Consider the following 70,933-nt stretch of genomic DNA (forward strand, 5'->3'; position numbering starts at 1 on the left):
GACGATGTTGCCGCTGCAACGGCAAATCCACCTGTGTCAAATGTGAATGCAACAAGGCTGGCCGCCTTTGCACAAACTGCTATCCTTCGGCGAAGGATCATTGCCGAAATCGAACCCCAACACCCAGCTCCCAATCGACAGTTGGGGAGGCTCGTACAGGTAGCAGTTTTGAAGCTGCTACGGGAACCAACGGACGTCCAGATGATACGGTAAATGTCACGGATCAACAGCCGCAAGAAACTCGCGGATCGGCCACAGTGCATGTGGCTGTCGAGCAGAACGCGGACGAGATCACCGCGGCTCATGCAGCTGCACTCACAACAGTAGTGAGGTTTTGCATTCCGAATTTCGGTTCGGCGTTCTTCGGTCATGTGTCGAACATCAAAATGTCGAATTTTCGCTCCAACGTTTGTTTTGCAAGTCCGAAAATGATGTGTTTTCATTTCGTGAGCCCCAGCATCAGCAACGTCCTGTCCCGTGCTCCCTTTCTTGCTGATTCCAACGAACTTTGATCGCCCAAAGAGTCGAGGGCCAAACCTGCCTCCTCAGTCGCCTCAGAAAAACCAACTCCATGGCCAAGTCAAATTTTATGCGTATCGCCATAGTCTTTTCAGCCACACAGATGACGGTGAGGACACTCCAGGCAATAGAGAGTAGACAGGCATGGCAGTGGAGAGGAGCAATCAGAAGTAGCTGGCGATGCTGATGCGCCCAAGACGCCTGCGAAGCGATGCCGAGATAAGAAACCTCTTTGAATAAATCACGCGCTAGCGCTCTTCTACAAGAAAATTCATCCGAAAAATATTTTCGGCAAAGTGAGCTTTTTCCGAACAAACATGCCGAATCTTCGTGTGCATTTTCGACCTCGCTCCCGCGTGTCGAATCTTTTTGCCGAATTTCGGAATGCAAAACCTCACTAGCACTGTTGAATGACTGCCGGAACCCGCCGTGTGTCCCTGCTGCATGCGCACCCGGAAACCTGTGAAAGAAGGCAGTGACAGTGACACTGACTCTTCGCTCCAAGAGGATGCTCGATTACTAGCGGAAATTGCCCAAAGCTTACCCACAGAGGATGTACACGAACCGGCATCTCAAGACTCTGAGATTCCTCCCTTTACACAGTACGACCTACCTGATTACACTACCTCGAGGAAAGTTGGTTTCAGACTTGTAGATCTGGAGGAGGCTGCTTCAGAGGCAGCCATCACAGAAGCTTACGATGAGGCAGTTCCGCCCTAACGCCTTCAGCCTGATATGAATCTAAAGACTGGTTATAGGTTCTGAATTATTATTGCTACTTCCTAGAATATGAATGACAAGAGTAGAGACGAAACTAAATGTGGAGACTCAAGCTCAAGAACAACAAAAAGACTGAGAACAGCTCAAATCACAGCTGGTGGGCATGCATGCATCCAATCAGTATTATAGCGTACGCATGACATCACAACATGTATGCGCGAGCATGCAGCACAAAGACAGGAGCGCGAGCGTAGTATGCATATACATCACACGCCCCTTCGAGATTATACTGGATAACGAGAACAGTATGATCTAACAAGAGAAATCAAATAAAGAAATATGTGACTGCAAGAACACGGAAAGCAGTAGAAATGCGACAGAAATCAAACATATGACTGTCCTTTTGTGGAAGAAATGTCCAAACGGTCAGTAGCACGGCGGTTGCGAGTGCTGCGACGTGGAGCTACAGGAGCAGGTTGATCAGCGGGTGGATTGGCAGGCACAGTACCATCAGGGGTAGCAGGCACAAGGGGAATGAACGGGCGGAGAAAACGCCGGTTACGCCAGTACACTCTTCCACTAGTTAACTTCACGTAGTAATCACGGTGACGACCAACACCAACGATAACACCACGCTTACACCACAGCTTCGACCGGGGGTCCTGCACGTCCACATGGGTGCCGATACGGAGCTCGGACAACGGGCGAGCAGAGACATCGAATTGAGCCGGAGCAGACGGAGGAGCTGCATCTGTGTCGTCAGCGAGGGTCTGCCATTCGGACGAGAAGCTACGGTGATGCGCAAGCACAAATGACGACAGAGGTCGGCCATACAGCTTTTGTGCGGGGCTGATGCCATCAGACCTCGGAGTGTTACGCCATTCTAACAGCCCGCGTTGGAATGCGTCCACATCAAGGCGGCCATTGGTGGTCGTCTTGTGAACAAGTGTCTTCATCGCCTTTACACCAGCCTCTGCGTGACCATTGCTCTGAGGGAAGTGCGGTGTAGACATAACATGGGAAATCTGCCAGCGGCGACAGAACTCGGCAAATTGGTGGGACGCAAACTGGGGGCCACCATCAGTGCACAGAACAGACGGCACACCAACATCTGGGAACCAACGGCGCAAATGGACGATCACATCGTGTGAGGACGTCGTGGTACCGGTCGGTGCGAGGCATGGCCATCCGGATAAGCGATCTACATAGACGAGAAATTCACGGCCTTGGCAAGTGAATAGATCTGCGCTGGTGTGCTCAAATGGCAGAGTCGGGTGACGATCGTTGAGCAGCGGTTCCCTCGGGAGCGATGCTTGGCGTTCCCGACACGTAGGGCATGCGCGGATCAGTGTCTCCAGATCTTGGCTCAACTTGGGCCAATACACCACCTGACGTGCTCTAGCCTTGGTACGTACAATACCCTGGTGGGAGGCGTGGAGATCTTGGAGAACATGTTGACGGAGGGACACGGGCACAACGATCCGTTGACCTTTCAAGACAATACCGTTGGCCACTGATAGGTGCTCTCGTCCGTTCCAGAATGAACGCAGAGCATCAGGCAAATCACGCTGATCATTGGGGAATCCATCTTGCACGTGCTGGAGCAGTAGCTGATAGTCAGAGTCAGCGGCAGCAGCATCATGGACGGCTTGGAACCGGAGGTCAGTGATCAGCCCATCTTCATCACGACGGAGACAGGCACGGATGCCGAGGTTAGCCAATGCGGGGGCTTCACCATACTGGTCCGTCGGGGAAGGGAGGTCAACTGGGTTCCGAGACAATGCATCGGCAAAGGCGTTGTCAGCACCTTTCCGCCACTCAGCACAGAGTTGGAACGACTGGAGCTTGAGCATCATTCTGAGCAAACGTGGGTTCTCAATTTGATCAAGCGAGTATGCATTGATAATGGGCACCAATGAGCGGTGATCAGTGATGACACGAAACTGGGTGCCGGACAAGAACAGCTTGCACTTCTTGACAGCCCAGACGATGGCCAGGAGTTCGAGCTCGATCACTGCGTAGCGGGACTCTGTGTCACTGAGATACCGACTGCCACACTGGATGATGCGCCATCCGGTGTCTTGTTTCTGCCACAAGACGAAGCCTAGACCTTTCAGTTTGGATGCGTCCGTTTCCAGGCGGAGTTCGGATCCTACTTGGAAATAAGACAGGGTCGCCAAGGATACCAGCTCATCCTTGATGGCGTTGAAAGCAGCAGTGTGGTCGTGATGCCATAGGAACTCAGTAGAAGGCTTCAGCAGACCGCGTAACGGGGCACTCAGCTCAGCCAAACAGGGGGTGAACTCTGCACACTGATTCATCAGGCCCAAGAACGAGCGGAGGTCGGTCCGGTTACTGGGCGTGGAGAAGTCACGAATGGCTGACGTCTTCGCTTCATCGACAGTCCAGCCGTCGGCGTTCAAGCGATACCCGCAGAACTCAATCTGGGTAGCAGCAAATACGAACTTCTTCGCACTGAGTGTGATGCCATTGTCCCGTGCACATGTCAGTACTCGGCGGACGCGTGCGACGTGGTCACTTAGGTCATCGTCATACACAAGGCAGTCGTCCACGACTTTCACGACTTTCTTGAAGTTCGTGATGCCGTCGAATGCTGCGTCAGTACGGCGGTTGTACTCGTCACCGGCAGATATCAAGCCTTGTGGGTTGCGCAAATAGCGGAAACGGCCCCACGGCGTGATAAACGTGGTGAGTGGGCGCGCAGATTCACATAACGGGACTTGCCAATATCCATGACGTGCATCGAGCTTCGTGAAGTAACGACCGCTGATGCTGGAAACGACGTCTCGTGGTGGTTGCATCGGATGAGCAGGGCGTTGAATCTGGTCATTCAACTTCTTGAAGTCGACAGTCAATCGCTTCTCAGACGTGCCCTTTTTGTCGACAATCACAATCGGGTGACACCATTCGCTCGATGTGGAAACTGGTTCGATAATGTCATCCTTCACCATCCCGTCCAGCTGGTCCTTGATCTGGTCACGGAAGGCAAAGGGGACTGGCCGCGCATGATGCGTGCAAGCTGGCTTAGCATCGGCTTGGAGCTCAATATCCATTGGTGAGCCAGACATGGGTTTCAAACGGCCATCATCGAACACGTCTGCGAATTCTTGCAGCAGTTCAGTACGGATCTCGTCAGCAGTACGGTCTTGCGCTGGTTGAATTTCCACACGGGAAATGGAAGGCCAGTTGGCTGGAAGCAGACCAAGCGCAAGCAAAGAAGTCCGAGACAACAGAGCATCAGACAGATCAGGGTAGACATGGATCGTCGTGTCGTACGACTTAGCTCCAATGGCGAGAGAGGAGTGAATCTGGCCGGCAGACTCAAGACGTTGACCATTTACACCAGTCACTACATCATAATCGGTGGCGAGATTTTCGGGGAATCCACCAAGCAATTCCAAATGCTGTAAACCGATGGCATCCACGTCACTACCGGTGTCGGGGATCCAGTCAATCGGTGCACCAGTGGTCTCCGTATTCAGGGTGGCATGGACGGTCACGGTCCCTTGGTTGCCTGACGATGCTTGCTGCAACTTCAGTTGGCCGATTTTGCCATTACGGTGCGCAGACTGCGATTTCTTGGGGCACATCTTTTCAAAATGGCCTGACGCCTTACAGCCATTACACGTTTTGCCTGCAGCAGGACAGGAAGACTTTGTGTGAGCGCTGCGACCACAGTTCACACACTTCTTGGGTGGCTGGGCTGTTGCGGATCTGTCACTGAACTGAGACTTCTGCTTCTGGTAAGAAGACTTTTTCGCGACGGCAGCCTTAAAGGAGCCGGTAGTCGGCATTCCATCATTGGTCTGCTTGGCGGCTTCCTCCGCACGACAAATCTTGGCCGCGCTGGAAAGGGTCAAGTTCTGCTCAGAAAGCAGCTTGTGCCGAGTGTCATCGTCCAGGACACCGACAACGATCCGGTCACGAAGGAGCTCTTCGTTAGCTGTGACTAGGATCTTGGGGCAGTCAGTACACATACGCCCAGAGCACGTGCGACAAACACGTAGTTCCACAAAGTCACAGGCGCTAAACAATTCTTTCAAACAAGTGAAAAAACTGTCGAAGGACTCGCCTTTATGTTGCCGCCTATTGTAGAAATCGATGCGGTCCAGCAGGGGATTCCGTTGGCGACGAATGTACTTTTTGATGGCTGCAATCACTGCTGTCACGTCAGCATTGAGAGCTACAGGAATGACACCTTCCCTCAGGTACCTACGGAGGTCCTCGTCAAGAGCTTGTCGCACAGCGCTAACTTGTGTCTGTGTGTCCTGGCTTGCCAGTTTTTGGCATCGGGCGTAGTCGTCCCACGCTTCTTCCCAAGCGGTGAGGTCGGAAAGCGTGGCAGATGACAGCAAAACCGGACGCTCCACAGAGATTTGTTTGGCAGTAGACGAAGGTTGAGTGTTCTGATTCTGGAGTAACGTTGTGAGGCGAGCCTCGCGATCATCAGCAGCTTTCATTTGTTGCTGCATCAAGGTCATGAGAGCCAGTACATCTGGGCTCAAGGCAGGTTGGGCAGCACCGACCGGGGTACTTCCAGCATCACTCATGACGAACGAAAAGAAACGAAGTACTCAACTTGCTACAATGTTCAAATAAATTCAACGAGTCTAGGTGGATCACAACCGGGTGAGCCAAAGCACGGTAAGAAAATGTTCACTGCGCCATGATATGAATCTAAAGACTGGTTATAGGTTCTGAATTATTATTGCTACTTCCTAGAATATGAATGACAAGAGTAGAGACGAAACTAAATGTGGAGACTCAAGCTCAAGAACAACAAAAAGACTGAGAACAGCTCAAATCACAGCTGGTGGGCATGCATGCATCCAATCAGTATTATAGCGTACGCATGACATCACAACAAGTATGCGCGAGCATGCAGCACAAAGACAGGAGCGCGAGCGTAGTATGCATATACATCACACAGCCCACCACGAGGGTCTCTCGGAAAGGCATTTGTGTCACAACTGAGCCGCTATTTATCATGTTTTGGCAACGCTGGGACGTATGATGGACTGGCTATGAAAGTAGCCATGGTGTTTCAGCAGCTTCTCTTGCAGAAGCCCCATACTCCAACACCGATCTCGCTATCCTCTATTCTGCAACGCCGCCTCAACTATTGGAACAATGGAGACTTAGCCAGCTTACTGCACGAGTGCCACACCATCCAGCAGCAGTTGGAAGACTATCACACCCGATCACATCCATGCAGCCAGAATGAGAGCCAGGCCAAGAAATTTGCATCTTTGGTCAACAATGGAAAACTGTCAGCCGCAGTACGTGAGTTGGACGGTTCGGCAGCCACGGGGCTCCTCCACCTGGATGAGAAGATTGATGGATCAACTGTTAGGGATGTACTCAGAGCCAAACACCCGGAAAGCAGCCCGCCCAGCCTGCAAGCATTGATACAAGGAGACATCCCGGAACCACCCCATCCAGTACGATTCGAGGCCCTGACACGTGAAGTAATGAGGAAGGCTGTTTTAAACACTCATGGTGCTGCGGGCCCATCAGGCATAGACGCGGACACATGGAGATGGATGGCAACCAGCTTTGCAGATGCTTCGGACTCTCTCTCTCTGTAATGCACTAGTCCTATGTGCTCGCCGTTTGGCTACCCAGTTCGTCGATCCGCTGGCCTTGGAGGCCTATCTCGCCTCCCGATTGGTACCTTTGGACAAGAACCCAGGGGTGAGACCGATCGGGATCGGGGAGCCGGAGGTAGTGCGCCGCATTATCGGCCAAAGCATCCTGATCGTCATCAGCGACGACATCCAGAAAGCAGCGGGAAGTTTGCAACTCTGTGGTGGCCAGGATTTCGGCATAGAGGCAGCCATTCATGCCATGCACCAAGTCTACGCCCAAGAGGAAACGGAGGGCGTCATTATGGCGGACGCGGCCAATGCATTCAATAACCTGAACCGCAATGTGGCCATCCGAAACATTCGCCACCAATGCCCCTCTCTTGCAGCAGTTGTGATCAATTCGTACCGGCAGCCGAGCAACTTGTATGTGGCAGGGGAGTGTATTCTGTCCCAAGAAGGCACAACCCAGGGGGGGGGGGACCCCCTGGCGATGCCTTTCTATGCCCTCGGCATCCTCCCACTTGTGAGAGCGGTAGCAACCCCGGACACCTGCCAGCTATGGTACGCGGACGATTCATCTGCAGGTGGTCGTCTGGTAGCAATTCGATCGTGGTGGGACAAGCTGCAGGCTGAAGGTCCGTCCTACGGATATCACCTCAGTGCCCGGAAGTCTGTGCTTGTTGTCAAGCCACATGCCTACGACGACGCTGTGCGCCTCTTCGCTGATGCTGGCATCCAAGTAACATCTGACGGCAACCGCTACCTGGGTTCCGCTATTGGCACGCCCGACTACATCCACGGGTACATCCAGGAGAAGGCCAATGAATGGTGCAAGCAGATTGAGACACTCTCATCCTTCGCTCGTACCCAGCCCCAGGCAGCGTACACTACTTTTGTTCGTGCTCTCTCATGCCGCTGGACATTTTTGTGTCGTGTTCTGCCGGATGCGTCCAGTGGTCTTGATCAGTTGGAACACGCCATTGTTACCAAGCTGCTGCCAGCCCTGACTGGAGAAGAAGTCAGTCTGGAGCTGCGACGGCTGTTTGCCTTCCCTTGGCGGGATGGTGGCCTGGGCATCGTCAATCCAACATCTCTGACAACCCAATACGCCTCATCCCGCGCGATCACAGCGGCGCTCACCACCAACATCCTCGATCAAGACTTCAGTGTGACGGAAGCTGTTGCCAGCGTTGCCTCAGCCAAAGCGTCACAGCGTGCAGATCACCGCCAGAACGCGAAGACCAACATCCGTGGCTTCGCTGCCGACGCATCGGCCACTTTGCAGCACACAATTTAGAAAAGCGATCCTGTCAGCTTTTCTATTATTGTGTTCACATGGCGCTACCTAACGACACCGCTATTCAGACACGTTGTCTACGTAGCTACGTAAGTTTCTACGTAAGATGCTCGGTACCTGGTCCTGGACCAGGGAGCTACTCCATGGCTCCTACCATCGCGCGGCCGGCTGGCCGCATGCGTGTGCATTGCAGACTTTTTGTTGTTGCCTTTTCGGATGTGCATGCACGAGGAACTTCCTTCTTTGGAACTGCTTCTTGCATGAGCTGTTTCGGATATTTCGTCTCCTGGCCTGGCTTATTTCGTTTCGGCGCTGCTGAGACCTCCTTTCGCGGAATATTACTCAATGACAGGTGAGTTGACCAGTTCCCTTTGATTCATTTGCTTGTGTTGACTCTTTCATCTACGAAAAGTGTGCAGATTTTGGGCGGAAGGAGCGGCAATAAAAAATGGAAAAGCTGACAGGATCTCCTTTCTAAATTTAGCTTTTCCGCTGCCGAGGCCTCCTTTTATGGAATACTCGATGACAGGTGATCTCTGAGTTGACCAGTTTCCTTCGATTCATTTGCTTATGCTCACCCTTTCATTTACGGAAACGTGTGCTGATTTTATTCGGATTTAGATCCATTTTTATCTCTTTGCCCTTGCCTACAGTGTACGAAGAACGCGAGTTCACCTTCTTGACGGTAAGGCTTATCTTAGATGTGTTGTCGAAATACTCATATTCATTGTACATTGGTACGTTACAAGTAAGGCACTGGTCAGTGGCATACTATCGTTGGCAGTTCCCAATCTGGAGGGAAAGGTTCAAGGACTCATTGACCGAGTTGGCCAAATAAATTCGCATATCAGGGAAAATCTCCATTGTGGAGAGGTTCAGTAACTTGTTTGCTTCATACGAAACAAGCCAATGGGTGCAGTCTCGTCTCGTGAAAATCTCGTACTTGTAACTCGTACTTGTATGTTGCTAAAGAAGGGTTCAGTAGAGAGGTTCTGCAAAACGAAAATTCGAACGAAGTTTCGCGACAGTCCTTGCGAAAGTGTGTACGAAATTTTGCACGAACTTTGCGTTCTGCACATTTTCGTAGTTTGCGCGGGCCAAGTGCACGTACGCCATGACCCGATCTCAGGAAATTTCCTACGACAGTTCATTTCGCGTTCCCCGCAAGTTTCGCGTCCAAAGTTGCGAAAGTTCGTGCGAAGTTTCGCACTTCATGATGTAGAGCGAAAGTTCGTACGCATTTTCGTTTTGCAGAACCTCTCTAGTGACTCGTTTGTTTCATACGAGACGAGTCAATGAGTCGGTGTGGCTTAGAATCTTTCGCTGTAGAAGAAATCTATTCGTATGTCTATTGGAGAAATAATTGTATTCACTGGTTATAAAATAGGTTAAGACAAACACAGAATATATACCATCGGTCCCTTGGTGTTCGTCCTAAAGAGGTTCGACAGGATATCATTCATACTCACCAAAAGATGTGTAAGATTTTATTATCATGGAGTGCCTTGTTTATCTCTCAGTATCAGTACCTCCAACCATAGCCTTGCCCCTTTTCTCCTCAGGATCAGTGTAGTTGTTGGAACGAGGTTTTGGACTCAGCAATGTATTCGTTTACATTTTAATACATGTTTATTGTTCCTCCTTTGCTGTGTTGTTTTAGAAAATCGTGGACTAACAGTTTGAAGTCATTGAACTACTTCCAAAAGTTGTATCGGCATCAACAGGATTACCATTTCAGTGCAAAATGATGCTGGATGACCTTATCACGATAACCCATGATTATGAATCATTATGAACACAGAATCAACAAAAACATCTGCGACACGCACCTGGCTACATTTCTCAAAGAGTCATGAAATTCTGCAACAGCAAGTTGCAACATGCACAGAATGACCTCCGTATAAAAAAAGTATCACCACCACCAGACCACGACTCACATGTTTCCCCGCCGAAGAACATGCATTATGCTAGTGTCATTTTCTGCAAGAAAAGGCTTGCACATCATGCGTATAAAACGGTATTGATGTGATGTGAAGGCTATCATTTACATATTGATATAGGGCATTCCATTGATTGGTGACAGAAAAAACAAAGAAATTATAGCAATAAAAACTGCTTTATGGCAGTTTTCTAAAAAAAGTTATTGTGTTCTAGTCCATGGACCCCGTCTAAAAAGTAAGAAATTAACGAAAATGTGATAGCCGATAGTTAAAATTTCACACAAAACCTCACAATAATCGCACACAGAATGAAAAGCTACATGTACCGTAGAAGACCTTTTCTCCTCGTGATCCTCTTTCCTATGCATGCATGTTGCCAATTGTTGGTGCAGTACAAGTTTCGTGTTGAAAGCAGCATTTCAAGTGTTGTGATTATTGTGAGGTTTTGTGTGAAATTTTAACTATCGGCTATCACATTTCGTTAATTTCTTACTTTTTAGACGGGGTCCATGGACTAGAACACAATAACTTTTTTTAGAAAACTGCCATAAAGCAGTTTTTATTGCTATAATTCAGTTGGCAAGTGAGCCTGGCGCCTCCAGCTGGCTCACTTGTCGTCCGCTATCCCGTCATGGATTTGTGCTATCCAAAAGCGAGTTCCGCGATGGTTTGGCACTGCGCTATGGCTGGCGGCCTTCTCGCTTACCGTCAACCTGTGTCTGTGGAGCCAGCTTCACAGTAGCCCAGGCCCTGACATGCAGCACCGGAGGTTTCCCGTCACTTCGACACAATGAGGTGCGGGACATCACTGCCTCGCTATTGAAACGTGTTGCCAATAGTGTCGCTATCGAGCCACACTTAAAACCGCTCTCTGGTGAGCAGCTCCGCTACAAGACTGCCTCCACAGAAGACCAGGCTCGACTTGATGTTGCGGCGAGGGGTGTTTGGGGAGGTCGGTTTGAGAGAGTCTTTCTCGATATTCGGGTTTTCAACCCCTTTGCTCCCTTAAATCGATCCTCTTCCATCACCGCTTGCTACCAGCGTCATGAACGTGAAAAACGGAGGCGATACGAACAGCGCGTCAAGGAGGTCGAGCGTGGAACCTTCATCCCTGTGGTTTTCGCAGCAACTGGTGGTACTGGTCGAGCTGCTGCCGCTCTCCTCAAGAGAGAGTAGCTGCAATGGTCTCCGACAAATCTGGTGAGCCATACTCTGCAGTGATGGCATGGATCCGCTGCAGGTTCAGCTTTGCACTTCTCCGTGCCGGCGTGGCTTGCCCTTTTTTTTTTGCGCGAAGTTGCGTGGTGCGCGACGGCTGTATGGGGCTGTTAAGTGATGACGTCACAGTTCCTTCGATACGCATAGCAACGATCCCACTGGGGACAAACAAAAGTAGCGTCGTCTCCACCGAACCAGTTGTCAGTGGCAACATATAGGAATCGTGTACATTTCTTCGTTTCTTCTTTGCTGTTTTCAGTGAGTGTTTTGTTTTCTCTTTGTCCTTGATCTCGACGGCGTTGTCGTGCTCATTACCTTACTGAGACGTCTCTTGTGACTGTAGCCAGTGTCACGGAGGATTTGATTGGCGTGACGAGGTAGATCGCCGAGATCGAGCGTGAAAAACGCTCTGCATTAGTAGCTCCTGTAGAATGTCTTCTGGGATGGCGTATCCATGGTCAACAAAGCCAAGGTGCAAGACAGCATAAGAGATCGTGTAAACGATGTGAACTCCAAAAGGTAAGCTCCTGAACAAGTGGAAAGATATGTGTATTTACAAACTCTCTCTTCATCCATCGATTGCCGCTATGCATTGCATTTTGTCTTCACAGATAATCTGGACAAATAAATTATATTGTAACTGGAGAGTGCAATCGTGCTTGGGACCCATCCCAATGTCATCACATGGCTGTGGTGACTAGTGTATACCTGGGAGAATTTTTCCTCAACTGAGACGGAGTGTAGATGGATGGATTATGAGAAATGCGAAGATGTGGAGTAAGTTGTGTCGAAGAAATGTGTAGTAAAATAAAATTTACTTTACACTCAAACATACACTGTACATGTACATGTAACATCATGATAATGAGTCCATCTTCATTATCTCCGCAACAGGTACGCCATACGCACCGAATACATGGTGTGTGTGCACGTGCGCGCTTGCGTGCGCGCGTACATGCACACACTCTCATGCGTGGCCGAGTTGGCCGGATGAACAGACCACGCATTTGCACGAGGTGTCCGTCATGTCAATGGAGTGCTGTACTTTATGACTGCAGGGGCGTAGGAGGGGTTTTGGAAGTGGTACGACCGAAGGTCGGTGCGGCGGAAGGCCGTGTTGGAGGGGGTCCGCCCCCTCCCCCCCCCCCCCTGGGAAAATTTTGTTAAAACGACACAAAATCCTGCGTTCTGGGAACTTCTGGCGCAGTGTGCAGTCGAGTCGAGTACAGTACTCAGTACGACTGCAGATGCATAACAGATCTACGAGTACGAGTCTAGAAAAAGGTCTGATACGCATATGCAAATATCGATGGATCCTGATTTTTTATTATGGTTTTGCACGTTCCAGACGGACCACACTTTTCGAAAAGTGGTGCGGCCATAGTCGTACCAGTCGTAGCGGGTGCTACGCCCCTGTGACTTTATTCCAAAATAGTATGTCGTGCCCCTGTCAAATGGAGTTTGTGTCTATGCTCAGCGGGTATCGGGCCATGACGCCACACTGCAGTCAGCGCTGGAATTAAAATAGCACTTCATGGATTATTTTAACTAATTTCCTTTGCGTTCACTTTGTTGAGCCCGTGGTTTCATTTCTGTGTTCTGTTATGATTACCCTCTGGAAATAATCGAAGTGGATGTCATTTTTTGTCATATGTGTGTGCCTTTTGCAACAGGTTCAAGGCTAGATGCACTTCACATTCGGCGTGGGATCTCGGCGTCTCGAACCTGATAACGTCTTGGTTGGATGGGTGATTAAGGATGATACTACTCGGCACACCAATGTACATGTCAATGTAGTTTTTACTTTTTCAGAGCTGCACTATTTACGTCTTGATGCTTACTTCGGTGCTAGTGTCGTGTCCGTGTGTTGCTACAATGTCATTATCTGTATTGTATTCCGCCTGCTTATACATGTGTCTTTATGAAGTGTTTGCCATGGCGGCGATATGTCGATCAATAGTGTTGTGAAACCTATCACTATTCATGCTTTGCTGGCTACTCGCTCGCTCCGCGCCATGCACGCTACTAGGTCTTGTAGTATATAGCTCGATGCTTTGCATCGATCGCTGGTTGTTGTTGTTCTTGTTGCTTCTCTGTTGTTTGAGCTTGGTCCTAGAGTGAAGCTTTGGTCTTCTTGTGTGGTGAGGGTGAGGAATGAGTATCTTGACTCCTGGTATATTTCCGTAAAGAACCTGGAATTGTAGAATCCTGAGAGTATGTCTGGCCCACTCCCCGGTCATGACATTAGCGTGTTTCCCCCGGATTATTTCTATCATCCTGCGTGTTCTTGGGCTGAGCGAGCATATGCACGAGTGTGCAGCTATAACCCTGTGTATCTTTGGTTACACTTTGTTCTGCAATGCACGTACCTTGTAACAGTCTGTGCTTGCACTGCTTTGTGTGGCCTGCGTATTTCAGGACTATTCAGTGCATCAGACCCAGGTTGGTTTGGTTGCCGGATGATCTCTTGTTGCGTCGCTCTGTGTTTTGTATTAATCAATTTTTGGGCTTGAGAATTGAGCTGGTGTGTGGTTCCCAATATGAAAACATCGCGCTGGTGCTCTGTGTTTCGATTATCGACTGTCCGAGCAGTCACGATTCATTACCAGAACGGTCAATACTGTAGTCTCTTCACGTGTTTGTGTTTTCGCCGGGGGAATTAGCGGTGACGTTGCACATAGAACGGCAGTGTTGCATCACTGGACGACCCTGCCTCTGCATCTGACTTCATTTCCCCAGGACCTGGTGCAGATACACCAGACAGTCACTTCCTGTAAACACGCAAACAGCAAAAGAAGAGATCCCGCAAATCAGGAAAAACCATTGCGGAAAATATCGAGTAGATCATACACCATTCAATAATCTGGAGTAATTACAGTGAGACAAACACTTCAAACAGTGCTCTCTCTCTCTCTCTCTCTCCATCCTTCCAAAATACCCTGTAACAATTCCCTGGAATTATTTTATTTTATATTCTCAGGACATCATTCTGAACAACTTCTTCCATGGGTCTTCAATCACCACGGATGGCGAGAATACAGCTAAGTCATGCAGTCTACGGGAGGTGCGGGCTGTCATGGATATAGAAGCTGATATTGTGCCAGCGTGAGGGCAGAGACAGAAAAAAGACACTGATTTCTTGAACAACTCACCTACATATAAACGAATCCACAGGGAGCGCTCGTACTTTGATCCATCAGGAGGCGAAGAATCTTCAAAGCACTCTCAAACACGGAGTTTTACAGTGGGCAGCCAATTTCACAGCCATTATGAAGGCCCTCGACGACTACAGGAGATTTGTAGAGGAAAGAACAAGGAGTAAAGAGCGACAACAATCGCTTGACGAAAAAGCAAAGAAAAACTGCTCTCTCTCCAGTCATTTAGATGCTGTTGCCCTTCACAACTGGTTCCATCCAGAGGACGCGACTTTTGTTTGTCCCCAGTGCTCTCCGTTGCTATGCGTATCGAAGGGGCCGTGACGTCACACTTAACAGCCCCATTCACACCCGGAGGTGGCTAAGTCATCCGCTCGACTCGCTGTCTCGGAAGCTGCCATACAGCACTAGACACTTGTTTATGCCTCGTCATCATTGCTTTTTCCCGTATGTCACGTGATCGTCGCCTTGGAGTTGACCAATGACAGATCAAACAGCGCGGGCTGGAAAGCGCGGTCCTGCCTGCTCAAAGGTGATGGAACTGGATCCACTGCCCGTCGTCAAGTGACGACGGGCAGGAACGGATTCCAATTCCACTGCCCGTCGTCAAGTGACGACGGGCAGGAACGGATTCCACTGCCCGTCGTCACTTGACGACGGGCAGGAACGGATTCAACTGCCCGTCAGTGCCAGTGCTGCAGTAGCCACTGAACTGACTCTACTTCAAAGTCTTTCATTGGTTACTAATAAAATAACTAAAGCAGAAGAGCGACTGTTTGCAACCACAAATGTCATCATGGCGCTCCAACATTTGATCTGGAACTGGGAGAAAGAAGCCCCTTTGTTGAACGATTATTGGCGATGCGAATGAGCTCCTCCGAAAAGTTGAGGAAGAGACTGACACTTTTAGTTTTATTGTGGAGTCGCTCGCGAAGGAGATCTTGGACGAGCCGGATGAGCCTCAACCAAAGCGCGCAATGCTCAGCAACCTGCAGGATCCGCGCAATTTGCCGAGGTTTCCGATCAAGACGTGGGAAAAATCCGTAGGAACAGAACAGCCAGAATGCCCGATGCCCAGTCGACAATGTCAATGGCACCGCGAGAAAAAAGCACTATGGACTACTACAAAAAACTGTACCAGAAAACAATCACAAAACACAATGCAGGTGTGTCTGTCATGTATCTCTTTATTTGGCTTGGGTGCACACGGGAAACACGTTCCAGTCACTCATACTCGGCCAGTACCGCTGTTCATCCAGCCCTTGCCGCTATCGCGGCGCGGGCTGGATTCCGCGGTACTGCCCTCGTACTCGTGCAGGAACCTGTACTTCTCGTATGGTCCATGTATGTAACTCTGCCCGTACAAGAGGCCGGTTTACCAAGTAAAAAATAAAAAATAAAATACCATTTTACGACTCCCTGGTATGAAGCAGAGAGTCGTAAAAGCCCTTTATTTGGCTTGGATGCACACGGGAAACACGTTCCAGTCACTCATACTCGGCCAGTACCGCTGTTCATTCAGCCCTTGCCGCTATCGCGGCGCGGGCTGGATTCCGCGGTACTGCCCTCGTACTCGTGCAGGAACCTGTACTTCTCGTATGGTCCATGTATGTAACTCTGCCCGTACAAGAGGCCGGTTTACCAAGTAAAAAATAAAAAAATACCATTTCACGACTCCCTGGTATGAAGCAAGAGTACATAACCCCCCAGAGTGTGCAACGCCTGATCCAGCTCTGCATAGGGACTCTTGGACTCTTGGTCGAGCGGAATCGGATCTTTGCGTCATAAGGCCACCCTTTGTTAATTCATTGTTTAACGTCCTTTTTTTCGCGAAAAGGTACGCGGGAGGGCGGAAAAAAAACAAAAGCCCATTCCAAAAACTGGAAACCCCAATCAAACATTTTGACCAGTAAAGCATGTGATATATACAATATTTCTGGGTCTAACGGCACTTGCAGGCATAGAACAACACTCTTTGATGGTACATTGGAGCACATGCCTGATGAATCCAACAAAACAGGTACATAGCATGGAGTTAGCATGCCATGAATTCATTACATCTGGATTTTTACTAGGACACACACCGCGCGCGCCGTACGATATTTAAAAGCAAACAAAAAAAGAAAAAGAACACAAGACAAAGGCATGTGCCCGGGAGGCAAGATTATAAGTTTAAGGTCATGATCGGCACACTGTGAAACTACACAATCATGTATTTACAACTTCGCATATTATTGGTACTACTACAGTCGTCCCTCTCTAATCCGGCGCCTTTTGCTACGGCATTTTCTGCTGGATTAAGGAGGGTGCTGGATTAAGAAATCCTGCCCTCTGACCCGGCCCTACCCAATTGCATGCATGTATCATACGTCAAAACGCAGGGTTTTTCCGTGTCGACCCCAGTATTTGGAGCACGGTTTTATATTCTCAACTTTTCTCCAGGAATATACACAGTGATAAAGTACAACAGAGAACATGTTCACATGTATACGTATTCTCGCACAGCGATAAGCCACACTCGCTACACACCAAACAACAGCACATTTGTATTGCGGTTAGGAGGGCCAGAAGTGTGACACCACGTTCTTTTACATGGAAGGATGCGGAATTGTAGAATAGCGGAAGAAGGGACAGAGCACATGGATATTCTGTGAAAGCAACGCAATGGCAGCAACTGAGAGAGCAATGACCGAAAACCAGAAGCACCACTTGGGACCGTCAGATTAATTCGTCTGGGCCGAGCCAGCCGGGAAAAAACCCTCGCGCCGACGGACGCATTATTTTTTTGAGGGAAAAAACCGGGTGTAAAACCCCAAGTGGCTAATCTGACAAGTACAAAAAGCAGGGAGGGAGGGTGGGTACCTCAAGACGACTGGCCAGTCGTGCTCATGCGCAGCGGTTTAGAGAACATGTGAAGATGTACGAGTAAAAAGAAATTGATCAGATGACTGCTCACTTGTGAGAAAAAAACACGAGAAAAAACCGCTGTGACGAGAAAATACTTCTCGCCTCTGTCGCTGCGCTCTGCCGTCGAGAAGATACCATTCTCGCACAGCGATAAGCCACACTCGCTACACACCAAACAACAGCACATTTGTATTGCGGTTAGGAGGGCCAGAAGTGTGACTGCTAGACAACGCATAGTAGGGACAGAGCAGTGGAAGAAAGTGGACAGAGGACAACGCGAATTCAGCTATATATGCGCATATCTGTACGAGTATGGTATAGACAAGCTAACGCCGTGTTCGGCCTCCGCTACTAAGCAACGTCATAGGCCAAGAGATTGAGACAACTGGAGGAGCTGGGGAAGCGACTCCTCTATATACCTATTCTTGGAGGAGTCCGACTTCCAACCACCATGTCGCTTGATTAGTCTGTCAGCGGTCCCAGCACTGGCAGCAGTAGAAGCGGCTCCAGAGCGCATACTGTGAAGGCCGTACTCCTTGGGGTCAAGGCCAACAATGGCCAGGCATTTTCGCACCTTCTCCAGGGCGCACGAGTAGCTGATGGCGATAGGCCTCAGTATGGCCTGCTTGCGGCAGCTGCCCAAGCGACAGAATAGAGGCTGGTGGGGCAGATGCTTGCCAGCGGTGAGGAAGCGCTGCACCAGCTCGACGGGACAGGTGGTTAGCCCAGATCTGGCAATATACACCTGGTGGCCTTTGCGAAACTGGTCGTTCTTCCTCTGCTGCAGCGAGATCACCATGTGGGTGTCTGTAAAACTGATGTCGGAAGGCGTCAGGCGGTGCAGCTCGTCCCATCGCAGCATTGCGGAGAAGCCCAAGACAATGAGGGTGATTGTCTGCAGGTCATCCAGGGAAGTGGACGAGTCGGAGTAGTGCTCGATGATGCGCTGCACTTCCGTGGACACGAGTGCCTTCTTCGGCTTGACAGGGCGCGCAAGCAATCTCTGCACAGCCCGATGGCACTGAGCGACACATGCGTGTCGGGTGAGGTCTGGGAGCGTTGCTTTCTGGTGCACCCATGAGATGCTTGCAACAGCGGTGGCAACGGGTGCCGGTGATGAGGATGACAGCAGTAGGTGGACAAGGTAGAGGCCAACGTGAAGACCGTCGGCGGGAAATGCGGTGAGGGAGGCTGATGATGCGAACGCATGCCAGCGATTGAAGCCTCTGGCGTACGTCTGAACGGTCGAGGGTGCGTGCCCGCACAGCATCACTTTCGGCAGAAGGTGCATCAGCTTGCCGATAGCGCTGTCCTCCTTCGCTAGTTGCTCCAGTGCCGTCCAACCCGGGATATGTTGTGGGGCTGTAGGGAAGAAGCATAAGACCAGAAGAAGGGACAAGGACAGGGGAAGGGGCGGCCACCACGCCGACAGGTTTGCCGGCATGGTAGTTACCAACATTGGGAGCGTAAGTTAGAATAAGTATCCAGCGAGCAGCAGCACTATACGGCCCCCGTAATGTGGCTTGCGCCGGTTTAGACTTGGAAAAGGAGCGCCCTGCATCGCTGACATTGTGTAGCTACCCTTTTGTGCCAGCGGCAGCCCAGACTCCGTCTACCCCGTTTCACGGTAGTTCAGGGTGGTACGCTGTCTGACCGTGTATGCTATCACACCAACTACCTCGTGTGCAGAAATATTTGACGGAAATCTCGCCTTGCGGTTGTATTGCTCTGGGTAGAAATAGATCGGCCTATATGGCCGGAATTAGTGCGTAAGGGGGAATGGGGGTTGCTGCTAAACAAAAACAGAGAAGTTGAACATGAGACACGAAAATGTATCAGATTGCATGATTGGCAGCATCACCACAGTGAGGATGTGAGTTTATACTGCTGAATGACGCTGACCCCTGACTGATGCTGACTGCTGAATGACGCTGACTGACGCTGACCGCTGGCTGGTGCTGACCGCTGACTGATGCTGACTGCTGGCTGATGCTGACTGACGCTGACCGCTGGCTGATGCTGACCGCTGACTGATGCTGGCCGCTGACTGATGCTGACTGCTGGCTGATGCTGACTGCTGACTGATGCTGACTGCTGGGTGACGCTGACAGTTGACTGACGCTGCCCGCTGAACGATGCTGGCTTCCGGCCGCTGTTCTTCCGGGTTGTTGTTCGGGATTAAGGCGGCCCTTGCCTGGGGCGGTTGGGCTTGTGCCGGCCGCATCCGCAGACTCTTACAGCGAGTACTTCGCATGTTGGGCTATCGCTGCCGAAGAGGTTCCACTTACACTCACCCGAGATGAAAAGGTTCTCCCGAGGCGGGATGACCATATGATCGACCACCATATCTCGGAAGCCCGCTGGAGACCATAGCAGTGGCCACCATGTGGCCGAAGGCCAGAAAGGGAGGATCAGAGTGCCGTCTGCGTGGCAAGCTTGCATGTGGCGAATCGTGCGACCGATGAGGTGGATTGGAGGTTCGATCCAATTGTTCTCGTCGTTCCAGCTCACGGAGAATGCGTCCACAGACGTGCAGCCTGGGGACCACCATCTACTGCAGAAGCGCTGCATCTGAGCGTTCTGCGGAGTAGCGAAGCGGTCGATTGTATGTGGGCCCCATTTCCGGTCAAGCATTAGGAAGACGTCTGGCGCAAGCTGCCAATCGTCCTGGTCCTTCACCTTTGAGAAGAAGTCAGCTCTCTCATTCTCTTCCCGAGGTATCCACTCTGCCCGGAACGTGATACCTTGTCGGATGCAGATACGGAAGAGTGCCAGGGCTTCGTCGTGAAGATGGGGGTGTTTGCTGCCAGATGCGATTATCGCGACTGCCGCCTGATTATCTGATCGGTGGATCACTTCGCATCCTGACAAGACTGGTAATAGAGATAGTATCACGTATCTAACGGCAATGAGCTCACGGAGAGTGCTGCTTGTTTCACGTACCTCTGGTGGAAGCGGTCCTCTGGCAACGCAGGTGCCGAGCTTTGAAACGGAGTATCCGCCCCACCCAGTTTCGCTGGCATCTGACCAAGTGAGAACTGCAGACGCTGCTACGAGGGGCCTCAGCGGGCGGCCGTGGAATTTATGGAAGCTTTCCGACCAAAACGTGATTTCATTGCGGAGCTGGGGAGTCGCATGTACAATCTCCTCCCACGAGGCGGCTGTGGAGATAGCCTCATACATTGCTCTAGTTTGTAGCCGTGTTACCGTACCGAAAGCTGGGCTCATTGAGATGATGGAGCCTGCGATCTTGGCTACTTCTCTGGCTGTGGCATGATCAAGGTTTGTTGTGGTGAGGAGGTGCGAGAGTTTCTCTACGCGCGCTACAGTCACCTTGATGGTGCCCTGGGCCAGGTCAACATGGAAGCCCAGCATGTCTCCCTGTTGTGATGGTGTGAATCGGCTTTTCTCACTGAGAATAAAACCTGATTTCAGGATGTCTGCCCGAACAATATCAGCAAGCTTACTAGCAGCAGTCTGTGACGATTCTGCCCCCGCACCGTCGTCTAGATACATGAACAATTTGTGACCATTGCGTCTCCACCAGTGCACCAGATCTCTGGTGATTTTCGTAAATACATGTGGTGCGGTGCAGAGTCCGAAAGGTAACACTGTAAATGTGTAGAGCTCTCCTCGCCATTTGAATCCCAAATATTTGTGATACCTGGGATCAATGTCGATATGGTGGTAAGCGGACTTCAGGTCGAACGAGAAAAAATACTCCCCCGTTTCAAACATGGTTCGAAGGGTGCTGATATCCTCGTATTTGAACCTAGGTGCCATGAGGTGCTTGTTGAGATATCGCAGGTCTAGGATCAGCCTCAGCTTTTTCTGCTCAACTACACCTAGAGGGCTACAAATGCTGATCTTGTCAGCAGTGGTTTTCTCTATGCATTTTGCAGATAGTAAACTGACGATAGCTTCGGACACAAATGATACATGTTTGAAACAGCTCGAGTGATTTTTTGCAGCATAGGGTGTGGGAGTGGTTGTGAACGGTAGATAGTAACCATTACTTAATACATTGAATGTGAAGGACGAGCAGCCAATAGATGACCAAAAACTTAAACAATTACGAAGGCGACCGCTGAGTACAACATTACACGACGAGGATGATTCACAATAAAAATCATTGGCAGAATGCATAGGATAGATCAACTCAGCAATATTACATTGAGGATACGATTGAGGATACGCGTGATTCAAGTGATAATTCTCTGGCTCATCGAGCTCTCCTAGCGTTTCCAGAGGCTGCGTCTGGGCAAAGCTTGGCCCAGTGGCCAGGTTTTCCGCAGGCGAAGCATACGACTTTCGCCGACGGGGCAGCAGACGACTGCTGGTCGGTTCGCGGAGCTGGAGGGACCCTGGGGCTCCGCGGCGAGTATGGCTCGTAGTGAGGACGAAAACTAGAACTGGGCCTCACTGATCGGCTCTGTCGCCTGGTCTTCTCCACTTCAGTCTCAGCCCTCTTGATCCTTTTCGCGTCCTCGTCATCGTCGGCAATGTCATGCTCGCCTTTGTACTGGATCGCCGTGGCCCAGTCATATTTGTCGGCGATTTTTATAATTTTCTTCCTTTTGTCGCATAAGGACATACCTTCCATGATGGCGGTTTTGGCAGGTCCATCCGGGATGGTCCGGGCCGCGTCCTCCAGCTTCGCCTCCACCTGGTCCACAAAGTCGTGATGCTCCTTGCAGCTCTCCTTATACGAAAGGAGTAAGTAGTTGTTTGCTTTGCTTTGAGGCGATGCAACTCCGCAGTGGCAGTTTCCAGTTGCTTCTTGCATGCCTCCATTTCAGAGACAGACTTCTCTGCTAGAGCATGCTGCTCTTTGACAAGTTGTGTCAGGTTCGTTGCCCAGTCTGGCGTGGTGGACGAAGCTGAAGCGGGAGCAGATGCGTTCTCAGCCATGCTGGTGAGAGAAAAAATTTGATAAATGTCTGTTGGAAAGACGAAAAAGAACGTGGTGTCGAAAAGGCTACCTCAAGACGGCTGGCCAGTCGTGCTCATGCGCAGCGGTTAGGGCCTGGTCAGACTGCGGCAAATTTTGGTTGCCTGACGAAAACAGAACAGCGTCCAGAATTTGAATCGCGATCACACTACACATGTGGGGAGAGTGAAAATTCAAACTTCATTTCGAGCGTCAAGTGGTAATCTCCACGAACGACGTCAAATTCCTTCTCCTTGGGGATCGCCAACACCTTCAGTGCAATCCTTGCAACCATCCTTGTGAGTTTTGTTGCTGTCCGTGGCCAATTAGCTCCTCGATATCGAGATGAAAAAATCAGTGATCATCAGCGTCAATGGCGTATCAGCGTCAAATCCTGTTTGGAGCGGAAAAGCGTGGTCCGTTCTTGCTTTTTTTTTGGAGCGTCAACTCCCGCTTTTGCCGCTCTGGCGGCAAGTTACTATGGAGATTCGGATTATAATCCTAGGATTATTTCGATTTTGCCGCAGTCTGACCAGGCCCTTAGAGAACATGTGAAGATGTACGAGTAAAAAGATCAGATGACTGCTCACTTGTGAGAAAAAAACACGAGAAAAAACCGCTGTGACGAGAAAATACTTCTCGCCTCTGTCGCTGCGCTCTGCGCTCTGTGCCGTCGAGAAGATACCACTCTTGCACACACACGCACAGTCGATTTACGACTGCCGGATTATGAAATCAAACTACGTGCAGTTTGAGCGATTCGTTTCAAAAAGTCACTGCCGGAGGCGGAATTCAAGTGCCGGATTAAGATGTAGGAATTGAACGAAAAAAATCGGTTTCGTCAGAAAGTGCGCCGGTTGGCAAGGGTTCCGGATAAACAAGTGCCGGATTAGAGAGGGACGACTGTAGTACTACTTTCTTGTTTTTTTTCCGGTCGGAGGCAAAAAGGTACGCGGGCGCGGACGTTAAACAACGAAAAAAGAAAGGGTGGCCTAATACCGTACACATCTGAGGGGAACCCGGGGAGTCGCGGGTACTCTTGGATCAAAAACAATGGTGCCCTGCCTCGAGACCGGCCTTGCGCTGGTGTGGTGTGTACGCATCAGGGAGTAGTACAATACGATGAGATGGACGAGGAGGAGTCGGGTGGGAAGGAGCGAGATGAGGCGGATGAATGTGTTGATCGCAAGAAGTCAGCTGTGTATCTACACTTGTTATCTCGTCCTGACTGTCTTGGTGTGTATGATGACTCTCATTTTTCTGTACTGTGTCGTGCGCGTTATGTCCAACAGTTGAAAGTCCTTGAGGCAGTTTGTATACGTATTCATAAGCTTGTTTTGTGTAAGCAGAAGGAGCACGTTGTTGCACTGAAGTTGTATTCGTAGGTTGACACTTCGTTCAGTGCCTTCTCGCCTTTGGTTATGTAATCTTGTTACAGGTCCTCCCTCGTTAGTAGATAATCTCTGGGCCATCGAAAAAGTTATCTTATAACGAGACTTATCTTGTAGCAGGACTTGCAGCTAAAGGTGAAATAGGCACTACTTCGTACTTACCGGGGATACCCTCGATACAACATAAATCATCGATGCTTCAACTCGTTATAAGATAATCTCCAAGTTACTCCAACATAACTCTTCCTTGGATGCAAAGGATCGTCCATATTCACGAATACATAGACATAATACGTTTCCTCTTTCTGCTTTATCCTACGTGTTCTGGCCTTGGCCCTGCATGGTCAATATTATCTTATACTGAGGGTTTGGCACTCCAGGGACCTGGGCAAAGGGTCGTTATAACGGATTTTATGTACTAACGGATTATGTTGTAACCGGACCTGTAAACAGTTGTGTAGACCACGTTTCGCCAGGGGATTTCAGATTTCTATTTACTAACGGGGTTTATGTAGTAACCGGACTCGTAATAATGAGGGAGGACCTGTACCTTTTTTTCCTCTAGTGGTTTTATTGCACTTGTATCTTGATGTTATTTCTAACACCTTTCTATTTACAGTACTTAACTTCAGTTTCTTTGGTTGTATCCTTAGTTCCGTTTTTTCCCACTGATGATAGGAACGAGAAAATCGATTCTGGGCTTTCAATAATATTTTTGTTATAAAATACACAGTAATACATGTCAAACAAGTAACGTAGTTGCGTGATGTCTGCGGCCTTCATCCTATTCATAGCTATATTAAAATTATTATCTCCACGTAGGTTATTTAAATACTACTAGCGCCCCACCATCTTCGGATATCGATCAACTGCATGCAGAAAACAGCCAAATATGGAAGGGGAAATTTCCAGTACACATTCCACGTGACTTCACTAGGCGAAACGTTACAATACGCGTCACGTTTTGGAATACGACGTACTGGCAGATGTCGTTTTCATGCAGGTGCATTCACACAGGCCAGCACACGCTGCTCGTCCAGCTGTGTGTACAGCTTCTTTTGGATACAAACTGCTGGGAACTAGGCCTTGGCGGATAATGCCGGCAGAAAAATTGGCAGAATTCGGTACTTTTTCTGGTAAGTTTCATGCATGTTTGGTACGTGGATAAAGAAATGGAGCAGAATTCGAGGAATTGCCCGCCATAAGGTTTGTATGGTTCTGCCAATTTCGGTTAAAAAAAAGCAGAATCTGCCACCTTTTCGAGCATTATCCGCCAAGGCCTACTGGGAACGACAGATCGAAACTCGGTACAGGGGTCTGGATACGTCGTCTACGTTTTTGTATCGGGGGTACGATTTTCCCGCCACGTTCCATGTTGTCATGGCTATCCGGACGAAAACGTCACGTACGCCACGTTCTGGGTGTAGTGCAGCTAGTGTGAATAGGGAGGTTCTGCTCTACGTTTTGGGAACGCGACGCAAAGAATCACGCGAACTTTTTTTCGCGTTCCCGTAACGTAAAGAAATGCTGTTCTGCTCTACGTTTCACCTAGAGAAGTCACGTGGAATGTGTACTGGGAATTTCCCCTTCCATATTTGGCAGTTTTCTGCATGCAGTTGATCGATACCCAGCAAATCCGTACGCATTTTCTCTGCGTGTGCCACAACGTAGAGAACCCCATCTCCGCGTAGAAATCTGGAGCCAAAACACGCGAAGCCGTAGACTCTAACCCAGACACCTGCTCTCTACGTTTCACGTATAGCAGAACCTCCCTAATGGCCCATTACGGGAACGCGAAGAAAGTTCGCGTGATTCTTTGCGTCGCGTTCCCAAAACGTAGAGCAGAACCTCCCCAGTAAACAGACCCAAACACCGTAGTACAGCATGTCAGTGCAGCCTACATTACCAGTACCGGTACCTACAGTAGGCGGACAACCGCGCACGGACTTGTACTTTTTCGCGTGCCAGCTGCCTTCAAAATTCGAATATAGGCCCAGGGCTAAAAAATGAACCATTATTAGTTTATTACTGATTTTTTCCCCGGAAAATGCATTATTTCGTATAATTAGCCCATGGGCTTATAATTATATGCGCGGAACTACGGTACGCCTCTTCTCCTGCTCGTGCTTTCTGTAGACAGACGGGAGAGTAAGGTTTCGGTTGGAGGGGACAAAAGGGTTGAACACCCGAACATCAAACATTAGAGAGGTTAAGATGCACGTTATTTCCGACGTGACGCGCAATTTCACGTCGAACTTGGCGTAAAACTCCAAATTTCGACGTGAGCAGCAGGTCGCTCGCGTTGATTTTTCGACGTGCGAGCAAATAACGCGAGCTGAACTTTCGCGTCACGTCGGAAATAACGTGCATCTTAACCTCTCTAATGTCCTCTCTAACCTACTCCCATACACTCCACGTGCTGCCACATCAAGACGAGCATGTTGGCCGGCCGGAGAGGGAATGTTTCACCAGAGAGGGGTTCCAACTCTGGCTCCACGCTGACGTCATGCGCAACCTCACGCAACAGATTAGCGGTTAGATCCCGGAGCTCGTTGTGGCGCATCCCAGTGAATCCTCCGATGGCACATGATAGGGCATGGGTGGTGTCGAAGGGCTTTCCACAGGTGCAGTGAGACGGCAACCGGGGAGGGGTCCAGCCGTAGCGCAGACATAGGGCATCCCAGAAGCCAGCCTTGTGGATGGTAAACTGGAACTGGCGAGATGGCCGACTAGTGAGCCAACTGGAGGCACCTTTCTCTGCGGCTAGATCCAGAGTCCGCCTGTGGTCGTCACTCAGGGTATCCCTGAGGGAGGAGAGGGCCATTGCCTGATCTTGGCGATTAGCTGTGCGTTGGGCCGCCTTGGTGGCAGCAACAACTTCCTCGATGGATTCCTCCTGTCGAAGGAGCTGCTCGACTAGAGGTCTGGTGACAGCCGTAGACGTGTCGTACTGCTGGGAAAGGGTCCCTGGGTTTAGAATTCCCAAACCACCATGACGACACGGAAGCGCCAGGATGGCACGTTCTTCCTCGCCGGGGGCCTGGCGACCAGTCAGTGCAGGGAGGAAAACTTGGAAAGAGTGCGAGTGTTGTGACAGATTCTTTCTGGATGCATCGGTCTGGTTGGTGTTCATGGATGCTTCTGCTACAATCATAATGTAACTACAAAAAGACTCACTCTGTGTCCCACAATGATAAAGTAACTAATAATCATAATACGAACTTAGAAGTTGCGACTTCGGCGGTAATAGTCATGAAGTTGATTGTTCCAACTAGGAACACACGCTTCTGTGCTAGTAATGGAGACCTGTGCTAGTAATGGAGACCTGTGCTAGTAATGGAGACCTGTGCTAGTAATGGGGACCTGTGCTAGTAATGGAGACCTGTGCTAGTAATGGAGACCTGTGCTAGTAATGGAGAATACACGGTACATTATAATTATTATGAAGTTGATTGTTCTAACTAGGAACATACGCTTCTTGCCGAACTTGACACTTGACTGACTCACGACTGCCATCCGGAGCACACGAGGAGCACGTCGCACCTTCCACTCGGCAAACCTGCAAGAAAGCACCACTCCCTGCTCAATACACAGTGTTTCGGGGAATTCACCCCTCATCAGTTGAGCTTGAGTAGGCTGAGGAAGATTGTGCCTGAAAAGCACCACTTATATACTGCTCTCCAGGCCAAACCATCACCAGGGATACAAACTTACAGAGACGCTTTGTTTCCAGCTCGACAAACACCTCGTGAAGCTCCAGGTAGCAGCGTGAGTCAGAGTCGCTCATGGAGTTGTGATAAACAGACGTTGAGAGCCAGTATAGCTATTCGCAACGCTGTCACCTCCAACAACTAGTCGCACGTCCGCGTGAGGGACAACAATACGAACTTAGAAGTATTGAGCAGGGAGTGGTGCTTTCTTGCAGGTTTGCCGAGTGGAAGGTGCGACGTGCTCCTCGTGTGCCCCGGATGGCAGTCGTGAGTCAGTCAAGTTCGGCAAGAAGCGTGCGTTCCTAGTTGGAACAATCAACTTCATAATAATTATATTGTACCGTTAACTACAAGAGACTCGCTGCTCGTTCAAGATGATACATGTACATGTAACTAGAGTTGTGGCAAGTGAAATCCAAAACTTGCAATAGGGGACAGCGCCTCAAATGGACATCAATGATATAATACACTGCACCTAATTTGTACTATAGAGCCGTATGCATCAGAAACAGATCGAAAGGTCACAGTGTAGATACACACAGTTCACAAACATGGTACACATAAGGAGTATTGGTATCCGATCTCCATTCATTTTTGCCAGCACCTTTTGAACCTTGACTGTGAACCTTGACGGTGATGAGTACGAATTCTGTCATCAGACAGATAAAGTTGTATGCAACACATGTACTGTACGTATGCGGGGCTGCAGGATGCACGGTGCAGTCCCTTATGCCAAGCGTCGGATTTCACTTGCCACAACTGTACATGTACAACTGAGAGCAAGGTAAGAACAACGGCAGAATCAGCGCGTGTAGAAAGTACGTGGCAAGAAGAATTCACCACGGCACTTTCAGGCGAAGAGAGCGCTATAGTGGCAGGTGCCAGTGGAGAGCCACCGCCGCCACGGCACTTGCTGCTCGTCTAGAAACCCAGTTACCTGGGCAACAACACGTGCTGCTCTTCTAGAAATCCAGTAGTCGTCTGGGCAACATCACTGCAGGGTGTTGCTTCACCTGGGCATAGCTGCAAGGAAGCGATTGCTGCCGGCACACTGAGAGATGGCAGCATGTATGAACTCCCTCTGTAGTTCTCTGGGGGGGGGGGGGGTAGATCTCGCATTCTGGCATCAGCAGAATAGACAGAAGCAACACTGTTTCTTCTCCAGGAGAAGCGCACATCCGGCCAGAATGGAGAGATAGCCTTGTGTGTGATCTAGTGATAGACGTAAAATAGATTCAGTAAGTAGTCGCGCTGCTGCACCCTGATGCAACACACTGGGCAGAGTTGAGGTACCATAGGCTGAGTTCAGCAGAAACACACGACAGCAGAAAATATACCACTCAGGAGACTAGAATAATTATCCCAATCCTATAAAAACTAACAATCAGACAATATAATCTATATTAGGGGTCGTCCGTAATTTTCGAAAAATTAAAAATCCGTCCTCGTGCAAAATTGTCTCTGACCCACCCACCCACCCCCCATTTTTTTCCCATCAATTTTTTTGATTTTTACCGATGCCCGGCTCGAAAATAAAAACTCCCGACCCCATGTTTTCTGACTGCACCTGTGTCAAGTACTAGCAAGAGTATATACCCCCCCCCCCCCCCCCCCCCCAAGAGTGTGCAACTCCTGATACCCTTTCTATGGGGTACGCCGACGGCGAAAACTCACATTACGTGGTGCAGTGTCGCAGTTGTACGTTTCCAGCCCGTTTTTAGCGAGCAGTGGAGTACTAAAAAAAGCACTCTCCGACAGAAACTCACTGCACGTATGCAAATCCCCAGCATGATCACGGCAGATTTTGGGATTGCGCGCACGCTATCCTACGTTTGTACGTAGTACAAAGGTATCTGAGACACGTGATGTGAGTTTTCGCCGTCGGAGACCCCACATGCAGAGTTGCACACTCTTGGGGGGTTATATACTCTTGGTACTACTACTAGTAGCTAAGTACAGTGAGTAGTAGGTCTACCGACGTCACGGCCATGCACCGTCCTACAACTACAATCTACATGAAACGTCATGTATCATAGTAGATACTGGTGTTTGCGACAATCAATCCTACACTACGTCTACAGTACAGTGCACAGTCAGCTATACCTATATCAGTGCAACAAGTACAAGTGTATGAAAGTCACTGGAGCAACAAACAAAACAAAACAAAAAAAAACAAAACAAAAAGGTACGAAAAATCAAAAAATTAAATTCCGCCCGCACTCTAGACCACCCACCCTCTTTTTGCCTGAGGACGGATTTTTTAATTTTTCGAAAAATACGGACGACCCCTTAGATGGGTAGAGTGTTTCGAAGACCACTCTGGATGTGTGTTTCAGTCTCATTTCTAACTTGCACCAAAGCAAGCCGCAGCCAGACGGTTGTAAACCAGCATGGTGTGTGGTCCAGGATACAAAGACAAGAGCAGTGAACAAGCTGCCAACTTACACTCAGTGGTAGGTAGCAGTGTGCAAATCAATGCCGGCCTGAGAGCCGCAACAGCCACCGCCGTGTGTGCGTGTAGCTAGCCTCCGCTTATAGGCGGTATCACCGCCAGCTCATCGCCTGTCCGCAAGTGAATGATGTCATCCACAGCGGCCTGGTCGCTCTCTTCGCTATCACCGTCGTCTTGTGAAAGATACTCGGCATTTAGAGCCAATACACACGTCGCCATGATAGAGGTTAGCCTGCCAGGGCAATAATGTCACCAACCGAACAGCAGAGGGAAGAACAGCAGGAGAAAAGAGAGTGACACGTGTGCACAAACACAAAGTACTTAGTTCCAGAGTAAATCAAACAAAAAACAGCAGACTAGGGCTATTAGTAAAAGAACACGCACAGACACACGGACACACACGCACGTGTGTGTGTGTGTGTGTGTGTGTGTGTGTGTGTGTGTGTGTGTGCGTGTGTGCATGCGTGTGCGTGCGTGCGTGTGTGTGTGTGAGAGAGAGAGAGAGAGAGAGGAGAGAGAGAGAGACAGGAGAGAGAGAGAGAGAGAGAGAGAGAGAGAGAGAGAGAGAGAGAGAGAGAGAGAGAGAGAGAGAGAGAGAGAGAGAGAGAGAGAGAGAGAGAGAGAGAGAGAGAGAGAGAGAGAGAGAGAGCATGATACATGCAGCGTACTGTAAAACATGTAGTTTTCGGCGTAACTTTAATTTTGGTGATTTCGGTAGAGAAACCAGGCACCTAAATTTAAAATACAGTAAAACCTGTAACTACCGACCACTCCTTGGTGCCAGCAAAAGCGGTCTTTAGTAGCAGGTGGTCTTTAGTTAGAGGTTTGCACCGTGCGACCATATGAGCCCGAGCGCGCTAAAACATGACCACAGCTTTTTTTGAAAAAGTCGAGATAATCGCGATTTGAATTCCGCGGCAAAAAATACAAAGTGCAGTGCAACGCGAGTCGCTGTTGTTGTTCTCCTCGGTCGACTGGACTGTTCCGGATGCAATTCTTTGTTGCAAGTAAGTTTATTTGTTTGAGTTTGTATTCCATGTTGCGCTGAGTCGCCTAAAACTGATCGTAATCGATGTATCGACAGAAGAGCCTAGTAGTAGTAATGTACTGCGGAGCGGAAGAAGACGACATTATCGCACTCCATGCGCAGGATAAAATATTTTGAGGATTCGGGTCGGAAACAGAAGGAAGACGATGATGGCTACAGCGACGAGTCATTTGAGGGCGACACTTTCATCGAGCGTAAAAATAATTGATGCTGGTAGTCCCACGATCTGCAGTGACGAGGAATTCTACTCTGATGACAACCTGGCAAGCGATTGGCATCGACACTGACTTGGGAGGTGAGTCGGCCGATGATTTGGCCAGAATGGACATCGCTGCACATATCCGGGACAATGCCAGTATTGGTTGCAAGTGCAAAAACAATCAATGGACTCTGCTGCTCCCTCAACTTGCTCAAGTCGATAATTTGAGTACCCTTATGCGGAACATCGCTAGCATGAGCAGTATGCAGCGAAAGCAGTACTCTCTGGCGAGCAGAGAAAACCGTGTGCAGATGGGCTTTGGTGTGGGGAATATGAGTGCGACGTCTAGTATGCCGAGGAAAACTGTGTGCAGCAGTGTATACTGTATATCTAAACGTACAGGTGGAGTGTGATGGAGAGGACATGGAGTGCCAACTTCTTCGGCCATCTACAGATGTTGACCGTGTTTTCGCTGGCGGTTCTCCAGTGGTGCTCCAAACAGGAGGTATTTCGGACACCCAGCTCAGCTGACTATAGACAATTTGGTATTTTGGATGTGGCTGAGTACCTGTTAGCTCATGCTATAAGACCCTGGACAGAGGAACTGACCCGGAAAGGATGAACCAAGGGGCATATCAATTGTGTGCAAAAATGACAATCCCATTGCTGTACATAGAATTTCACCATTTCAACAGTGCTGCATATAATACCATTGTAGCCACACTTAGAGATGTCCAATCAATCCAAAACTTTCAGACAGTGAATATTAGGTGTGTTAGATCATTTTTGAACAAAAAACTGAAAATCGAATTTTCGGTCTGTGGTCATATTTTAGCGTGCTCTGGCTCAATTATATGGATCCCATTATATGATATGTATATCAAAATGCAGCTAATACAATTCCCCAGGACTTGCGCAATGCCATTCTTATTTCAGGTCGAACAACACTTGGAGAGAAAGACGGACACATGGAGAGAGACAACAAGAGAGAGAGAGAGAGAGAGAGAGAGAGAGAGAGAGAGAGAGAGAGAGAGAGAGAGAGAGAGAGAGAGAGAGAGAGAGAGAGAGAGAGAGAGAGAAGATTAATTTTTTTGCAGATATCAAATTCAGCTGCTACTTCTGAAGCCAGGAGTCAAAATGTTCCCTGTGGAAGTTTCGTTTTGCGCTGAGCTTCAAATTTGTTCATGTGATCAATCGTACCGACTATCCTTCAGCATCAGGACCTTGCGGTGCTGCTTTGTTCCTGGATTCCTTGACGCCATCGTCGATTCATTTGTATGACCGGGGTGACAGAGCCGCTCAGTCTTTGTTTCTCCTCCGAGTAGTAACATCGAGCAGAGAGCGCTTTCGATGCGCTCTCCAAGACGTTTCCGATCATGTTTATTCTTGACAGCACTTGAAATTCTGACAGGTGTAGTGCAGTCCACACCGACTCCACAGTCAAAATGGCCTGCGTTCATTTGTTCAGCTGTAGTACTGTACCGAAAGATTCCTTTCAGGATCATGGAAAATCAGCAAAATTTCAAGAAGGAGCTTCGAGCAACATTCGATTTCCTACATCGCGGTCGCTAGTTACGTGTCAAAAATCGTCTTTGGGACAAGAAAAGGCGGTCGCTGGTCGCGTTCAGCAGGTAGTCGCTAGTCACAGTGCATTTTGAATGTGAGACCGTCCGTGCCTGGCCAAGTGGTCGGTAGTACCAGGCTGGTCGCTAGTCACGGTGGTCTTTAGTTACAGGTTTTACTGTAGTACCAGGCTGGTCGCTAGTCACGGTGGTCTTTAGTTACAGGTTTTACTGTAGTACCAGGCTGGTCGCTAGTCACGGTGGTCTGTAGTACCAGGCTGGTCGCTAGTCACGGTGGTCTGTAGTAGCAGGCTGGTCGCTAGTCACGGTGGTCTGTAGTACCAGGCTGGTCGCTAGTCACGGTGGTCTTTAGTTACAGGTTTTACTGTAGTACCAGGCTGGTCGCTAGTCACGGTGGTCTTTAGTTACAGGTTTTACTGTACACCTAAAGGCACTAGAGTATGCACTGTCAGGGCTCACCACGACCATACAAAGCGTCAATAACGGTCATTTGGATTTGACCAATCAGCGCACGGCAAAATGGGCCGTTTCTTGCAATTGTGGGGTGTTTTCTGAGCTGAACTTGGCTGTACTCGTTGGTTTTAGACATTAGGCCATTGTGGATTCGTGTTCAGAAGGTGTGTCTTTGGAGGGTTACCGTCTCGAATTTTTCGATTTGGCCTTCGTTTGGCTGAGATCGGATGGTGAAATCACTCAAACTCGAAGACGTGCGAACAAGTGAATGAAGACAAAATATAAAAATCGGAGACGGTAAACCGATAGAGAATTCCAAGACCTTGAAAACGAGCTATCGACGGTGAGAATCGGCCAAGTAGAACCGCTGAAGTACTTTTTTGAAGACATCAAGGTCGGCCGCGCGTTCCCGCCCGCACCAACAAAACCTGGCAGCCGTGCGCATATCTGCAAGTGCAACAAGAAAGACCGAGGAGACAGCAAGCGTTCCAAGTGAAGAGTTTACCTTCATGTTGACTCAAGCCAAGGACTCGGGCCAGTCAGGGATCATACCAGTCACTTGTCATCATAGTCATGACTAAGGAATTCAATTGTGGCCAGGAAATTCCACACTCGAAGGGTGAAAGCTGCGAGGTCAAACAGAAAAGAGTTTGCCGAGCTGTGATCAGGAAACGCTGAGTTCTACTGACAACATTGGTTAGCTAGGAGCGGCAACATCGTGTAGATGCCAGGACTCCAGTTCACCAGTATCTCACGGACATAATATTATCTTGGTCGGCATGCACCAGCGCATTGTGAAAAATGACCAAGGACGTCTTCTCCTCGTGTCTTTCCCGGCATCAAACAACAAGATTCTCTTCGGCACTCGCCCTTCGCTGTACAGACTAGACCAGGGAGACGTAAAATACTGGTATTTTACAACTCTACTGTACATCGCTGTACATTGATCAGCACGAACTCGGGTGCGTAGCCGCTATGACTGCACCAACGCTGGCCTGTGCGGCAATCGCCAGTTTTCAAAATGGTGGTCGACGCTTTTTGAATTTTGTATGGTCGTGGTGAGCCCTGACTGTATGTGAACGCTGGTCACCTAATTCTACATTGCACCTAAAACCTGGCACATTCCTGGCACCGAAATTTTAATGCACCTAAAATTACATGTTTTACAGTATTAGGAACCAGGCCGGTCTAGAGGAAACATGCTGGCGCTGTGGAAGGCCACAATCCCATGACCGCACGAATACGCGACGTTTTTTACATGCCTCGTAAAAAAGGGTTTAGACAAGAACACCACAATATTCTCGGAAATCCAGCGCCGGGGTCACTGAAAGTAGCTGTACTAGCAGTCTACAACTACCGGCACGTACAAGTGCGGTTTAGACAGTCTGGAAGTGTGCAGCAAGGAGCCCCCTCCCCTGCATCACTACAATGCTGCCAGCCTGGTGTGAGGCACGAGAAAATGTCACCAGTCCATGCACGCCTGGCCGCGACTGAACATGCACAGGGCTCCATGTACAGCAGCTTGCAGTGGCTGTATATACACAGGGCTCCATGTACAGCAGCCTGCAGTGGCTGTATATACACAGGGCTCCATGTACAGCAGCCTGCAGTGGCTGTATATACACAGGGCTCCATGTACAGCAGCCTGCAGTGGCTGTATATACACAGGGCTCCATGTACAGCAGCCTGCAGTGGCTGTATATACACAGGGCTCCATGTACAGCAGCCTGCAGTGGCTGTATATACACAGGGCTCCATGTACAGCAGCCTGCAGTGGCTGTATATACACAGGGCTCCATGTACAGCAGCCTGCAGTGGCTGTATATACACAGGGCTCCATGTACTGCAGCCTGCAGTGGCTGTATATACACAGGGCTCCATGTACAGCAGCCTGCAGTGGCTGTATATACACAGGGCTCCATGTACAGCAGCCTGCAGTGGCTGTATATACACAGGGCTCCATGTACAGCAGCCTGCAGTGGCTGTATATACACAGGGCTCCATGTACAGCAGCCTGCAGTGGCTGTATATACACAGGGCTCCATGTACAGCAGCCTGCAGTGGCTGTATATACACAGGGCTCCATGTACAGCAGCCTGCAGTGGCTGTATATACACAGGGCTCCATGTACAGCAGCCTGCAGTGGCTGTATATACACAGGGCTCCATGTACAGCAGCCTGCAGTGGCTGTATATACACAGGGCTCCATGTACAGCAGCCTGCAGTGGCTGTATATACACAGGGCTCCATGTACAGCAGCCTGCAGTGGCTGTATATACACAGGGCTCCATGTACAGCAGCCTGCAGTGGCTGTATATACACAGGGCTCCATGTACAGCAGCCTGCAGTGGCTGTATATACACAGGGCTCCATGTACAGCAGCCTGCAGTGGCTGTATATACACAGGGCTCCATGTACAGCAGCCTGCAGTGGCTGTATATACACAGGGCTCCATGTACAGCAGCCTGCAGTGGCTGTATATACACAGGGCTCCATGTACAGCAGCCTGCAGTGGCTGTATATACACAGGGCTCCATGTACAGCAGCCTGCAGTGGCTGTACATACACCACGTACACATGGGTAGAGTTCGCTCGCTCAAAGTATGAAAACTTGGTTTGCGATGTGTAGCAATACGGCAATCAGTGTAATCTCCTGTGCGCCCAGAGCCACAATGTGTCGCGTTTCACCGCCATTTGCCAAACGTTTGCCACAACTTCCTCGATTTCACCCCACTTTCGCAGTGCCAGTCTGCATTTTCGGAGCAATTCCTAGGCGATTCTCCACGAGGACACAATGCCACACGTTCAATTCAATGTGCTTACTGTGGAAATTTGGTGAGAAGCAGAGATTTGAGATGTTTAAAGGTAGTAGATGCTGGCAGGTGTACGGCATGAGTTGATACACCTCCACACAGCTCACGTGCCTTGGCAAACAGTAGAACAGAAACCTAGGAGAAGATAGATAGATAGATTGATTGATGGATAGATAGACGGACGGATGGACAGACAGACAGACAGACATACGGACGGATGGACAGAGAGAGAGAGAGAGAGAGAGAGAGAGAGAGAGAGAGAGAGAGAGAGAGAGAGAGAGAGAGAGAGAGAGAGAGAGAGAGAGAGAGAGAGAGAGAGAGAGAGAGAGAGAGAGAGAGAGATGAATGGATAAATAGAGAGGTAGATACAAAGAGGGTTCAACACAATAATGTGGAGCACTACCGTAAAAGCCCCTGTATACGCCCACTCGAAATTACACCCACCCTCCGTGTACACGCCTAGTCAGGGGAAGTCAACACTTTTGTTTCAAAATAGCGCCCATGCCCATGTGTACGCCCAGGTATGCCGGCAACACCAGTACATGTACAGGTACTGATACCCAATACTTACTGCTATCCATATTCCAAGTATACGCCCAGTTCCAAAATAACGCCCGTGCCCTTGTATACGCCCAGGAAATCGAGGCTGCTATTCTATACGCCCGGGCCTATACACGGGCTTTTACGGTATTACACCAAAAGGCACAAAATGCGCCTGATGATTGCATTGTACAAAAAAACCCGGATGTACAATCATGCACCATGCATGGGTGAGTAGTATTGGGCGGATACAAGCAAACAAGCTGAGGATATGTACAGTGTGCATGTTGGCTGCACTACATGCACTTGCTTAGCCGGACTGCAATTACCTCCTGCAGGCCTGTAGCACCCGATCCGGTATGGCCGGACCTTATTTCAAAAATTCTACCCACCCAGATAGTGCAAACGAGGTTCTTCCGACAATAATAGAGAGGTTCCGCACTATGTAAAGTTGAGCAACTTTACGTTAGTTGGTGGGAAAAACCCGTGAATTCGCGAGTTTGCACTCCGCTTACGGAAAGTTGTCTACGTAGAGTACGTAGATACGGCTCTGATAACGTACGTGCTCCGGAAGTGGATTGGGGTACAAATTTATGACTCTCTCCCCAGGTCGATTCGGTCGTACAGTGCCGCGTTCGAAGTTACCAAGGGCAGCTACGTGAAAACCGCGTATGGCGAAACACAGGTTCGCATGCAGTTTACGTAAGACTTTTCCGTAGATCGACTACGGTTTTTACTAAAACATAATTACGTTATGCGGAACCTCTCTATTGTTCATATCCGATCAAGTATCCAATCCGGCTGGACCACCTGGTATCCCGGTTTTACGGCCATGTACTGTTGTTAAACAGTGAAATTGTTTTATTCATCGCGTTCATACACTCAGGCAGAAACCCTTAACCCTTTGAGCATCCACGGGGCGACTTGATCAGGTTTGCCGCCGCGCAAGTACTAGGAGTCTGCATGGAGTATGTGCAAGACGGTTGACACGTCAAACACATGCAGTGCCGCTCAATGAAATCCAGTCGTGTCACTCAAGTTTGCGTCTTGCATCATTCCTCAGACCAGTGCTCGCAGGACTGGGGCAGCACAACGCCAGGCGCGTACTTGAGTGATGCGACTGGATTTCGTTGAACAGCACTGTGCATGTACAGACCTACCCTCGTTAGTACGACATCGGTCACGAGACAAACCTCATTAGCAGACAACGATCCAAAATCCCCGGGCGCCTGATGCAAGTCCGGATAGTAGATATTACTCGTTCTAAGACAACATTTTTGAATCCCCCAGTGTTGTTTACCAACGAGGGTAGACCTGTATTGGGTTCTCGTGTTGGCGAGGTTGCATGCTGTGGTGCAACTTCAGTATATGAACTATTATTATTATTGTCGTATGTCCGCGCCTTCAAAGTCATGGAGGTATATTCGATTATAAAGCCAGTCCCAGTTATAAAGCCATGGCCTTCATAAATGAAAATTACTAATGACATTTGAAGTGTGTTTTGTAAAAATGAAGGAATAAGTATTGTGATAACAAACCTACAGCCCTGCAGGAAGGGTGAACAAGTGGGTTTAGATTGAAATTTCTGTGTGGACTTTGACTTTTATGGCATGGCGTAGTGGATGAGTCACTTTGCATCTAAAATAGCTAGGAAAGCAGCGGTGTAACCCCCCCAAGAGTGTGCAACTCGACTATGGGTGCTGCGACTGCTGTCCAAACAGAATTTCAAGTTGACGTCATATTTATGACGCAATGGGCGAACCTGAGGTGGGCAAAGCCCCATTAGATCCTGTACAACCTAGTGCACAGAAAACGTGTGATGCGTTGACATCCCATACAAATGTTGTAAATCACTGGTGCAAGGAGCATTACGTCATAAAAATGATGTCAACTTGAAATTCTGTTGGGACAGCAGGGTATGTGGGAGTGACACACTCTTGGGGGGTATGTACTCCTTACGGCTGTTTTTTTGTGCGATTTCACGCCACTTAACAATATGGCCGCCGAAAGTCTCGATTGGGCATCAATGGCAAGAAAATTTGAATTTTCAAATCGTCAGAACACGTTTCCCCTGGATTTTGGAGACTAGTCAGCCCGGGGAACACGCTGATCATCTGCGTCTTGTTTCAAGCTTTCCGCACATGACTGCCTTTCCTTCAAGAAACATTTGTTCTGTGTCGTGCGACTTTGGCTTCATTCTGGAATACTCCTTGTGTCGTCGCTGACAAACTCGGCTCCGAGAAGCCCTTCCCAATTTTTCCCCAGCTTAGATCGATATTTTCCCAGGTAGAGGACTATCCTCTGGTTGTCTTCCCCAAGTGTCATTAGAATACGCGCGTGAACTTCTAAATACGTGCGACGAGTCAGGAGCCTGTTTTCTCTTGATTTGGAAGACAAGTGGTGTGGCCCTTTAGTTGCTGTTGAGTGTAGAAGGCTGCTTCCTGCTGTAAATTGCTTAGTCGGCATGTGGGATATTGTAGAAGACAGCAGCCGGCCAAGTGAGCTTGAAATTGTGATATCTACCCTATTGTGCGTTGAACGATTACGAAATGTCTAACTTGAATGTTGTACACGCGAGCACGCCAAGCAGAGGCTGATAATCACTGGCGAGATCAATCTCCAGACTGCCAAGAGTAGTTCGAGCAAGTTTGAAGCGGAAAGACAGCTAACTGGGCAGGCCAGGACGCCTTTCCACCCTCTTTCTCTCTCAAATTGCCGAAAAGTCGAGTATCTCGCTCGAGCGCTTTCAAAACTTTTCTCTTGGTTTCGCGTCCCAAATCGTGGAACCACGCGAGGATCGACATGAGTTTCTTCCAAAAACGCAAACTCATCGCGTATTTGTACTATTCGCACAATGTTACATAAATCGCACCGAACGACGCCATATTTATAAGTGCCTGCGCGTGAACAGCCGTGCCCTGCTAGTAACAATAGTACAATGAAACCCCGCGTGTGTAGCTCGGATGGGTTGGTGTCATGGCGAAATTCCGGGTTCAAATCACTTCAGTGATGTAGTGCGTACAAGCTGGATTCAAGCAGATCTCTTTCTGCACAACCGCAGCTCAGCTGTACGCACTACAGTAGAGTTGCGCGCTGAAGAGCGTGGAGCCGAAGAACGTCCAGCATGAAATTCTAAGAACGCCACAGCCTAAAGCTAAGAACGGCGGTGTTGGTTTTCTGGCAGCTTGTGGGATACATATGATCCAGTATGGATTGTTTCTAAGGACGTGCTATAAGAACGCAGCCAGATTGCTGAAAAATAAGAACGTCCCAGGCTAACCTCTTGGAAACAACGTTATTGGACGCGCACCTCTACCGTACACCACTTTCCGCAGCATCAACTACTGGTATGATGTAAACCAGGGATTTCCCCGTGACAGACATCCATGCAGGGAAAAGTCGATAGCTGCACGCTCTGCGTTTCTTGTACAGTGCCGCCGGCCACAGAAATCCAACCTCATGGATAAAATTTAGCAACGGGGGCACTACGCAACCCTAGCACTACACACACACACACACTGGTCTGTGCACTCTAATGCGCGGCTACTGTATTCATGAGGTTGCATTTCTTCGGCGAGCACAGTAATCTTGCTAGTAGTAGTAGGTGTACCAGTCATTTGCCCCTTGGATACACCATGGTATACAGTGCCTCCGCAATACAGATCTTTGCTGCCGCTCGAAGGCACATCATACTGAAGTTTCACCGTATTCATTATTCAATACGGTAGTTGAGGGTGTTCAAAAGAGGAAAAAACACGTTCACTTTATCCGTTATAATATATAAAATGCTTACTTGCACATCATGATCAGCTGACTGGGCTTCCATAGTGGCCAAAGAGTGAGAGCAGCACTTCTCGATTGACAAAAACAAATCGTAAAAAGAAAACAAGTCTCCAAGCGTTACTAGTGCTGGTGATCAGCTTCGTCTTCAGCCTTGCAATCAACTAATGGCGTTATAGAAGAACAGAGTTACCCCGGCGTTCTTTTGCCAAGTTTTGAACTCGCAGAAGGGTGAAAGAAAGGAATTCCAGCACACTGTAGATCTCACACAAAGAGAAGTGAACTGTGTGTAACACACCAGCTAATCAATAATGACTATTATTTTTATTTACTTGTGAGAAACCCTGCTTGCAACTCAGTGGGAAGTACTGTACTTAGCTGCGAAGAGCAGCCTGTGACGTTTATTTTTTATGAAAGAAAATCCGCAAAAATAGAGAAGCTTGCAGCTTGAGCTTGTCCCACTGGCTTTAGCCTTACATAACCCCCTGGGCCCTGGGCTGGGGGTTACGTACTCTTGCCTTGGTAGTACAGTCGTCCCTCTCTAATCCGGCACTTTATAATCCAGCACCCTCGATAAACCGGCACAATTTTCAGTAGCCAAATGTCTTCTTCATGCACATTGCAGCAGTAGATCAGATTTGTTAATCCAGCACCCTCCCTAATCCAGCAGATTTTCGTGGCACAAATGGTGCCGGATTATAGAGGGACCACTGTAGTATAGTAGTACCAAGACGGCAAGAGTACAGGGGGTTATGTACTCTTGCCAGTCTTGGGACTACCGGTACATGCAACGTCCCTTGAGTTGAGTACAACGTCCATTGAGTAGAAAATGCAGTTTTTACTACGACAAAACAGAAAAGCCCGCGCCCACATATCCACAACGCTCTGAGCTAGCTGCGCGATCTGCGCGCTGCGAGTAGATCTACTGGGTACAGTCAAGAGTACATAACCCCCGGGGGTTATGTACTCTTGGTTGTACTAAAGTGTTGGGTTGGTAGATTTTTCCATTTGAGGTCCCCGCAGTCTATATGGTTTATGTACTCTTGATATTACTCTAAACAGACTCGGCCAGTTGGCAATGGCGGCAGTACCCAGTCAGCCAAAGCCACTTTCGAGCATTGCTCCGCATCTTGGAATCATCATGCTCACAATTCTGCTTACTCGGACCTGTGTTCATGTCCATGCGGATAGCAGCAGCAGCAGCATTAGTACTACTCAAACACCTGCAGGAGAGGATACTTCTCAAACACCTGCAGGAGAGGACACTTCTCAAACACCTGGAGCGGAGGACACTTCTCAAACCGTATACAGCACCGGAAACACTCATGATCATGTTGATATAACTGTCGAGGCTCGAGAACGTATCAGCAAGATGACGGATGAGTATGAAGTAGTGCATATCGACATGACACAACACCTTAGTGATGTTGAGCATGTCAGCAATCGTGGCAAGAGAGATGCCACAGCACAAGGACAACATGATGATCAGTCTAGCAGTGAGCATGTACATGTACACCATCCGCCAACCAGTAGCTTCCAAATACGGGCATTTGGAAAGACGGTGACATTAGATCTGAAGCAGAATACTGAGCTGATTCCTGCTTCGTTTAAAGTCTTCACATTCAATTCAATCGATGAGAGTCCTGTGATTACTCGTGGAGCAGTCAACTGTTATTACCATGGGACAGTGCGTGGCTTGCAGAACATCAGTCATGCTCAGTCCACCCTTCACAAACACAGGAAACGGCAGCAAAGTAGTACTGATGCCAATGAAGAGAGCAGCGCCACTGTGATATCTACATACGCCGCTGTGAGCACATGCAATGGTTTGAGTGGATCATTTGGTTTTGAACAGTATGCTGGCAATGGAGATGAGGATCCAGCCACAGCTAGCAGCAGTGGCAATGAGCAAGGTAAAGCGTACTCCGAAAGATATATGATTGAACCACTGGTCAGCCAGACATCTAAACCTGGTACGTATCCACACGCCGTCTTCAAAGAATCCACATACAAGATGAGCAGAGACGATCCGTTGAAAGGAGGGTGTGCGACACACTGGAATATATCGGCTACAAAGAACACCAGCAGAGAAACTGCAGGTGAGAAGCAGCGGTGGGATTTTCCTGATGACGGGTTGGCTGGTTTAGCTTCAGCAACACGCAAACGTGTGAAGAGGAGTAGCAGTACAGGAGGAGGACGAGATCCAACATTGTATGTGGAACTTGCTGTGCTTTCTGATTACTCATTTACCAAGGCACGGGGTTATCTGGACAGGGGTACTGGTAAACTAGTTGAGGAAATACTACTGCTTGTAAGCGTGGCTGATTATGTGTTCCAGAGACTTAATATCCGCATTGTCCTTAGTGCAGTGTTCATATATCAAGCGCCCGGCGCCCCTTTCTTCCTGCCTGATGATCACACTGACGACGATATGTGGAATGCACTTAGGCACTTCAACCAGTATACCTTGAAGCATCTAGCACATTACAATGCTGTTCATTTGTTCACCAGCACTGGGTGGAAGAAGTCTGAAGGCTATGCATCCTTATCTTCAGTATGTCCGAACACGCCGTGGTCACTTGGGATAGACAGTAACAGAGAGACTTCGTGGCGAATCAGACCATATGTCTTTATTCATGAAATTGGACATAACATTGGTTTCAAGCATGTTGCGCATTCTTGTAAATGCAACGCCGAAGTGTGCCCCTTCGGTCATATCATGGCGCCAAATGGTGGCGGTAATTGGAGCGATTGCACAAAGGCCAGACTGGAATGGTTGCATGCTCAGGGCTGGCGGCTCAGGTGCTTGCTGAACAAGCCTGAACCGGCGTTATCTACACCTGTGTGTGGCAACGGCGTTGTGGAGAGAGGCGAGGAGTGTGACTGTGGCCAACAGAAGTTCTGCAAGGATTACTGCTGCGTTGCCAGAACGTGTCGTTTCAAGATCTCTTACAGACTGGGCAAACTCCAGTGTAGTTCTGCCCATGCATGCTGTGCGCGTAATTGTACTTTGCTGAAGGCCGGCACGCTCTGCCGACCAGCAAAAGATTTCTGTGACCTGCCTGACTTCTGTGACGGTACGAATGCCGATTGTCCGAAAGATGACTTAAAGCAGGCTGGAGTGCCATGCATCGCAGCGGAAGAACCCGGCGCTTGCTATGATGGTTCTTGTAGAAATGTAGAGAAGTCGTGCAAGACCATTGTGAAAAGAAATACATCCAGATCAGACCACTGCAACGTGTTCAATAGACATGGTGAAGAGCATGGGCATTGTCATTATGACGACAGCACAGGTACGCGGAAGTATTTTCCCTGTAAGCCAAAGGATATTGGCTGCGGAGTTCTGTGGTGTGCTGCGCCATATCCTCAAAATACCTCATGCTATCGGGCTATTAGGTATGACTTGAGGCCTTTGCCTCTCTATGATCAATTTTACGTTGACGATGCGAGCCCCTGTGGACCCGGTCTTGTCTGCTGGAATGGGTCGTGTGTGAACGCATCAGCTCTCTGGCAATGCCCCAAGACCAATGGTGCTGGTTGTTCGGGACACGGCACCTGTACTTTTGACAACGTGTGTCGTTGTGCTGTAGGTTGGCATGGAAACAACTGCCAGTACTCCGGCAAGCAAGTTGCCATTCCTAGTACTGTCGCCATGCCAACAAGTCCTGAAGATAAAGTCACTCACACCACTGCTATAATGTCAACAAGTCCTGAAGATAAAGTCACTCACACCACTGCTATAATGCCAACAAGTCCTGAAGATGAAGTCACTCACACCGCTGCTATAATGCCAACACGCATTGAAGATAAAGTCACAGATAACTCCACAACACCAAGAGATGCTGAGCATAGAGTGTGTACTCCCGAGAATGGCTGTCAATGTGACCCTGGCTGGTCTGGAGCGCACTGCCAACACTTTGACAAGAACTCCGATATCAACAGCGGTCCCGTATCAGGAGCAGGTGCCTTGTCAGCCGGAGGTGTTGCTGGTCTAGTTATTGGACTCCTGTTGGCAATGTTGCTTTGCGCCGCCATCACCACTGCCGTTCTGAAGCGCAGAGCCGCCGTTCAGTCTACTCCGCGCCGCTCTTCATCTCATCCTTTTCTCAATGTTTCAGGAGCCGTGCAGCGCGCGAGTGTTACATCTGACGATGCGGCCAATCAAACTGTGGTGTCCGATGTCTGCATTCAAGCTAACTTGCCCGGCACGATAGAACCTCGACAAGTATCAGGGCCTGAGTTGGCAATTGAGTTTCTCTTAAACACTACAGGCACTATTGTCCATTATTGTAAGAGACATTTTGGTCATAATCAATCTCCATCTGATCCGCAGCAGCCCACAGCTCAACCAACACAGCCTCCATCACGACCCAATCAGCCTCCATCACGACCTGCTCAACCTCCATCACGACCGACCCAGCCTCCATCACGACCTAATCAACCTCCCCCGCGGCCAGCTCATCCGCCATCGCAACACAGTCAAACTCCACTTGAACCTGAACAGTCGGAATTGCATCACCAAGCTGCTTGTCCAGATCTTCTCGTCTCACCCAGCCCTAGTCTTCTCGAGTTCTCTAGTCCAACAGGTAGTGTTCAAATCGATATAGATGTTTGAGGAGACGGATGATGATTGGCCGCCTATTCCCCCCCCCCCTCCCCCGTTGCCATTGCCAACAATTCCAATGTTGCTTCTTTTCCCGCGCCCTCTTTCTGTGTGTGTGTGTGTGTGTGTGCGTGTGTGTGTGTGGGTGTGTGTGCGATTGTTGTGTGCAGGCGCGTGCCCCGTATGGGTTCTTGGGTGCCCGGAACCCCCCATTTTTCGCTCAAAATGCAGGGTTTTGCTTCATTTTTTGAACATTTTCCCGGGGGAGGCCCCCGAACCCCCCCCCCCCTTGAAGGGCACCGGCGCACGCGACTGGTGTGTGTGATTGTGTGCGATTGTGTGTGTGTGTTTGTGTGTGTGTGTGTATGTGCATCGATTTGCAATCGATAGGTTGCGGGTTCGATTCCCGATGATTATGGTCACACACGTCTTTCTTCTCTTTCTCAGACTCCTCCTGACTTTTCTTTCATTCTCCTGGGTGGTTACCAACAGCCAGTGCATACCGGAGTATGTGGTGTGATGTGTGTGTGTGTGTGAAAAAAAGAAAAAAAATGAAAGACCAAAAAGTAGGGATTCACTGGCCAGAAAAAGCCACTTCATAGCTGTGTGGTGTAGACCAGGCTGAATAGTGCCGGTCAATTCTTCAGCCTTGCAACCTGTTGAATGGTGCAATCCCAGCACAAGCGCTATGGCTTCTGCTGTAGCATCGCTATCATCTCCTCCGGCGATGGTCGTCCAATGGTATGTGTGTGTGTGTGTGCATGGTACATGGTGGGTGTGTGTGGGGGGGGGGGGGGACGGATACCCTGATGCCGTCAATTCTTTTTCTGCACCTTGTCCTCACCCACTTACTGAGGTGTGGCGAGCCCATAAGTGGGATCATTTTCAAGTCCACCCAGAGTTTTGGGGATTTCAGGGGGTGTCGGCCATTGGTCGGTTCAATAGCCAGTTGAGTCATCTTTCCAAGATTCCTTTTGAGTCTCTCTCCCCTCTTCCGGGGAGACCCACGTGACCAGTTTGGCAGTGAGCAACAAGTACAAGTGTGTGTGTGTGCGTTTGTGTGTGCATGGTACATTGTGTTTGTGTGTGTGTGTGTGTGTGTGTGTGTGTGTGTGTGTGTGTGTGTGTGTGTGCGGGTGTTAGCATTCCCTCCTTGTCATATTAGCGGTCCTTAATTTTGTGATGCCTCTGCACCTAGAACAGGTGTTTTTATCGGTCTAACGTTCTCCATTCCATGGATCTTCTGGTCAGAGGTGCCACTACATGATTTCTATTCTTGCCTTCTTCGAATGGCTAATATTCATGTTTTGGAAAGAGAAAGGGACCTTTAAGTTACAAATCATGGCTTACAGTCAAATGAGAATTCAAGTCGGCAGAAAAACCCCGAGCTCCCGAAAAGGGAGCAACACACTCCTCCCTTAGTCCACCAAGGTAACGAGATAATAGCCATAGCCACTGTTAGCCATAACTAGTAGGAAGTTATAGGTCCTTTTCTCTTTCCATATTACCATGATTACTATTGGCTCAACATCCGAGTTTTTATACACTGTTTTTATTCCCTAGATCCAATGGAAGTGAAAAGGTGGTTCTTAACCTGCCCTGTACACACTGCACTGGTACATGTACATAAACACGCAACTTATTCATTTTAAAATATTAAATAATAACTGTATGTCAGCGCCTTTACAGCCATGGCCTTATAGTTATTCGAAACTCCGCTGCTTTCTTAGCTATTTTAGATGCAAAATGACTCGCCCACTACGCTATGCTGTAAAAGTCAAATACATACTGAAATTTCAATCTACATCCTCACTCCCCCCCCCCCCATCTCTTCCTCTCTCTCTCTCTCTCTCTCTCTCTATCTCTATCTCTCTCTCTCTCTCGCTCTCTCTCTCTCTCTCTCTCTCCCTCTCTCTCTCTCTCTCTCTCTCTCTCCATCATTGTCTTGCTCTCAGGTTCTCACTCTTCACACACAGTATTTCTTCTCTCCCTTTCCCCCATGGTGCGTGATGTGCGCCTTGATCCCAAGACCATTGGTCGGGGGAGCGCACTTCACTTCACCGGCACAGCTCAATAGCACCTACACGCCCTTTGTAGTCCCCTGTGTTCTCTTGATGTTGTTGTTGTTGTTGTTGTTGTTGTTGTTGTTGATGTTGTCCTCTTCCATTCTATGTAGGCATGTGCACTTTCATAAAATAAAATAAATAAAATAAAATCCACGTGTTCACCCTTTCTGCTGGGCTGGAAGTTGGAAGGCATGGCTTTACAACTGAGACTGGCTTCATAATCGAATATACCGCCATGGCTTTAATGGTGAGGACATCGGAGATCTACGGGTACATTAAAGGTGCAGACAGACGGGTATATATTTTTCAGCTGTGTTATTTGGCTTTACGCCACCTCTTTTTTTGACTGGCAACTGTTCGAAATGTACCGCGGCTTTCCAGACGGTCCGTAAGAAAGAGAATGCAGCCGTGATTATCACGCACTCTGACTACTCTCGGCATGAAGCATGTGGGGTCATGTCGGACAGTCCAGACACAGACCTTCCGTATTCTGGGGGGGGGGGGGGCGCAAGGGGCAGAAGTTGGCAAAACAGACACAGACACGACCAGAAACTGTGGGAGATACACGTAACCCCCCCCCCCCCCCTCCCCGGATAATCAGTCAAGCAGCTTTGACGTCCAGGTGCTCAGGTAATGCAAACGAGTTCCTCGTTGATACTCCCAGCAGCTTCACACTCCCTGCAACAGCGGCTACCAACCTCCCTCTCTATCGTCACCAGGTTCAGCATTCTGCACCAGCACGCGGCGTTGCATCGTCCGGAGTGTAGGTCAGCAACGTTTTGCTGGAGATAAAAAAAGTCTCTCCGGGAGGACCTTCAGGGAAGGTGCACGACGTTGAGAGAACATTGCGAATAGCTTCCTCTTCGATTGCAACTCAAAACTTGAAGAACATAATGTGCGCTGGTGCTTCGTTGGCAAGCTATTCACTGATTACGTCATCAGGGCTCGCTCACCGAATTCCGGCAAAACGACAAAAGTCGTCTTCCCGCTCAACTCAATCGCTTCTGGACACTCCGGTTCTTGGTGAAGAGGTGTTCTCTTTCACCTGCCTCAGTTCCGTCTTGCAACGGCTCGGCATCGAAAACTCAAATTCGCCTTGAAAATGAAGCCGGACCCACGACTCACGACAAGCACGACTCGACGCGCTCGTAGATCATCTACTCGTAGAGTCGACTCGTACTACCAAGATTATACCAGTAAACCCCCAGGGGGGGGGGGGGGGGGGACTTTTGGTAGTACCGTAACAGTGTGTGTATGCCACACGGTTTTTTTAATTCTTTGTTCACTACCAGGGAGTCGTAAAGGTATTTTACGACTCCCTGTTCACTACTATACCGGTACTAGCAGTCATGTGATGACCATGATCAGGGAGTAGTATATATATGGTATTGTACTACTCCCTGACCATGATGACCATCTTGAAAAAGAACGTACGGGAGTTGAGAGTTGATCTTGTTGCCGTACAGACCGAGCTAGCCGTCCTAAAAAGCGGGGAGCTGGAGCTGAGGCTGCCTTGCATGCTACGGGAGGCACGCACCTTGCAAAAGGTCAAACACATGCACATACGTCACTTGATGAAACGGGGACAAGCACGGGCTATGGTGCGCAATCCTATGCTGCTACCCTGCAATCTTCCGGACCCCCCTCTAGCTCTACCTCTGCTAGTGTACACCCACGTCGTACAAGCCCTAACCCAGCCCAGCCAGTCCCACAGAAAACCAGAGTGGTATCATATTACCACAAGCCGCCCAAACAACCCTCTGGCACGTCTGACCGTCTCGTTGCAGGTCGCCGTGTGAAATGCAGTGCAATCCATGTGGGAAACATTGATCCCAGCTGCTCAGCTGACGCTATCGCGAAATGGTGTCAGAAGAAGCAAGTGGAAGTTATCAAGTGCTCCATTTCCGCAACAAAGTACTTCGGACTTTCGTACGCACACCTGGTGGTCCCTGAAACGTACACGGCGAAAGTGTTGGACAAGGAGTTCTGGCCCGAGGATTTCACTGTGCGGAAGTGGTATTGGGAGACTGATCGAGTCGCCCACGGTTCCAATCTGTAAACATGTCTCCTCTAAATCCACTCGCACCACTGTTCACCCCCAGATCACATCCTCCACCACCAATATCTCTACCCAGTCATCATACTAATCATAACATCAATATCGGTCATTTAAATGTGCGTAGCCTCAGACATAAACTCCATGAAATTCAATCCCTCATCTCCGACCATTCCCTGGATGTTCTCGCTATTACTGAAACCTGGCTTGACAATACGGTTGCTGATTCAGAACTAGCTATTGACGGGTACACGCTGTTCCGGCGCGACCGAGAGTGTCCACGAAGCTGCCCCTGCCTTAGTGGTCTTTCAGTCCCCTGCCGCAAGGCGGGAGGCGTCTGTGTGTACACCAGCACTAGACTTGGCTTTACCCGGCACTTGCTACAAAGCTCAAATAATTTTGAAATGCTCTGGCTTACATCTCGCCGGCGACGCAATGCTGCTCCCTTCCATCTTGGTTGCCTCTACAGACCCCCGAATTCCCCAGCATCGTTTTGGACTTCCCTGGCGCAGGAACTGACAGAACTCCAGGGTAACTCGTTGGTGCTCATGGGTGACCTGAACGTGGATTCTCTCCAACCTACATCCCAGCTCTACTCGTCTCTCCTTACCAACTTTCTTTTGCCCTTTAACTTTCTAAACTGTATTCACGACCCAACTCGTGTTTGTCCGAAGTCGTCATCGTCAATTGACTACATTCTAAGTAATACAGATGCTGTCTCAGGCGGTATTGTTCATGACTTTGAGCACTCCGATCACTGTTTGGTATGTGCAACCTTGACCACCCCCGACCCCTACTCTTTCCCGACTGACTGCAACCAGCGCCTGCCCAGTCGGGACTTTTCCAACACCGATATCAAGCAATTGGAGACCCTCTTAGAGTCCGCAAACCTCTGTACTTTCTCTCTCTCTTCCAGCGTGAATAGTATGGTTGACGAATGGACAAGTAAAGTTGACTCAGTGCTGGATTTGGTAGCGCCATATAAACCGTCTAAGCATTACCGACATGCTCCTCGTCGAAAGTGCCCCTTTGTTACGTCAGAGCTACAAGCACTAATTCGGAGGCGCAAAGCGGCCTTTCGCACGTGGCGCAAGGGAGGTTCCACAGACACCAAGCTTTACAACAGCTTTCAGCGCCTTCGCACCCAATGTAACAATCTCTATCGTCGTCTGCGGAACCAGCACTATCAGAGAATTTGTGCCGAATACAGAAAATCTCCGCGTCGCTTATGGGCTACAATCAACTATGTGACAAAGCGTAAACCAAAGTCGTCTCCCATTCTTGCACCTAACCTGAATGACCACTTCCATGCTATAGTCCACGACCCCACAAGCACGTACGACCTGCCGTCTGGACCGGTCCTTGAAGATGCATTGACCTCTTTCGATCGGGTCAGCACTACAGAGGTAGAGCGTGCTCTTCGCTCCCTTATACCGTGCAAGGCACCGGGTCCAGATGGCCTTCTGCCTGGTTTCCTCAAGGCCATGGCGTCCTCCTTGGCGCCTTCTTTGGCACAAATCTTCAGCGCGTCTCTTAGCAGTGGAGTGTTTCCTTCTGCCTTTAAGCGAGCCAACATCACCCCGATCCCAAAATCCGCTCAGACCGACGTCTACAACGCAACGAGCTACCGCCCAGTTTCGCTGACGTCGATCCTGTCCAAAGTGTTGGAATCCGTGGTAATGTCGCAACTATTCTGTCACCTGGACTCGACTGCATTCCTACATAATCACCAATTTGGGTTCCGCCCAAATCGCTCCGTCCATCAACTGCTCTCTTTGGCAATTAATGACTGGTGTCTTGCTCGGGACCAGAGCCTGACCTCTGCTGTCGCGTTTGTTGACCTTAGTAAAGCGTTCGATCGTGTTCAGCATCAGCAGCTACTCTTGGCTTTGCACGAGATTGGTATCAGCGGATCAGCACTCTCATGGTTTAAATCCTACCTTTCTGGCAGAGCCCAGCGGGTCCTCAGGTGCGGTGAGGTCTCTCCATTTCTACCTGTCACTCGTGGGGTCCCGCAAGGCAGTGTCTTGGGCCCAACTCTGTTTAACATCTATGTTCGCCGCCTTCCTGCAACTGCTGACACATCCGGGACGAAATTGCTCGCTTTTGCGGACGACAAAACGGTGTACGCATCCTGTCCGACGGCAAAGGAGGCTGCAGATTTAGTTTCCCACACGTTATCAGCACTCGCTACTGATCTTCAGCAACTTGGCCTGACTATCAATGAGAATAAGACTGTTGTAATGTTCATCGCTCCCAAGCGCTCGCCGGTCTGTCCCACGCCCACTATCTGTATCGATGGTAAAGTGCTGACAGAAGTGTCCAGTGCTCGCTGTCTGGGGGTTGTAATTGACAACAAGCTCTCGTTCACACCTCATTGTGATAAGCTTGTTGCCAAGGTGTCACGCAAAATTGGTGCTCTACGGCGTTCTTTTCGTCAACTGTCCCCGTGCGCTTGTCGCCTTTATGTGCTATGCGTAATTCAATCTGATCTAGAATTTGCATTTCAATCGTTCTTACCCTGCTTATCTGCAAAAGACCGTGGGCGCCTATTTGCTGTTCACCGTCGTGCAATCCGAGCTGCCTGTGGTGCCCATTACTGTGCTGACGTGGACCCCCTTTACCACTCTCTTAAGCTATGTCCTCTGGACCACCGTTTCTTACAGTTGTTCATTAAATTTATCTTTCAGTGTAAAGTAGCTCACCCGGTTGCCAGTTTAGATTCTCTATTTTGTAGGCACAGTACACCTGCTTACACCACTCGCGGCTCTTCTGCAAATAATCTTTCGTTATGCCGATATAAGACTGCATGCGGGTATCGCTCATTGTCTAGTAGGATTGCTTTACTTTGGAATGCTCTGCCCTTCGAAATGAAGTCTTGCAATTTTTTTGCTCTAATTGGTGCTTTTCTCCAATGTCATGCAGTCGTCTTTATTCAGCTTTTATTTCTTGTGTACTTGCATACTGGTATTAGTTTAGTCCCACAATCTGCGATAAAATGATCCGCTGTAGCAGCTACTCCACTTTTATGTTTATGTATCTATGTCATTCGGATCTTCCCAAGTTGTACAATGTACTGTTGAGATACCGAATTCAAATAAATCAATACCATACCATACCATCACAAGAAAACGTTAGGCTGTGTTTACATGAGAAATTTCAACCCGGGTCGAGTTCAGCCCGGGTTGAAAGTCTGTACGATAGACAAAAGAGGTGAGCGTTTACATGAAGACAGTTGACCCGGCTCAAATACTGATATGCCGCCAAAAGTCCAATTCTAGAGTCCTGTATGGTCACGTGAATCCGTTCGCGCGAAATTTGCATCTGCAGTGCTGTTCAAACCTGGCGCGAGATACGCACAGAAGTACGTTTGTACGATTTTCTTGACCCGGGTTGATTTCAACCCGGGTCAAGCGCAGTGCGTCATGTAAACGCGCCATTCACTTTGTGCACATGGGGGGTTGAAATCTGACCCGGGTCGAACTCAACCCGGGTTGAAACGCTTCATGTAAACACAGCCTTAGGGGCCGTTTACATGAGGAAAATAAGCCCGGGCTTATTCGCCTCGGGCTTATTTTTCAACCGTTTACATGACGGTTGTACGGGGCTGAGTTCAGGTGAGTGACTGCGAGTTCTGCGCGCATTTTATTTTTCAAATCGCACATGAACGCGGTGGTAAATGTTCGTGTCTGATGAAATTTAGATCAAGAAATGCCGGCTCAGGTTTCTACTGCCTTTCCAGTTGTCACTTATTTTCCGAGAAGGTGAAGGATGGGCTAGGACCTTCCACTGGACAAAAACCAGAAGAAAACATACCAAAAAATAAATAAAAGAGACGCACTGTCCACGGCCACATTCTCTCAGGTTCACGAGGCAAAATCGAAAAATACGGAAAAACTCGCTTATAAGCCCTTCTTGACCATTTACATGACAAAATAAGCCCTGGGGGTTGGATAAGCTCGGGGGTCAAGGGTAGGGCCAGTTCAGCTCGGGGCGAGCTGAATAAGCCCGCCTGACCATGTAAACGCGCGCTCTAAAATGACTGGGTGACAGATCAAGGCGGGCTTATCGTAAGCCTAGGGTTGAATAAGCCCGGGCTTATTTTTCTCATGTTACATATAAACGGCCCCTTAGACTTGTATTAGACAACAAATCGTTCCTTGATGATGGTTGTGCGAGTACAATGTACATGTACATGTAGATGCATGATACCATAGATTAGTGCTGCACTGTATCAAGAGTACATGAAAACCGTGTTTGCTTTGTTTTATGACTATTATTATTTTATTTATTTTACTAGTTTTGTTTTGTTTCCATATAAATGTACTCGTACAGTCTTGGCTGTATCAGTGTATCTTTCGTTGCCATTTTAAAACACGTTCGTCCGAGCACATGCACAAAAGCGGCCACCATGTGGCATGGTCCATGTAATGCACGTGACCAGTTCAGTAGATGAGGGTTGAGATTGTACTACATGTACTCCGGGACCGATGTCCTCGGAGAGACATGATAGCCGAGCGAAGAAGAAGGGCGAACCCCAACCTCGATAGTCGTCGTTTGTTCCGGCCATATTCTCTACCACTGGTGGTTTGGGCAAACACGCGGAGTCGCTCTACAAGCGGATAGCTTCTCTTCAAGCCGCGAAGACTGGAGAAGCATACAGCTGTGTTATGTCTTGGGTTCGATGCAAATTGAGTTTTGCCCTACTCCGGTCCAGCGTGATGTGTTTGCGCGGATCCCGGAATCTTCGGCCGGTGCAGTTGGACTCACCTCCCACCTTGGCGGTTGCTGAGGCGGGCATTCGCATTTGATACCATTTGCCTCTGGTTTTGTCTGTATTGGCTTCGCCTGTGCTCTTTTCATCCTACTACTAGTAGTTTTCAGTCCGCTATCGGGCGGCTGCACTCCAGCTCTGCTTTGCACTTCTCTTTTAACTTAAAAAAAAACCTCGATAGTATAGTACAAATAATAATAATAATAATAATATTTGGAAAGGATTGGGAGAACTTCAAATTCAAATGATCAGTCGGGGAAGTGAACTGCCTGAAAAGAGAAAAAACGCCAGACCCACCAGGACTCGAACCTGGGACCCTGCTTGTCATGAGCAATGCTCTAACCACTGAGCTATGGGACCAGTTTTTGGAGTGAAAAACTTGTCAGCGCCTTCTAGGTTCAGCCTGGTCCCATAGCTCAGTGGTTAGAGCATTGCTCATGACAAGCAGGGTCCCAGGTTCGAGTCCTGGTGGGTCTGGCGTTTTTTTCTCTTTTCAGGCAGTTCACTTCCCCGACTGATCATTTGAATAATAATATTATAATAATAATTTGAAACTCGGATGTTGAGCCATAAATAAATGTAAAAGAGAAAAGGACATATGGATACGAGTTTAGAGTAACTCTCCATCACTGTAACATGATACTATATACAGTCAGAAAGTGCAATAACTAGGCACAAAACTGACAGAGTACTGAGACATTCGACGTCCTGACACCTAACTTTAACACATCTCCGTAGCGCTAACCGACAGCCTTCCAACTTGGAAGGTTCAAGGTTATGGAAAGACCAAAGAGGGGCTTGTACAATTCGTTTTCGCAAAGCTTCCCTTTCTTTACTTATCTTTGATATTTATGACCCACCCAAGTTGGGTGGTGTGCTGCTTTGCTGCTTCGAATTGTAGTTAGACCGCTTTGTCAAATATCGTACTGGTCTCGTCATCGTCCAGTAACAATCGACATTCTTTGTTCCGTTGGGACTGTAGCTTTTGCTCGTTTTCGTTGCGCTTGCCTTCCCCTCTTTGGTCTTCCCATAACCTTGAACCTTCCAAGTTGGAAGGCTGTCGGTTAGCGCTACGGAGATGTGTTAAAGTTAGGTGTCAGGACGTCGAATGTCTCAGTACTCTGTCAGTTTTGTGCCTAGTTATTGCACTTTCTGACAGTATTATAGTATCATGTTACAGTGATGGAGAGTTACTCTAAACTCGTATCCATATGTCCTTTTCTCTTTTACAATAATAATAATAATAACGAGAGAGCTTGGAAGCTCAGGGCCCTACGCTATGCTTTGTTACTTAGCTCATCGTGCATGTTGTGGGAACTGATGGAAATGTTTCCTGGGACGGCGCTGACTCTGCCGAGCACGTGCGTTCTGGAGTCAATGGGATCTCTCTGCCGACGTTTCCTGTGACCGGCGCTGACTCGCCCGTTCACGCCTATTTTGGAGACGACGGGATCTCTCTTCCAAAGTATGTTTTTGCTGACGCATCCTATCACCTATTCGGAAACTAACATCCATTCTAATTTCATATCCTCCTCGTCTCCCTATTTCTTTAAAGAAAGTCTCTCTATACATCAGGGAGTCGTACTGTATTGGCAGCTACCCTAACGGGTCACGCCGCCCACCACCCAAGCATGGGTATGATGAGGGACAGTGGCAACAGAAACAAAAAACAGCAAGCAGGGAGAGAAAGCAAGAGAAAGATGGCGATAGTAGTACATCTGGTGTGCGACGTATAGAAAAGAGAGATGACAAGAGATGCGCACAAAATAGGAAACAATAATTATTTTTGCAGTTCCGAAACAATCAACCAGGTGATGGAGTGTGGGCACCCGAAGTCCCACCTGGACTCCACTGGAAGAACATCCCACGCAGGGATATCAGCGATAGGCCAAGCGTTGAAAAACAGCCATGAGGACACATCGTCTAGAAGTCCACCGCGCTCGAACTGAAATTGCAGGTTCAAACAATTTCCCACGCGGCGTCAGGCAGCGTAACTCTTCTCCCTGCATCACCATCCATCTCCAGCAACCGTCTACACTCACAGCTCATGCCTCTGCCACCACTGTACTCCTCCGAGCTTCGCAGTTTGAAACCATTCGGGGGTCAGCTACACCACCGCGAATGGAGAGACGAGGACGACAACGGTCGTGACTGAAAAGACACTGCCTTGGCGACCGCGTCGCGGAAACCTCGCCCCAGCAAATTCAGAAATACGCCAGGGGCAACTCTGGTGGACCCAGAGCCACCCCCTTGGCAAGACTAGTAAGAGGAACGACTGAAAAACTCAGATAAAACGGAGCTACAAAAAGTGCAACGGTCCCCTTCAAGCACAGTTGCAACACACAGGGAGTCATAGTATACATGTACATACCGGTAATATTGTGGCCAGCTGTTTGTAGCCAGCTGTGTTTGATGGTACGGTACGGTACGGGACAGATACGGAAGCCAGCAAATGGCCAGCTGTGCGATACGGTACGGGACAGATACGGGATAGCGCCAGGCGTGACACAAACAAACAAACAAACAAACAAACAAACACCAAGAATAATGTTTTTTTTTTTTTTTTTTTTTTTTTTGCCATGGCGGAGGATTGAAAACAAATCACATAATGATGACGTCGCATGTGATCAGACAGCAAGAGAAGCATAGCATAGTCCGCACAATCACGGGGCAAGGCTCAACGGGACATCCTAGCCTCCACGACAGCCAGGGAGGCACAGCCATCCATTGGAGGCTGCCAAACTCGGCGAGCCCCACGCAGACACATGACACTCGAACGCAGCAGGGCGAAAGACAGCCTGCAGCGGAGGTGGGCAATTAGCACAGAATACGCCTCCCTCCCACGTAGCGACTGGAGATGTGCAATCCGGCTCACCAGTGCAGCGGCACCCTTGCCGCATCCTCCGGTGGAAGAGAGCACAAAGGGGAGAAAAGTGGATCGCTCCACTTCTCGGACTCTCCGATCATATCGACGCCGTTTCTCTTGCTCATGGTGCCGGTAGCAGCCAGAGAGAGAGGAGGTGCGGTTCGAAGACGCATAAGGGTTCAACACCCGTACATCAATAAAAGTGCGTTCGAACCGACCCCCCCAAACTCCACTGGCCACCACATCCAAACGAGCTTGATCCTCGGTTGATGCTGACCGGAGCTGAAACTGCTCCCCAGTCAGGGGTTGGAGATGTGGCTCCACTGCGACGTTGTGGGCGACACCCTTCAATGAGCTTGCCAGTATGTCGCGCACCTCGTTGTGGCGGATCGAGGGGAACCCACCGAAAGGACAGGACAAGGCGTGAGCAGTGGTGAATGCCTTCTCGCAAACACAGGTGGTGGGCAGGCGAGAAGGCGTCCAACCGTAACGGAGGCAGAGGCCATCCCGGAATTCCCCCTTCGACAAAGCGAAGCCATGGCGAGCGATGGGTCGGCAGGTAAGCCAGCTTGATGCTCCCTTCTCCTCTGCCAGACTGATAGCGAGATCGAGTTCGCTGTGTTCGGTGCGGAACGTATCGGCAGCTATCTTCATTGCCTTTCTGGCCTCAGAGCGAGCCTGACTCTTGGCCCTGCGGACACAGGCAAGAGCATCATCGAGGTGCTCTTCTTGCGCCATGATCTTGTCGTACAGCGCAGTGGTGATTAGCCTGGAGGTGCCGTACTGTGAGCCAAAAGTGGCAGGGTTGGCCACGCCGAGGCCTCCATGCCGGCAGGGGAAAGTGAGCAAAATGCGTTCAGCTTCACTGGGCGCCGTCCGTCCACTAATGGCAGGGATTAGGCGGCGGTGGATGATGTCCTCCAGGGGTGCCAGCTGTTCTGCAGCACCATCGAGAACCCGACACAGGAAGGACCACCGGTGTTGGAGGCTGTTCACCAGTGCAGAGTAAGCTGCTTGAGGCTGTGACCGGGCGAAATCTGTCAGCTTGCACAGCTCCTGCGACCAGGTGGCCACCTTGGAAGCCACAAACTCCTGCACAAACTGATCAGTTCCGATGGCTGATCCAAGGTGACGGCACCCGTCAGTGGTGATAGACACACCCGTGCCGGCGAAGATGGTCTCGGCTGCCTCTAGCTTGTCCCGCTTGACGACGAGGACGGACTTGCTGGGGTTAATGAAATACCCGAACGCCGGCCCATCCCCGACGAGTCGGTCCCACCACTGGCGGAGAGGGTTGAGCCCGCCACCCGCGGACGAGTCATCCGCATACCAGCTCTGGCGTGTTCCTGGGGTTGCCACTCTGCGCACCAGGGGGAGTACCCCCAAAGCGTACATCGGCATAGCAAGAGGATCTCCCTGCGTTGTGCCTTCTCGCGATAGGAGGCACTCCCCGTCCACGAATAGGCGGGCCGGCTGACGGTAGCAGTTTACGATAGCGGGTGTGATGGCTGGACAGAGGTGCGCTACGTTGCGCATACATGCTTCTCTGTTAAGGCGATTGAACGCATTGGATGCATCCGCCATAAGCACAGCGTCAACGTCTTCTTCATGGAACGTGTCGTGCATGGCGTGAATGGCCGCCTCAATGCCACATTCCTGGCCTCCGCACATCTGCAGTGACCCTGTCGCCTCACGAACAGAGTCCCCCGCCACGCTCAGAATAGCCTTGCCGATGATACGACGGACGGTTTCGCCGATGCCTATTGGGCGCACACCCGGTTTCTTATCTAGAGGGATAAGCCGGCATGCCGTGTAGGCTTCCATCGATGCTGGGTTGACGTACTGAGTGGCGATTCGCCGGGCACAGCTGGCGAGAGCATCACATAGGTCGTCTGAAATGTCCCCAAACGCTGTGCACATACGCCTCCAGCCATCTGCGTCCATCCCAGACGGCCCTGCAGAACCGGTGGTATGCAGTGCAGCTTGGCGCACAGCGGTCCTGTCCAGCTTGGTGAAGAGCACTGGGTGGGGCTGTGCTGGGGGTTGCCCTGGGAGGAGAGCCGCTACCAAGAATAATGTCGTAGACTCGTAGCTCCGTACTGGACCGTAGCCTAAAAGTACAACCGTAGAAGGCCGTACCGATATCGTATACCGTACTTGGGCCGTAGCCGCCATACGCATATTACGCGATAAGATTGTTTACGTCATCTTTTTCAAAATCGTTTCGAGTGATACCTGTGATACGTCATAGCATCATGTTCGGATACTGCACTGCACTGGTAGTATGGTATGTGGCGAATCATAATCAGCTTTGACTTTTGAGCATCAGAACTGATTATTGTTGTTTGACTTTTTCTGGAAAGAAAACGAAGACGGAAAGGATATGTTCAAGTTCTTGTAGACTTGTCGTAGACCGATTTGGCTATTCCTTAGTGCTAGTTGAAGGCAGACGTCGTTCTCAGCTAAAATCTGATCCCTGCTGACGCACGAGGCTGTGGCTGCATGCAGAATGGCGGAAGGTGGCCATGATGGAGTTCGATTCTATTGCCATACGTGCAAGGAAGATATTGAGGCACGCCAAACTGAAGAGGTCAGTGTATCATATTGCAAGTACAGTACCTGATGAACCAGGGCATATGTTGTGAAGTGTATGCAGTGAGCACATAAATTATGTTCCGGAACAATCAATGCTGTAGGTTTGTAGTGTTTTTTTGTTGTTGTTTTTGTTTTACATTCCGCAAGGGTGTTCCTGTTGGAACCTGCCTGTTGGAACCTGTTGTCCGTTGGAGGCATTTCTCCTAGGCCACGCTCTATTATTTTCCTTTCCTGTGGTAGATAGACAAGAAGCGTACAATTATTTCCCATCTTTAACTCTGCTCAAACGACTACAGATGACATCTTTGAAGAAATAATGCAGTTGGATTCATTCTGTTGAAGCCAGATGCCTTGCTTAAAGGGGAAGTATACCCTAAAATCAAATGTTCACCAGTTGTAGTCTTCGGGGTGCTCATACATGCCAACCTGGAGGCTCGAGTCCCCTGGACAACCCGCCTCAATTCCCTTGATTTGGACCGTTTTCCCTGGACACCATTTTTTTGGTGCATCCATCATTATCAGAGATATTTTCACTTCACCTATTAGTGAAAATGCAAAAAAACAAACAAACAAAAAAACAGCGGTGCACAACGCCGACAAAGAGCTGGATCAGGTTATATTGCACGCACAAAGAAGGCAGCAGAAGAGATAGAAAATGCAGTACATGTATAGAACACCTAAGCGTTATGTTAGCAGGCAATAGTAATAAACTACCAGTATGTACACACAAGAAATGGGAAATAGCAGTGATGCTTTGAAATACCCTGAGAAAACACGCCAGTCTGGTCTCAAGTGCTACTGAACGGGTTTGTCTCATTAACCTTCAGACGGAGCAACAGCACGCATCGTGGCTGACTTTGCTTCCTTCAGTAAAGCTGATGACAGCAGATCCTGGCTTGCGTAGCAGGGCTCAGGATGGTTCATTTTCACACGCAGGAGATGGCATGTGGTTTCTGGCTTCAGCTGAGAGCGGTTCTCTGTCTCGATCTTCCTGACCATCGAAAGCAGGCGCTCTGGATCTGCATTAGTGTGCAGCAACACCATGGGCACCTTGGAGAGAGCCTGAACAATGTGGGAAACCTGGCGGCCATAGCAATCCAGAAGCTATCAAGTGGGGTATCACTGCTTCTATCCAGTGCTGGAAGCTCACTGCCAGATGCTGCACAGTACTTGGTAAAGTCTTGTACAACCTCGTTGATGTCAGCCGTTGCGAACTTGGTGAAGCGCTGGCAGAGGCGAACGGTTCCCTGGGTGCTGCAGCTGCCTCGGTTGTGCGGGTCCAGAAAGGCTAAGTCTTGCAGAGTCCGTTCGTCGTGAGGGAACTTTGCAACCATCTTTCCCACCACAGCGGCTTGGTAGAAAGCTGCACCCACTGAAGTGCCAACTGCCTCCTCTTCATGGTCCTCGATGAAAAAACTAATTGCGTCCAGGCCAACGCCAAGGCATTCATCATCAACTTGATACTCAGGTGCAGAGCAATCAAGCTGTCATACATCATCTGAGTTACGAATGACATCGGACTTCGCGAAGTTGGCCATGAAACCCTTCAGGAGCAGCGTGATATCAGAAAGCATTGTGCCAAACCTACTGGCACTGGTCCGGAACACCGTTGAAAACGTGTTGAGGGGCCCCAGCGCGAACACAATGAACGCGCAATACAGCTTCGTCTCGGTGCTTTCCAGTGCATCAGCAACTCGCTGTGTCCGTGCGTTGCTCCTCTCAACCTCTCTGCCGGTCGAAATAGGCATTCAGTGCATCCCACTGATCCAGAAGACGAGCTGCGCACTTCTTGAGGCTGAGTCAACGAGTCGTGCAGTGCTTCAGGACTCGAAGGGGTTTCAATTCATCAAATTCTCGTTGAATGTCAGCAAACTGCTCCCCACGCTTGGCGCTGTGCTTGAAGTGGTAGTGCACGTCAATAAGAAGATTGTCGATGGAGACCGGCAGTTTCTTCAAGGCTGCTGCAGCGCAGAGGTTGGCCAGGTGACAGATGCATCCAAGACTAAACCCATTGGGTTGGACCTGGCGTACTCGGCTCAGAACAGAGTTTCGAACACCGACCATCACACTCGCACTGTCAGACGCGAAGCCGACAGCGTTTGCCCAGGGAATATCGTACTTGGTCAGCACACTCTGTATGCCCTGAAACAAACGTTCTCCATTGGCGATGTTGATCACAGGCATGTCCAAGAATCTTGTCACCGCACGGCCAGCTTCGCTGTCCCAGTACCGGACAAGAATGGCAAAGTATTTTCTGTCGAGTTGATCATTTCCACCATCGCAAAGAATCGTGAACGGCTGCGTTTTCAAGACGGAGGTGAGTTTATCTTGCAGCATTGGACTGATAGCATGGGTGATCATCGCCTTCGTTTTTGTTTGACCAGCCTGAAACTCCTGCGCAATTTTACTGTCCGGAAACATGACTTCACACAAGTCCGTAAAGTGGTCCGCTAGCGCAAACGGAATGTTGTGTTCAGCAATCATTTTGCTAAACAGAAGGTCAGCGGCGGTGACCTCCTGGCGCCTTGACTGGGGAGCAAACATAGTCATTTTCTGCTGACCACCGGCGATCCGCTCCAACTCCATGTGTTTTTTCGTCTTGCAGTGACGACGATTCAGCTCATGTTCACCACCGCCAGCGATACATACTGTAAAGTCGTGGATAAAAGCCGGGCTTATAAGCATATAAGCCGCTTTCTGCATCAGGCTTTAATGCAAACCATGCTTATATGCACCACTGATATTTTTGCCAGGCTTGTATGCACATCGACACGCGTAGATCTACCACTGACTACCGGTATGGCGGCAGTTTTACTATGCACCGTACATAGCGCATGCACTCTTGAGTCTTGACCTACCCGATCCGTGCTTGCATAGAAGCCAGGCTTCTACGCGCGACAGGCTTATTATATGCATTTTACCCGTTTGATTTTCAGGCTTCTATCCGCGATGTGCTTGTATGCAAACCCGGCTTTTATCCGCGACTTTACGGTACGTGATTCGAGCTCAGCAGACTTTGCAGAACATGTAACTCTTCCCCTTGGAACTTGCTGCTACGCTATATTTCCGAGTCCACTCCTCCTTGAAACAAGCTCTCTTCTTTTTTTCCTGATGCATGTTGTGCCCCGCTTGACGACTTCCCCTTCCGACTGGCACTGCTAGGAGTAGAAACATTTGGCTGGGTCTGCTCCTCGATTTATGTGCAACATGTCACTAAAAGCCCCATTTCGTTCTTATAAAAGCACGGATGACCGCGATTGGCCCTTATGTTGTCTTTTGGACGCTGAGTCGACTGGTTTTGGTCCGAAAAGGCTAGGATGCAGGCGTTCAGCCCTTATTCCCAATCGAACACGGTTGACGAAGCGGTCACGTGCTCGTGCGTACACCAGCCGCCTGGTCACCGTGCCCGGAGGGCGGCGGAGGCTACAACTCACAGCATGTTTGGGGCGCGTTCCTGTCACTGGAGTTGAACCTTTGAACGTTTTAGTTGAACCTTGGTGTGAAAGTTGTAGCCTGTAGGGCTTATTCCTGTCAGTGTTACACTTCTATTCAAATCAGGTATTTCTATGTATGTCAATACTGCTGCTGCTGTGGTCATGTGGTTTTCATCTGTGGCTGTTTCTGTTTGTGCAGGAATTGCTGTGCCCACAGTGTAATGGTGGCTTTGTAGAATGCATGGAGGCTGCTAATGCAGACAGGTAGGAAGATACAACTTCTTGAATTTGCTTTCCTCTTACTCATGTGTACAACTTGTGATTGCAGAAGAAGCTTGAGAAAGGAATATCATTGATCCCTGCTAACGTCCATAGAACTCCTGTATACGTGTGTCTGTGCGGGTGTGTGTGTGTTTGCCGATACGTGTGTCTGTATGTGTCTGCGTTTGTCTGTGTCTGTGTCCGTGTGTGTGCGTGTGGCGGGGGGGGGGGGGGGTATTAGTCTTGCTGCTGCTGCTGCCGCTGCTGTTGCTGCTGTTGTATGCGCCTGACATTACTACTGCTGATCTCCACTGTTCTTTTCTTGTGTTGACAGTGTACCCGCATCTGCATCAGGCAGAGGAGCTACTGCTTCTGCGTCCGGTGGTGGTGGTGATGCTAGCTCATCGGATGAAGATGTCAGTTCTCTACCGGGTCTGTTGAACTTCATGTCGCCATCACGTGTTGCTCAGCAGAGCCACACGTCACGCCGTGGTAGAAACCTGGATCACAACTACTATCAGGAGCAGATGCCCGGTGAGGGGACACATGTCTTGTCGGCTGCTGAAGGCCCCGTAGAGGTTCATCCAGCCATTGAAGCGGTAAGTCGTCACTCCTTGTCACGTTGGACTCGAAAGTGGGACCGTACAACCCTGAGAAATAAAACAACTCCAATTTACGAGCACCTCAGTCTATCGGACACTATGGATGAGTTTTAGTGGAAACACTACTTTTTTGCCAATTTTTGTTGGAATAGTGATGTCATATCCCAGATGTCGGGCCCTTCTCCATCAAAAATGTACAGTCAACTTCGCTAATAACGACTGGGGATATAACGACAATTCGCGAATAACGGCCGAATTTCCATGCCCAGAGCAAAGTCCCATCCAACTGTAATGCATGTAATGATACTTCGGGTATACGGACACTTCGCGAATAAGGACACTTTTCTAATGCCCCGCCGAGACGGCGAGTGTTGTTATATACGCTAAGTTGACTGTACATGCTTCAGAGTGATGAACATTTCCAAGTTCTGGGCAGTCTGCCCGGTCTCAGACTGCCCAGATAAGGGAGATCTGAGTGTACAAGTTTGGTTGCACTGGGATCGTATTGTTGTACAGTTGTCTGAGCGGAGGCACGTTTGAAGCGGTTTGTCCCATGTGCGAGCCACGTCATATTCTGTGCAGCAGCAGCAGTCTGTACCGTGCAGCAGCAGTCTGTACCGTGCAGCAGCAGTCTGTACCGTGCAGCAGCAGTCTGTACCGTGCAGCAGCAGTCTGTACCGTGCAGCAGCAGTCTGTACCGTGCAGCAGCAGTCTGTACCGTGCAGCAGCAATCTGTACCGTGCAGCAGCAGTCTGTACCGTGCAGCAGCAGTCTGTACCGTGCAGCAGCAGTCTGTACCGTGCAGCAGCAGTCTGTACCGTGCAGCAGCAGTTTGTACTGTGCAGCAGCAGTCTGTACCGTGCAGCGGCAGTCTGTACCGTGCAGCAGCAGTCTGTACTGTGGAGCAGCAGTCTGTACCGTGGAGCAGCAGTCTGTACTGTGCAATGCAGTCTGTACCGTGCAGCAGCAGTCTGTACCGTGGAGCAGCAGTCTGTACCGTGGAGCAGCAGTCTGTACTGTGCAATGCAGTCTGTACCGTGCAGCAGCAGTCTGTACCGTGGAGCAGCAGTCTGTACCGTGGAGCAGCAGTCTGTACTGTGCAATGGCTTGAGGAGCCCTTTCTTTCGTCATGCGACCGAAATTTTGTTTTGCAAGGTTCAGTGTGCCGGTGTATACAGGAAGCAGCAGCGCAGGCCGAAATTTATACTATAGCCAAAATTGTGTAGACTTACTGTAGCAGGCATGACCATCCCGTGCCACATTTCTGCTATGGTTACGTACAGCACCTAGTGTTGTGAATTCACGTATGAAGTTGCCACGAGCTCCTTGCAGAACCTGGCGAGGAATTCACGTACGAAGTTACCATTAGTTCCTTGCAAAAGACTTTGCTGCACTACTTGTCACTTCCAGCTTTCTGCCTCTTCGGGGCTCTCCGACTAGTTTTCGAGAACTGTGTTAGGGATGTCAGCGAACGCACTGCGCAGGCCTCTGCGCATGCATTGCATCATCGATTTTTGAACGTGATCGCGGCCGACAGAGAAAACATGGCCGCGGTCTGATTGGCACCTCTGGGAGTCGTAAAATTACTGTTCTTCTGTCCCCGCGACCATTCAAATCATACGCGATACTCGAGGACCCACGTACTCACCACGTTCTCCCCGGTCGATTTCTCTGAAAGTCTGCACATCGTGAAACACCAGTATGAGAGGTGTTCAGGCCAATTTTCAAGGAATTTCCCTGGTTGGATCGTTCCAAAATCGGACTTCCATTTCTCGCTCGCGGCCATTTCTTGCGCGATGGAAGCGCCCTGCCCTGGTGAGTAACCAGCATCGCGCTTGGTAGAGAGTTGCTGCAATCAGCTCCCTGATGTCTTCGCTGCCATTGTCAGAAGCGATGGACCATGAATTTGTTTGAGAGTCTCTGGATGCTACTATTCCTCAGCCTAGTTTTCAGCCATTCCGTGCATCTTCTTCGCACGATTTATTTTGCAAAAAAATGAAAGTGTTCATGAGTTTTCTTGTCGGCCGCGCGTAGATGGGCCAGGCTGACCTGCGCAGATGGGCTGCGCAGTGCGTTCGCTGATATCCCTAACCGTGTTTGGCTACTCCCCTCTTGTCTTCTTGTGAGGCTTGAACTTGTTTGAGAGCCATACGCAAATACGCCCTTAGCTGGCAGCATGGTTGTGCTAATGTTAAAGGTTTGCGGTACAGTGGAATGCCGATAATCCGACCGTCGGCTATCGTCAACTAACCGAACAATCAATTATCCGAAATGCCTGTTTGCATTGGATCGACACGGACAAGAATGACACAAAGCACCGTTCAAATGGTACACAGGATTTATGGCAACGAGTTCGAGTTAGAATGCCTCCCCATAGCGTCATTTTGAGGAGCTGGAGTGTGTTCAGTTCTTGTGACACGGTTAAAGAGAATGAGAAAATTAATTATGAAACGTGAGGGGATATGCATGTTTTAAATGGACGTATGACCGTTCCCTTATCTGAACATACTCAGCCCCACGCCCTGGAGACAGCCCCTACCCGAGGAGTGCGGATAATCGGCACCCTGCTGTCTTTATGTCACTATCTCTTTTTGCATTTCTCCCTGTGTATCTTTTTATTTGTCTGTTTTCTTGTCCTTGTCCGGCGATCTGTGTGTGCTGGCAATCTGTCTGTCTGTATGCGCCTGTCTGTCTGTTGGAATCTATGTTATATTTTTAGCTGGTATCCCATCTTCCTGTTTCAGTCCACGTGCAACCGAACGGTAAGGAAAAGAGATTCTTTTGCTTTTTGCTGTGAGATACGCTTTCAAGTTTATCACGTACCGCACCAGTGGCAGTGCATGGGGTCAGTGCATGGGGTCAGTGCATGGGGTCAGTGCATGGGGTAAGTGCATGGGGTCAGTGCATGGGGTCAGTGCATGGGGTCAGTGCATGGGGTCAGTGCATAGGGTCAGTGCATGGGGTCAGTGCGTACCGGCCTGAACATGTACATCTTGCATTGGGAGGGGGGGGGGGGCATTTACGGTGGACTTTATGGTATAGGGGAAAAAGCAAGGAACCAGAACAATGGATGAAGTACAGCAGAGAGGTGATAGAACGGTGCAAAGAAGAGCAGTCAGAAGCAACAACAGTAAAGGCGTGACCTCTCTCTCTCTCTCTCTCTCTCTCTCTCTCTCTCTCTCTCTCTCTCTCTCTCTCTCTCTCTCTCTCTCTCTCTCTCTCTCTCTCTCACACACACACACACACACACACACGCACACACACACGCGCGCGCGCGCGCGCACACACACACGGAAAGAATATCAAAAATGGTGCAAGTGTTAGGTTTCTTTCATGCAAGACGCCTATTTAAACGTATGTAAATAGAAGCAGATTAAGTTCACACTGCTGTTAGGTAGGTAGTCAACAACTCGCTAGTTATGTCCATTATTGGTCTAGCGCACTATGTAAGTGTTCCATTGACTATAAGAGCAGTGTGATTGCTCTTCAGCTGGTTAAACTTGTACTGGTGCGTTCCTCTTGAAAACGTCTTTCACTGGAGTCTCTGCTATGCCTGTGTGTGTGTGTGTGTGTGTGTGTGTGTGTGTGTGTGTGTGTGTGTGTGTGTGTGTGTGTGTGTGTGTGTGTGTGTGTGTGTGTGTGTGTGTGTGTGTGTGTGTGTGTGTGTGTGTGTGTGTGTGTGTGTGTGTGTGTGTGTGTGTGTGTGTGTGTGTGTGTGTGTGTGTGTGTGTGTGTGTGTGTGTGTGTGTGTGTGTGTGTGTGTGTGTGTGTGTGTGTGTGTGTGTGTGTGTGTGTGTGTGTGTGTGTGTGTGTGTGTGTGTGTGCACGTACATGCGTGTGTGTGTGCATGCGTGTGTGTGTGCATGTGTGTATACGTGCATGTGTGTGTGTGTGTGTGTACGTGCATGTGTGTGTGTGTGTGTGTGTGTGTGTGTGTGTGTGTGTGTGTGCGTACCTTCACATGTGGTTGCTTAGGTCAGCAAGTGTATGTCCACGGACATCATGTTGGATTCGGCAGCGATGGGTGAGTTCATATGGACAGTATATTTAAATTTTTCATTCTAAATGGGGCTAGTATCTCCGTGACGCTGGACAGTTCACTGGCATTGTGAAAGAGTATACACAGACAAAACTCTCGTAGGTTCAAGTCTTAGTAGGAAGTGGTTGGGCAGGGATTCTTCCTTGCTTGTTCGAGTCCACGGGCCGTCTTTGCTGGCTGCCACCATTACGTTGGCTTCGTCTGGAGGTTGGCAGTGGCGTATGCGTGACTTGTACAATGGTGTTGATGACTTCATCAGATGTAGAGTTTGGCAAATATCAAACTGCGTCACTCGTCCTATTAAATGTTGTTCTTTCACGAAATCCCTCTGCGTACGCTCGCTTGTGTGTGTGTGTGTGTGTGTGTGTGTGTGTGTGTGTGTGTGTGTGTGTGTGTGTGTGTGTGTGTGTGTGTCCTCTCTTTGGTGCTGTGGCAACGTTTGGTGGACGACTTTCCAGGCCTATCCATCCCATGGCAAGTAAGTGTACTGCTACCCCCGGGGATATGCCCTCTCTGTGCAGAAGCCGGGTTTCTTCTAGCCCTCTTGTATGTGATGAAATTGCAAAACAAAATGTGTACACATTCTCCTTTGTTTAACTCTTATACTGACTGGCCAGTGGACCCAATGGCGTGTGTGTGTATGTGTGTGTGTGTGTGTGTGTGTGTGTGTGTGTGTGTGTGTGTGTGTGTGTGTGTGTGTGTATGTGTGTGTGTGTGTGTGTGTGTATGTGTGTGTGTGTGTGTGGTGTGTAGGCAGTTGCACACCCTTTGGGGTTATGCACTGTTGGTGTAATGCCATTAGTCACATGGCCTTAGGACGTGTGGCATTTTAGAATGCTGTGGATATTCACTTTCTTGCTCTTCTGTCTTTGTCGTGTGGTTTCTTCTTGTGCGCTGTATGTAGGTCTTATGAACATGATGTTCCAAGGTCCTCACATGGGCGGCATGGGCAATATGGGTGGAATGGGTGGTGCAATGCCTATGGCTGGGTAAGTTGCAATTGCATTCTACGATCAGAGCATCTGCCTTCTCCCGGGATTGTGTTCAAGGAGCTTACCAGATGTGGTATACCAGCATCAGTATTGGTGGCACATTGTCAGGTTTGGCATTGTCTGGCCTGGTCTGGTGCATGGTGCATTGTGCAGTGTGTATTGTGTACTATCTTTCCAAACTGTATGCTATCTACTCATTGGTTTGAGGGAAAGATGCAAGCGCGAAAAGTCTGAAGAAACAATTGACTTTCACCGCCAGGAGTCGAACCAGGGACCTTCGCTTTGAGGCCGGTGATGTATCTTCTACCGTCTTGTATTCGTGCATGGACTAATTGATGAGCACGGAATATAGGTTGAGTACGGAATAATTGGTGAACATGAACTGCTTTTTTTTTTGCAGAAATGCTGCCAGCGTTGTGTGCTGGTGTCCTCCGTTTATAATTGCTGTCTTTGTCTATTGTGTGTCCTATAGGCAAATGGGTGATTACGTCTTTGGACAGGGAGGTCTGGACGCTGTCATTTCACAGGTGAGTTGTTGTTGCTCTTGTTCTTGTTGTACATGTACTGTCACCTTGGTTTGCTGGGCTGGTGGCTGCGCTGGGCTGGTGGCTGCGCTGGGCTGGTGGCTGCGCTGGGCTGGTGGCTGCGCTGGGCTGGTGGCTGCGCTGGGCTGGTGGCTGCGCTGGGCTGGTGGCTGCGCTGGGCTGGTGGCTGCGCTGGGCTGGTGGCTGGGCTGGTGGCTGCGCTGGGCTGGTGGCTGCGCTGGGCTGGTGGCTGGGCTGGGCTGGTGGCTGCGCTGTTGGCTGGGCTGGGCTGGTGGCTGAGTTGGGCTGGTGGCTGCGCTGGGCTGGTGGCTGCGCTGTTGGCTGGGCTAAGCTGGGCTGGTGGCTGAGCTGGGCTGGTGGCTGCGCTGGGCTGTTGGCTGAGCTGGGCTGGTGGCTGCGCTGGTTGCTGGGCTGGTGGCTGCGCTGGTGGCTGCGCTGGGCTGGTGGCTACGCTGGGCTGGTTGCTGCGCTGTTGGCTGGGCTAAGCTGGGCTGGGCTGGTGGCTGAGCTGGGCTGGTGGCTGAGCTGGGCTGGTGGCTGAGCTGGGCTGGTGGCTACGCTGGGCTGGTGGCTGCGCTGGGTTGGGCTGGTGGCTGGGCTGGGCTGGTGGCTGAGCTGGGCTGGTGGCTGCGCTGGGCTAGTGGCTGCGCTGGGCTGGTGGCTGGGCTGGGCTGGTGGCTGGGCTGGGCTGGTGGCTGGGCTGGTGGAGTTCGAGCTGCGGGTGTTCTGGTTGCTGACAGTTCTACAGCAGCTTCTGTTATTGCTGCTGCTGCTGCTGCTTCTGTTATTGCTGCTGCTAGTGCTGCTGCTAATGCTGCTGCTAATGCTATTGCTAATGCTAATGCTGCTGCCAATGCTAGTGCTGCTGCTGCTGCTGCTAGTGCTAGTGCTATGAATTTGGGACCTAAGGCTATGTCCCTGGTCCTCAGTATTGTCATGTAAACTACGATAAAACGCCGATTATCCGGGCGTCAACTATCCTGATGATCGGTTGTCCAGGTCGCCTGGTCGGGCTGGACAAAAAATAGCAGCTTTTCAAGGTTTTTGGCTGATTTCCCCCACTCGGAGCACCATTCAAGCCCTGCACAAGATGTATTACAACAGGTTGGAGTCAAAATGCATAAAGATAGTGTCATTTTGAGGAGCTAGAGTGGGCCTAGTTCCTGTTGTACTGCCGAAGGGCATGACATTTTTGAAGTTCGCGGCACGATGAGCTATCATGAGTTCTACAATATTTCTGACAAAAAAATGTTCGCTGTTCTGTTTCATTGGGGAATGCTGTTCTTACTGCTCCAGTGAATCTGACCTGAATCAGGATTGACCAATCAAACGTGCCCAACACACAATCATTATGATTAATATTATTATTAACTTTTATTTTACTAGGGTGTTTCCCACAGACCTATGGTCTTCTTACGGGAGCCCCTAGGAAGGTTAAGCATGAGCACATTCACACTTACAGGCACAGCCCTCCACTTGTTTGTCTCCTTCGCTCCTTCCCTTTCTCCCAACACCTTTCACCATTGCTGCTACCATCCACACATACATAAATTTCTAGCACTACTGTTTCCCCACATTTTCATCACTTTCCTACAGCACCACACAGCATATCTACCGGTACTCGTTTCAGTTTTTGTTGGCATTAGTTGACTGTTTTCACCCTGAAGATGGGCCATGCCCAAAAATGTGGTGAATTTAATTAGAGTGACTTGTGCAGCGAGCGGACCATATTTTGAACGTTCGAGTTGAGGTACCCTAATGTGTAATAGGGTATTCACACGATGTGAAACTGAACGAAAACACGTTTGTGTAAAAGTGGACAAGCTGCCCATCGGA

At 49.5% G+C, this 70,933-nt stretch overlaps 3 protein-coding genes and 3 long non-coding RNA genes across 7 annotated transcripts in view; 3 read left to right on the forward strand and 3 right to left on the reverse strand.

Annotated features, from left to right (window-relative positions):
* Positions 1-11,445: 11,445 nt before the first annotated feature.
* On the forward strand, positions 11,446-13,431 carry LOC135825785 (uncharacterized). Its single transcript, XR_010555136.1, has 3 exons — positions 11,446-11,822; positions 11,915-12,080; positions 12,977-13,431. It is a non-coding gene; the product is annotated as an uncharacterized LOC135825785 (long non-coding RNA).
* Positions 13,432-13,929: 498 nt separating this feature from the next.
* Positions 13,930-14,778, reverse strand: LOC135825786 (uncharacterized). Its single transcript, XR_010555137.1, has 2 exons — positions 14,456-14,778; positions 13,930-14,074 (listed from the first exon to the last, which is right to left on the reverse strand). It is a non-coding gene; the product is annotated as an uncharacterized LOC135825786 (long non-coding RNA).
* Positions 14,779-17,726: 2,948 nt separating this feature from the next.
* LOC135826722 (uncharacterized) lies at positions 17,727-22,151 on the reverse strand. Its single transcript, XM_065339323.1, has 3 exons — positions 21,962-22,151; positions 19,660-21,285; positions 17,727-18,727 (listed from the first exon to the last, which is right to left on the reverse strand). Exons 1-3 carry the CDS (start codon positions 22,149-22,151, stop codon positions 17,727-17,729), a joined length of 2,817 nt encoding a protein of 938 aa, XP_065195395.1.
* A 5,615-nt stretch (positions 22,152-27,766) lies between these two features.
* LOC135825758 (uncharacterized) lies at positions 27,767-40,592 on the reverse strand. Its single transcript, XR_010555130.1, has 4 exons — positions 40,278-40,592; positions 35,955-36,079; positions 29,842-30,080; positions 27,767-28,695 (listed from the first exon to the last, which is right to left on the reverse strand). It is a non-coding gene; the product is annotated as an uncharacterized LOC135825758 (long non-coding RNA).
* A 737-nt stretch (positions 40,593-41,329) lies between these two features.
* Positions 41,330-45,397, forward strand: LOC135826323 (uncharacterized). Its single transcript, XM_065338942.1, has one exon. The coding sequence runs from the start codon at positions 41,343-41,345 to the stop codon at positions 44,877-44,879; it is 3,537 nt and encodes a 1,178-aa protein (XP_065195014.1). The 5' UTR covers positions 41,330-41,342; the 3' UTR covers positions 44,880-45,397.
* Positions 45,398-58,950: 13,553 nt separating this feature from the next.
* The window catches only part of LOC135826536 (E3 ubiquitin-protein ligase RNF115-like), a 16,493-nt gene continuing 4,510 nt past the window's right edge, over positions 58,951-70,933 (forward strand). The window contains exons 1-9 of one of the 2 annotated variants that reach the window (XM_065339144.1): positions 58,951-59,219; positions 62,161-62,215; positions 62,858-62,922; positions 63,254-63,518; positions 66,241-66,283; positions 67,497-67,545; positions 68,019-68,038; positions 68,465-68,549; positions 69,025-69,079. In XM_065339144.1, the coding sequence (XP_065195216.1) occupies positions 59,155-59,219; positions 62,161-62,215; positions 62,858-62,922; positions 63,254-63,518; positions 66,241-66,283; positions 67,497-67,545; positions 68,019-68,038; positions 68,465-68,549; positions 69,025-69,079 (702 nt within the window). In that variant the 5' untranslated portion in view covers positions 58,951-59,154. The remainder of the gene's footprint in view (positions 59,220-62,160; positions 62,216-62,857; positions 62,923-63,253; positions 63,519-66,240; positions 66,284-67,496; positions 67,546-68,018; positions 68,039-68,464; positions 68,550-69,024; positions 69,080-70,933) is intronic. The other variant, XM_065339145.1, reaches the window with a different exon arrangement.

Source organism: Sycon ciliatum, chromosome 10, assembly GCF_964019385.1.
Source record: "Sycon ciliatum chromosome 10, ocSycCili1.1, whole genome shotgun sequence".
Classification (NCBI taxonomy): domain Eukaryota; kingdom Metazoa; phylum Porifera; class Calcarea; order Leucosolenida; family Sycettidae; genus Sycon; species Sycon ciliatum.

Excerpts from the sequence above, each read along its gene's own strand:
- LOC135826722 (XM_065339323.1), bottom strand. The coding sequence starts at position 22,151 with ATGCAAGAAGCAACTGGAAACTGCCACTGCGGAGTTGCATCGCCTCAA. Across the intron at positions 21,286-21,961 it reads CAAAACCGCCATCATGGAAG|CTATCGTCAGTTTACTATCT; the intron begins GTATGTCCTTAT and ends TTGTGTCCGAAG. Across the intron at positions 18,728-19,659 it reads GGAGAACCTTTTCATCTCGG|CCCCACAACATATCCCGGGT; the intron begins GTGAGTGTAAGT and ends TCTTCCCTACAG.
- LOC135826323 (XM_065338942.1), top strand. The coding sequence starts at position 41,343 with ATGGCGGCAGTACCCAGTCAGCCAAAGCCACTTTCGAGCATTGCTCCG.